Consider the following 72,089-nt stretch of genomic DNA (forward strand, 5'->3'; position numbering starts at 1 on the left):
CATCTGAACACTTGCATTTGCATATTCTTATCCAAAGGCATTCATGTCTAAGTGGGTTCTTTAAGTTGATTAAAATGTTTTTCTTCACCTAGAATGGTTTCTACAACAGCTGTGGCCAACTGAATCTGAATGTCAGTAGTTTGTGGGAAAGGTGAATGTATTAGATTAAAGCTCTTAGAAAAAAGCTTTAAACCAAACTATGGACTTGTATCATGATTTAACAGTATTCTTGAATCTTTCTTGCAGTAATTTGTTCCTTTAGTTGTACAGTAGCTCTGTGAAATAATGTTGCTGTGAATTGATACTGTAATCAATAAAGTGCTTTTAACAGATTTCGTGTAGCATGTTTTGATTTTTAGTAGAATTACTTTTAAGTCCCAGAACTAAACTCCAAGCCCAATAGTTCATGTTCAGTTCTAATTCCTTTATCTAAACATTGGTAATTATTTTCTTCATGAAAAATGAATGGGCTGCTGGAAGCAAGGAAGAGACTGGAGTGCCACTGACCTATTCTGTAGTACTGTGAATGTTAGCCTACTGTTAAAAGGCCACAGATTTTCATCAAAAAGCAAAATTGTCATTTTTTCCCCTTAAAGCTCCCTTAGGAAAAAGATTAGCAGGTCTCCCCAAGATAGCCATAAAAATCATTAAAAGATTAAAACTCACTAAATGCCAGTATAAATGCTACATTTATCAACTATCAGGCAAACATTTTATTTTCACCTTGCATACTTATAAAAAAATCTAGTTTTGTAAAAAGTTGAAGGTTACACAAAGTTTATAAATAATCCTGCAAACATACATAGTAGACAGTCAAGTAAATGTGCAATACCTTTGAATGCCAACAGCTACAATTCTTTATAATTCATGGGCTTGGTCATAGGTGCACTTATTATCCCTAAGCATAAAGGCTGGGCTTCATTAGTTTAGTGTCCCATTTCCAACACTCATATTTTCAAGCTTGATCAGGCGGAACTGGATTCAAACTAGTGATGAAAAACTTAGTATAAACTTACTATACGAGAACCACTATTCTGTAGTTCCCAAACTTCAGCATGCATCAGATCACCTTGAGGGCTTGTTAAACCAAAGATTCCTGGTCCCCAAACCTAGTATTTGATTCAGTAGGTCTAGGATGAGACCCAAGAATGTAATTTCTTACAACTTCCCTAGTGTAGTGCTACTGCTGACTGAAGGACTAAACTGTGAGAACCACTGTACTAGACTAATGAGGTGATACCAAACCACTATGCTATTTCAAAAGTTCAAGTACTTGCATATAAAGATTAAGACCTCCCCCCCCCCAAAAAAAAGATTAAGGCCTTGAAATTGTAAACTTAATTAGCAGTACCCAGTCTTTGATATGTTTTTCATGTTGCAAATTGTTACCTAATCCCACTTCTTGGTGGCTTGTATCATTTTTTGGTTATAAAGCAACAATATTAGCCATAAGTGAATATTTATTTGGATTTGAATATTGCATTCTAATATCTGATTTGCATAAAAAATATTTTTGAAAGCCTTCTATGGCCTAAATAATGTTATTTTCTCCTTAAAATATCCTGGAAAACAGTGTTGCACCTGTTGTGAAAAGACTGGATAGCATCCAGGAGCCTTAAAGGCACAGAAAAAGAAGTACTGAGTATTAAAAGAAAAAAGCATGAAATGTTATCCCTCCCATGGAAAAGCAGCATAAACTATACTGGCCAAATGTGCTGTGTCTTCTGGGATTGTGCCTTTCTAACAAGCATCTAGGTGATGCTGATTTGGTGGTCCTCAAAACTACGTTTTGTGTAGCAAAGCCTTAGAATGTCAGTTTTTTAATGTTTCCATATAACTTTTAGTTTTTAACATAGAAACAAACAATACTTGAACTCATAAACATTTCATTAAGGTGAAAAACATAATTTTTAACCGTGACCTGTCAAATTCATACAATGTTTAAAAGCCACCCCGGGGGACAACCCAGCAGTATCCTTGGCAAATACCTTCTAAAGAACAGCATTTGTACATGACTGTAGCCACCCAAAATTCAGATCTCCCATATCTCTGGCTATTTTTATCACTTCAAACTTGACTCTTAAAACTGAGATAGAAAGCTTTCCTTACTGGAATCAGAGTTGAGGCTGGAAGTGTTTCTTGAGAAACATGAGAAAACTATTTAGACCCAAATACCTTTATAAGGACTCTATAATAACAAACCTATATACTGTTTTACATCAACTTTAATAGGAATAAAAGAGGGAGTAAAAACAGCATTATTAGTGGTTTACATACCTGCCAGGATGCAAAAGTGATTGTAACCTGCATAAATAATACACTCAAGAACATTCCACACTCCTTTGTGGTTAGAGCAATGCAGTTTATAAAACAAAAATGTGACTATTCCCATTGAAATAGGCATCAAAAATTCGTTTTGAGAAAGAAGGTGAAAGGAGCATTCTCTAACTCCTGGATGCCAGGAAGCAGAGTTTTTCAGAATCAAAAACAAAGAGAGCCCTAATTAAGAGCAAGGCCCCACCCCTCAGGGGTCAGAGAGTTGGTTCTTTAAACTAATTCATCATTTTCACATATCAAAGGATTTTTCTTTACCCAAAATTAAAACTAAAGAGACATCACAACACTTTTCAGAAATGCACACACCCTGAGATAGCTCAATACCAGGATCTACTCAAGGATTTGCTATTTAGGTATAGTTAGTATAATTCATATTTAAAGTCACTTCATAAAAATAACTGTCCCCATCTTCCAAGTTCCATCTTCTATCATGATCACCAAAGCAACCTCTATTGTTAAGATTCTTCTTCATTGCTTGAATGTAGAAACTGCTTAGTAAAATTCTCCAGCTCGTTTTCAAGTTGAACAGCTTTATTTCTAATTTAAAAAAATGAATAAAACACCAATCTAATCATAAAGGTCAATGAGAAAAAATGCATCCCATGCAAATCTTAAAAAAAAATCACTAGCCAGCTGTTGCTACATTTGTCTGAACTCACATCATCAACTCTTTTTAAAGCATTTATTATATGTGCTACTGTAACTTTGCAATAAACACAGAATCCAATGGCCAGAAGAAAGGTATACTGAGATAAAATCTTTAATAAGAATGAAAAGCCTAAGAGACAGTGGAGTCGTATCACCTTACATGGGAGTTACATCCTAAGTCACATAAAGACATAATTGTTCTTGAATTCCCGTTAAGAATAAAGCGTAGAATAAGTGGTTTTATGTATACACAAAGTAGCTGGTAGATGTCAAAGGACCATAGTTACCAAAAATATTTTTTTTTAATATTAAAATTGTACTTGATGCAGCCAAATGCCCATAACAAGAGGGAAAACAATGTAAATTGACAGGGGAATGCAGGTTTGTATCTCCCATTCTCATACTCTGCCAGGGCACACACACATACTTAAATGAGTTTCTCTCTTTTCTTGGTCCCGTTTTGTTTGTTGCTGAGTGCATATGGTCAAGGTCATAAGTTAAATGTTCATGTGAACGCCACTGTATATTTCTTCAAGTAATGCTCCTGAAACATTAGTTAAGTTAAATTATATCTGAATGGCTAAAAGCCTAATTTAGTAACAAGGGAGATTCCAAATATTATGTTAATAATATTCTAAACTTACTATGTTAATATTATTCTAAACTTTCCTATTAGAAGAATTAGCAGATCAAAAATATTGATACTTATTCAAGTCAGTCCTGCCAAAATCTGAAAGCTACATAAGTACCAATAATCTATTTTATCAGTTATGGCTTTTTACTATAGCAAGATGAAAAAATATTTAAAAACCTACCTAGGTTAAAAAAAAATTTCTATTGGATATAGTTTCACCAAATTTGAAAAGCTGTATTTGGGATGATCTAACTTAAAATAGGAGCAATGGAATATGTGAAATTCACTTGGGTGTATTTGTGTGTGAGAAGTGATGCTGGGGTTTAAGTGATAGGCAGTCACCTTTTTCAGAGACCCTGAAATGGAGATGCAATGAGAATGTGACTGCTAAATCTTAATCTTTTCAGATTAAGATACCAGGGATGGACACTATCACAGGTGTTTTAAGTATAATGTTCCAAAATCCACGTCATAAGGACAGCCTCTCCAATTTGCAGGCGTTACAAACTGTTTTTATATAGGCAACTGTATGTAGCATGTGCCCTGGTAAGTAGCAGCAGGAAGCAAATGACGCTTAATGATTCTACCAGACTTGTAGGTGAGCCAGCTAATGGGTAATAAAGCTGAAAGAACTGCCAAGAAGTATAGATCTCGTGGTGACACTTCTGGTCTTGACCCCCAAAGCACAATTTATTTAGACTCCAAAGAATCCATGGCAAATCATATTAAACCAGAATTCCACATTATATTAGGATATCTTGTTTACTTCTGTTGCTTCAAATTTAAGTATACCTAACAGTCCCCAATGAGAAGAAAAGGTATGGGTCTTGGATATGTAGGACTGAAAATTCATACTTTTAATTACAAAACTTCTGCTCTGAAAAAGGACTAGTATAGCTTAACATAGAGCTATAAGCTTAGATCTAAAAAATTCCTTTAAATTCAGATTTGTTTTTTTGTTGTTCAAATTAGCTTTCATTGAAATTGCAAAATTACAATTAAGCCAATGCAGAAAGCCAAAAATTTTAACATAAATTTGCTAGTGATTTTACATAATTATATTTTGGTAATGAAACCAATAAATGTTCATATTATTAAGGAAAAAAGGTTCAAATACCTTAAGCGCTTTGAATTGTTCTGTATTTTCTCCAGTTGATCTATCTCTTTGGATAATCTGGCAATTTCCTCTTCTAGGTGTCTTTGTGTAATATCAACTTGTTGGCACAGGCGAGCAAAAGTGGTTGCCATTTCCCTTCAAATAAAAAATAATTTTATCAGCAGTCATGAATGTCTTTTAAAATGAATAAGCTTTCATTTAAAGCTTATATAAAAAAAAGAGATCACAAGTTTAAAAAATTCCCAAAAATATAAGGTATCAAAGAACACGGCTAAGAATGGTATGAGGGAGGGTATGGCACTTGTAAGCTTAATATGACCGTGGGCTTAATTTCATCTGGCCTCAAGACAAATGCTCAGTGGGTAATAACATTACTCTGCCATATTGCTGTAAATATGAATAAGCTATAAAAAGGCGAAGGATGGGTATATTTCTTCAGAAGCATAATAAGCCTTCTCTTGTCCCCTGCCTATAAAAATAAATTACTGAGAACAGGAAAGAAAATTTCATGAACTTCTGTGACAGTCAAAAATACTTTATAGCAACATTTAACCACATTTCTAGAACAAAAGGGCTGTATTTAATTTGTGTGCTAGTTAATATGTTAACTTTGGAAAATATTATATTTATATTTTTGCAACTTGGAGCATGCCTGGTAGGTGCGTACCGCTGGAATTTGATGAACTGACTTGTTTTTCTCTGCAACTATTCTCCTGCGCATCTTCATTTTTCCCAGGGTCCTTTCCCCCTCCATTCTCTCCCTATCTGACCAAATACCAATATCAGACAAATGAAGCATCTTTTTATTTTAATATTTTATTACATTAACATTTAGCTAGTATTATTATTATTATTTTTAGCTATTATTATTATTATTTTTAGCTAGTATTATTTTAACCGGAGTAATTATTTGAGGTTGCCTCCATTAGAGTGTAAAGTCCTCTAAGGAAGAATACAAGTTATCTTTAACTTTTAATTTCCCATAAGTTCTAGCGTATTTATTGTCACACGGTAGGCAATTAATAAATGTTTGATGATGAAATGAATAGTAAGCTTCATTAATTCTGTTTTTATGAATGTGAGCCTCAGCTGATTTTGTTTGGAGGTCCATGTTATCCTCATTAAAGAAAAAGATCTTAATATAAATAAATCAAAATTTACAGTTATATAAAATAGGAGCTCAATAAATATTTGGTAAATGAGTGAACTAATTCAGTGGTCTCAATTCTGTGCCCTCATTGCTTCCATTCCCTATAGCTCTAACTTAACTAGGTTAGTACAGGCTCTGATCTTGTGTCTGAAACAGTTTAATCTCCCTGCAATTCTTGTCTCCTGACTCTAAACCACTTTACACACCACACCACTGCAAAGTTATCTGTTCTAGAGCTAAATGTTAATGATATCACTCCCAGGGTTCCTAATTATCCAAACCTCAGTCCTAGTGTTAGGTTTATACTTGAATGGACCCCTTCTTATGTACACATCTGCCACACTGAAATTATCTCACGTTTCTGAACACATTCCTTTTCCCCCAACGTTCTTGCCTTTGGTTTGAGCTGTTTTCTCTGTCTTGCTCTTTCTATTCTGATGTTCAAGTCTCATCAGGCTACCTCTCCTAGTCTAGGAAACCTTTGCTGATCCACTATCCTTTATGATTTCAGATTCTAGGGACTTCCCTGGTAGCAGAGTGGTTGTAAGAATCCGCCTGCCAATGCAGGGGACACGGGTACGAGCCCTGGTTCAGGAAGATCCCACATGTCGTGGAGCAACTAAGCCCACGTGTCGCAACTACTGAGCCTGCGCTCTAGAGCCTGCGAGCCATAGCTACTGAAGCCCACGCGCCTAAGAGAAGCCACCACAGTGAGAAGCCCACGCACCGCAACAAAGGGTAGCCCCCCACTTGCCACAACTAGAGAAAGCCCACACACAGCAACGAAGACCCAATGCAGCCAATAAATAAATAAATAAATACATAAATACTCAATGCCATTTAAAAAAAAAGATTCTAGAGCCTCACATTATGAAGCTCTCATTACTTTTCACTTTTCACCTTTTATTATAATTATGTACATGTTGTTTCTTCTATTAAATTGCAATCATCTTTAGCTCAGAAAACTTTCAATTCAGCTCTCAGGGGCACTCTAATACAGAATATTATGCATTGATTTGACTGGAGTTCTATATATTTTTACTAAATCAATGAAACAAATATTTAAGATACATAAACTCGGTGGATGCAGGTATTTATTATTATAATAAAATTCTCTTGAGTTTTAAAAAATCATGCCTTTAAACCTACAAATCTGGGCTATAATAGTAAAAATAAATTACGTTTACCACCATGCATTTTGAGCCCACTTGTTTGGTATCATTCTATGTCTTCCACTTTGGTGGCAATTATAAAATGTGTTCATGTTGTGATAATTCTTTGAGCTGTACTCTTATTTATGCATTTATGCATGTATGTCCTACTTCAGTAAAGCTTTAAAACAAAAATAGATGAATCTTTCAACTTACTGTTGTACTTGATGGCTGCAGTTGGCGCTTGTGAAGCTAACAATCAGCTGCAGTTTTTCAGTTGCATAATTCACAAATTGCTGTTTAAAGGCTCTCTCCTTGGCACGGGTGGTCCAAGTCAGTCTTTCATAAAGATACAAAGCTCCATACATACTTAATGAAACAGATATGAGTTTCCAGCCTACAGTTTTCCAAATCTGTAAGATAAATTCACAGCTTACTTTGAGAAAGAAAAATACCACTAGGGAGATTGTACTAAAAGGCATTTTAGAAAACTCACTGGCTCCCTACAGGTCTTTGAGTCAGATCCATTTCTTAAAAATGTATATTCCTTCTCTATGAGAAAATATGAAATTACCGGAAATCAAGCCGAAAAAAGGAGCAGCACATAAATACCAGGCAAGAACTTTTATAACCTGCCAGGCGTTTGGTAAGTTGATACAATGTATCTCAAAAAGGGATGTTAATTTAGGTCAAAGGTTTAAAAAACCAAAATGAACTGTATATAAAATAGTTAACTGGGAGTTCCCTGGCGGTCCAGTGGTTAAGACTGCATGCTTCCACTGCAGGGGGCACAGGTTCGATCCCTGGTTGGGGAACTAAGATCCCACATGCCACGTGGTGTGGCCAAAAGAGAAAAAAGAAGAAAAAAAAAGATAACCAACAAGGACCTACTGTATAGCACAGAAAACTATACTCAATATTTTGTAATAACTATAAGGGGAAAGAATCTGAAGAAGAATAGAGATATATGTATTTGTGTAACTAAATCATTCACTGTACACCTGAAACACAACATTGTAAATCAACTATACGTCAATAAAAACAAAACAAAAAACCAAAATAAACCTACGCTGTTAATGATATGAAAAAAACTTTTAGCATATAAGAACTACTACAAAAAATAATATTTAATACTTTAAGGCAGATCCCTTTGGTATTTGGAGAAGGCTAGATAAGGGACCTGGATCATTCCTGTTACTCCAATGCACAAATATTGTTTCTTCATGTGCTGTGATGTAAAAGTAGGAAATATTGTTTATGTTGTGGTAATCATTTCACAATATATACATATATTAAATCATGTCATACACCTAAAACTAATACTATTTTATATGTCAATTATATTTCAATTAAAACTTTTTCAAAATATTTATTTTTAAGATTAGACTTGTGAAACCCAATTCACTAATTTTAACTTACAACTTTTCATGTCATCTTATAGATCCTGGAAACTGAAGTAAATATGTCTTTCTTTTCCTGATCTAGCAGGTAGCTTTGCAGTAATTTCAATTTCAATTACACTAAAAAATACTGTTTCAAAAAAAAAGTTACTATTTCTTACCACTCCTCCAACAACAATGATGCCCATAGAAGTTCTAGACGTAAGAGAGGCTAATGCTGTTATTAAGGTAACCATGAGTTCTTCCTGTGACGCATTATCTGGTGTTGCTGGATTGGTAGGAGCAGTGGGAGTAGAAGCTAAAGATCTGGGAAGCTAATGAGGTTGGGGGGGGAAAGGATTAATTCAATTAAACCACTACAAATGGAACAGTTACATTTACAAAATTCGATTGTATTCTCTTTTAAAATTACAGTAGTAAATCTACAAAAAGAATGACTCCAATTAATGAGTTTACCATAAATATATGAAGAAAATAAAAATGGTCTGAAAGTTATCTCCTGTGACATGGACCAATGATATCATGAAGAATGAATTTTCATAACATACAATGAGTCTACCTAAAACAACAAGCCTTCAACTCTCAAGTGAAATTAAAACTGTATATAAAAAAAATTGTTTTTACACCAAAAAAACAATCCTTAAAAAAAAACTGGACTTCAAATTTAAAACCTTGGGAATTCCCTGGCGGTCCAGTGGTTAGGACTATACGCTTTCACTGCCGAGGGCCTGGGTTCAATCTCTGGTTGGGGAACTAAGATCCCACAAGCTACGTGGCCAAAAAAAATAAATAAAAATTAAAAAAAAAATAAAAGCAAAGTTAAAATCTTTTACACTTCAAAATACACCATAAGAAAATTAAAAGGCAAGCTACAGACTAGAAAAACATACGTATTTGGAAATCATGTATCTGATAAAGACTTGTATGTATCTGGAATATATATAAAGAACTCCCACAAGTCGATAAGAAGCCAAATAACCTAATTTAAAAATGGACAAATGATCTGAATAGACATGTTACAAAATAAGATACACGAATAAGCACATGAAAAGATGTTCAAAATCATCAGTCATTAAGGAAATACAAATCAAAACTACAATGAGGTACAACTTCACATCTGCCATAATAAAAAAGACGATAACAAGTCTTGATGAGCATGTGGAGAAAGAGAACCTTAATACATTGCTGGTGGGAATGTAAAATGGTGCAGCTGCTTTGGAAAACAGTTTAGCAGTTCCTCAGAAAGTTAAACATGGAGTTACCATGTGGTCCAGCAATTTCACTCCTAGACATATATACTCAAGAGGAATGAAAACAGATGTCCATATAAAAACAGTCTATGAGTATTTAAAACATCATTATTCATAATAGCCAAAAAGTACAAACAACTCAAATGTCCACCAATTGGTGAATGGATAAATAAAATGTGTGATATCCATAATGGGATATTATTCATCCAAAAAAAGAAATGGAGTATTGATACATGCTACAACATTCATATACCATGATGACAAACCTTGAGAACATTACGCTAAGTGAAAGTAGCCAGTCACAAAAGGCCACATTTTGTGTGATTCCATTGATATGAAATGTCCAGAAGGGTAAAAATGATAGCTAGAGAAACCTGACTAGCAGTAGGGCTGGAGGTGGAAATGACAACTGACTGCAAATGGGCACAAGGGTAGCCTTTGGGGTGACAGACATGTTCTAAAACTGGATTGTGGCGATGGTTTTACAACTCTGTACGTTTTCTGAAAACTTATTGAATTGAGGGACTTCCCTGGTGGCGTAGTGGTTAAGAATCCGCCTGCCAATGCAGGGTACACAGGTTCGAGCCCTGGTCCAGGAAGATCCCACATGCCGCGGAGCAGCTAAGCTCATGTGCCACAACTACTGAGCCTGCGCCCTAGAGCCCATGAGCCACAACTACTGAGCCCATGTGCCTAGGGCCTGTGCTCCGCAGCAAGAGAAGCCACCACAATGAGAAGCCCAAGCACCGCAACGAAGAGTAGCCCCCGCTCGCTGCAACTAGAGAAAGCCCGCGCGCAGCAATGAAGACCCAACGCAGCCAAAAAGAAAAAAAAAATTAATTTAAAAAATTATTGAATTGATAAATTCAAAAAAGTTTTTAAAAAGAGACTCTAAACTGGTAGAATCAGATACATACCTGTATAGTACAGCAATAACCACCTAATAAAAAGCCTACTCAAAAAAAATATATATATAGATATATATATACCTGAAAGATAGGCTCTGATAATCCTAGAAGCACCCGCTGAGCATTTGTAGGACCCAAGAAACGATGGACAAGGGAGGACCAGCCCAAGGAAAAATGAAATACAATATCCTCTTGAAAATCTGAACATAACTTGTGGCAATTTAGGTCATAGCTGAGATCAAATTTCTTGCAAGGAATCAGTGTATGTAGTTTATTCTGTATACCAGCTGGAAGTAATGGCTTCAAATTTTCTAGAAAGAACCGAATTATGATATTTTAGTTAACAATAGTATATAATATTTTATAAAATATCTAAAGGATTTTATAATAAATCTTTTAACAACGACATAAAGAAAAAACTACACACGAACTTGCAGACATAAATATTACCAATAATTTCTTGCTGGGATTGAAGCATTGAAGCATTGACTTCATTGGTGCACCGATCAGCCAAATTTCTTCCCATTCCATCTTCTATGTGCTTATTTAACTCCTGTTAACAATGGTAAATGTCCACGTTATTTTTTCTCTAGAATATATGCAGATTTTATTAAAATGTCAAAAAAGAAGTAAACACTAAAATGATCTTATTCTTTTCTAAGATGATAATTCTTCTGTGTACTTTATAGTTTAGATTTATTACAAGAGTGCACAGGAGACGTAACAGTTTAATCATGTACTGATTGCCATGAAGACACTAAAATGGCCAAACCACTAAAGAGTGGAATAAGAGTCAGAATAACATAAGGAAACTGTATCTGAATAACATTTAACTACAATTTAACTTACATTTTTATATACTTTCAATACACTTGGAGTAGGATGAAACTCAGAACAAAATTCATCAACCAAAACAGAGAGTCGACAAATTTCATCTGTCATTGCACATGAAACCTAAAAATATTAAAAAATCAGAATTAAAATATTTAAACAAGATTACCAACTACTCAAAAAAATTAAATTGAAAAAAATTTAAATATTCCTTTAAGGTAACAGATACCATTTTTAGCATTATCAAAAGTATTTCCATTCCCAGATATTATAATCACAAAGCTAATGTTACCCACCTTATTTGCAACCTCCTCTGTAACCTCCCTGATTTTTTTCTTAACATCCAGTGTTAAAAGGTTCATCTGGTTTCGGATAAAGTCCAGTCTATCAATTTGGTCTTCCCTCTCTTCTATTGAATAAACCCTATTATAGTATGAAAAGTAATTAATATTCAGGGTATATTAAAGTCCCAAAGAAATTAAGTACAAACACTCACTTATATATTGAACCATCTGTTAGCATGATAGAAGGAAAAAAATCTTGTATTTCAACATCTAAAAGGATTCAAATAATATTTCACTTATAAAATGTTTTACAGATGATTGGATATAAACTGTCTCTCTGCTCACGTGGTACCTGAATCCCACAAAGGATTAATAAGGATGCTAAATCTCCACCCATTTCATAGATATGAACAGTCAAAACAGAACTAACTCAATATTAAGTCTACTTAATAAACAGGGGCCAGTAAACAGCACTCTGCAAGCCCAATCCAGCCATCCGCTAGTTTCTGTTAAAGTTTTCTTGGAACACAGCCACAAGCATTCATGAACCTATTGTGTATATAGCTGCTTTTGCTCTAAAACCGCAGAACTGAGTAGTTGCCAAAGAGACAGTATAGCCTACGAAGCCTAGAATATTTACTATCTGCTAAAATTTGTCAACCCCTGGATGATATAGGAAAATAAAAGCCTGAGATCCTTTTAAGATCATCTTTCCCAAGACATCTGTTCCCAAGGCATGATTATACATAAACCACCCTCAAATCACATCTTTTTTGTGCTACGTTTATTTCAATGTCCTATATTTTTATAAAAATTAAGGTCAATCCAGTGGACGAATACTTACTTTGGCTACCATAATAAAGCAACTGAGCTCACTATACAGAAACAGTGTGCATAGGGCCAGAGATCAGAATCTGGGTTCTGATCCTTGAGTTTTATATGCTGCAAATTCTCTAATGTTGTACATAATGCATTCCTGCTAAAGTGTCAAAATTAGGCAACAGACCTAGATATGAGTGGAGTTTTGTTCTCAGCAAGATCAAATACATTTAAAATCCCCAATTTTATATCTTGAATTTAATCTTAGATTCTTTATATCTTCCCATTGATTGGCTTAAGCCCACTTAAAGGTCCAACTGAGGCTTAACATCATTATGCTTATAACATCTAATAACATCTTAATCTCTGTTTCAAGTATACCAAGTTTGTGAGAACTACCCTTTTCTTCGACTAGTGTTGGCACTTTCGTGTATTCATTTTCATCATTACAAGGTAATAAATGGAATAAAATACTGCAATATAGTATGACATATAGAGTAATGCTTACCAAATTCACTTTCTGGCTGGCAGGCAGTATCACCTTGTTTGTTTACCAGCTGATATAAAACCACAACTGGCATAAAGGAGTGATTTCAAGGTTTCGATGTATGAATACATGAAAGATGAGTGATAGGTTGAATGTAAAAAGAGGGTCACCTGTTTTGGACTTCGAGAAATTCTGCTGGAAGAAATGGTTCTTTCACTGCTTTAAAGACATTTAAAGCCACTGAACATTTTAAAATCACAGCTCACACACGAGAATACTGAGATCCAGGGGATGTAAATGATGTATTTGTTCAGGGTTGTAAAAAAAATATTTATAGTTTCAAATATTCATTAAAAAACATGCAAGTAGGCATCAGCTAAACCTACAAGGTTGATGTTAGTGTGAAAGGTATTTAATATAAAAATTTTAAACCTTAGTCTAAAGAATTCATATTGACACAAAAATAATTTTTTATTTTGCAATAAAATGAATTCATACCTTTTCTCTGCTGCTGCCACGTTTATTGAATCCATTATGTTTTTCACCGTTTCTAGTATCTGTTTAGCTCTGATAGTGTGCTGTTCAAACTTTGTTTTCACTGCTGACTGCGAGATACACTCCTGCGAGGGGCCCAAGCCATAACACATTACTGTAATTCCATCCCAACATTTTCAGGAATTTAAACACAAAAACTTGCTGTTTGTAATCTTAACCAAAACAGACATAAGGATAGAAAATAAATGGATGACAAACACAACTTAAAATTATAAAGGTAAAAAAAAATGTCAAAAATTTAAAAGTTAGAAGGCTTTAACAGCAAGTTCATAGCTTTGTGTAATTTTACACAGTAATGTGCAATGGTTCTTTGACTATATTATTTTTTTAAATAAATAAAAAAAGGTGCTATTTTCAATGTTAAAAAAGGTTTCCTATTAGGATTACTAATTTTATTTGGATCACCTTTAATCTACTTCTAGTCCATCTATCTTGATTTTTCTCATATTTGCAATGAAAACCTCATGAAGTTCTTAAGCCATGAAATAGAATTCTGCATTGAAACAAATGAACGATACGATTCACATAAAGTTAGTAAAAAGGACTTCTACAGATTAAAGCTTGAACAAATTGAAAAATACTATTTAACAGCAAACAACCTAATTAATATTTTAAATTGTTTATAGAAAAATATCTAAAACTATTTCTAAGATAATCCCATTATTGTCATTGGACTATAGTGTGTGCATATAGGTCAGAATGATGCCTTATCTCGTTTCACTTTCAAGCTAACTGTAGCTCACAACTTACTAACAGTTGTACAAATCAATTAGTGTTTCGTGACCCGTGTTTTTTACAGAGAATACACCAGAATGCACCACATATGATGATGGATGTTTCTTTTGTGAAATTTTGTTTCAGTTTCAATATATGTGCATATTACTTGTTATTTAAAACATTTACTGTGATTCATCATTTAAGTGCTAGCAAAATTATTAAATTAAAATTGGCCTTTCACTTTTACAACATAGAAAAGTCAAATTCTGTACTGACATAACATTTGAAAACAACTGCAAGTGTAGAGAAATACTATCTGGTCTTTGAACAACCAAGAACACTCATCTGGGTCACGACATCAAATTAGGGATATACTCCCCAACTCTCCAATACTTCCATGAATTCATCTTCTTGAACTTAATATAAAACCAGTACAAATTGTGGTAATTACTTCTGAAAGTAATTACTATCCTTTATCAAAATAAATAGCTTTTAAGCTTTAAAAGGTAGTCACTTAATACTCTAGCACTATATTTGTTATGGTGAAATCATTAGTATATTATATATTCATTCAGCGTTCTATTTATAATCTATGCTGAGCCGTCACATCTCTAAAATGATTATTTCACTAAGACAGAAGAGACTTTTAAATTCTCTCTTTGGTATTTTTTTGAGGTATAGAAAACAAAGCAGATTCATTTCTTTAGTTATAGGGCACATGAGGGTAATTCATTTAGTTAACAGTTTATGTCTTAACTCAGAGCCCATTACTTTTTTTCAGTGCATAGTCTTACTTTTGTTCATTGTCAAGCTCATTTATACTAATTTATCACTAATCCTGAAGAGATCAGTAATAAGAAGTTATAGTATTCCTGTTCTGTATATGCCAAAGCAGAAGCCACCAATAACTACAAAATATTAAACATTTAAAGTGCAAACTGCTTATTTTTTTACAAACTGCTTATTTTTTAATGACCAAAACAAAGTTATGATTTTACTTTAAATAACTATCTCATAAATTGACAAATTAACCACCACAAAAACTATAATAAAAGAATAAAAATATTTTTAAAAGAAAAAAAAGTTAAAAGAAATTCTGTTCCTCGATGAAGCAGATCTAGATATCAGCAATGAAGACCCCAAATTTGTAGATAACAGCACAGTATTAGAGCTAGACTAGAGAAAAAGAAAAGACCTCCAAAAGTTATTAGGCAATATACAAGTTATTCCTTGATTCAAAAATATACATTGGTGAATAAGTATAAAGAAGAAAACAGGCAATCTTTTTCTAATTAAAAAGTATCCCACACTGACGTTCCCGCTGATCAGAAAAATATCAGAAGTCAACTGCAAAAGGAATACTCTATTCCAAACTAAGTATAGGGAATGCTAATTTATTTTTTTAAATATTTATTTATTTGGCTGCACCAGGTCTTAGTTGCAGCATGTGGGATCTAGTTCCCTGACCAGGGATTGACCCCGGGCCCCCTGCATTGGGCGCACTGAGTCTTAGCCACTGGACCACTGGGGAAGTCCCAGGGAATGCTAATTTAAATAAAGGTTCTTTACTGAACAATTCCTCAGAGCCCTTTATATACTAATATACTTATGAATCTCCATGGGAGACATATATAGCATGCAGCAGTTCCCAGACTTATTTTATCAGGAACTCTAATTTTCCAAGGAGAAATTTAAAATACTACACCAGACAATTTAAATTCCATCTTGTTAGAGTATCCTGTAGGCTGTTTTAAAACTTATTAAAGATTTAGAACCAAAACAATAATCACATCTCAATTATGATCATCTTCTGATTTTCTAATAACATCTACAGAAAACAGCTGATGATTTAGTCATATGTAGTAACAAATTTGTACATATTAATATTTATGTGTAATTAAGACATACAGGGCTTCTTCCCTGGTGGCGCAGTGGTTGAGAGTCCGCCTGCCGATGCAGGGGACACGGGTTTGTGCCCCGGTCCGGGAGGATCCTACATGCCGTGGAGCGGCTGGGCCCGTGCACCATGGCCGCTGAGCCTGCGCGTCCGGAGCCTGTGCTCCGCAACGGGAGAGGCCACAACAGTGAGAGGCCCGCGTACCGCAAAGAACAAAAACAAAAACATAAACCAGCTTGTCAAGTCCCCTTGATAAAAGACCCTGAATACCCAATAACATGCTATTTACCACTCCCAACGTATTATTTTGAAATAAACTGACAGGAAAATTGCAAGAAAGAACACCAAGATACAATATACCTTTCAAGTAAATATACCAAATGTTAACATTCAGCTTTGTTTACCTTTCCTTCTCTCTCCATGCAGATCTATATAGATAAGTCTATATAGATATTCATCTTTATACATACCTGTATATATTTCTTCCTGAACAATTTGACAGTTCATTGTAACCACCACAGCCTTACTACTAAATATATTAACATGTGTCTCCTAAGAACGGGGACATTTTCCTATACAACCACAAAACAATTACTGTATTCAGAACTTTTATCACCGGGACAATACTATTAACCTAACATACAGTCCATTTCCAAATTTCACCAGTTGTCCCAGGAATGTCCTTCACAACAAATTCACTGACACAAAACTATTAAGAATAGTTAATGGCCAAATATTTGGGCAAAAAAATTTTAGATTTCTAAACTGTGTTCAGAATATACACCTGTCCAAATATAGGCTGAAAACAAGAAAACATATGCATAGAATTAACATTGATTTTCTTGATTGACTTTATTTAATTTCCAAGCCTTATTTAACTTGGTACCCTGAAAGTGCACACTATTCAGCTTCTTTTAAACCAAATGAATCTCAAGAGGTCCATAGCAAAGATCAGACTGTTTGATAAAATGACTAACTTGGTACAGTTTTTCTTTATACAAAAATCATCTTATAAGACTACACACACAATATTGAATTCTAAAAAGAGAGAAAATGTGTATAAAGGCCACATCTGTGATCACAATGCAAAAAAAATCAAGGAAAGTTAGATAATAATCAAAACATCTGAATTTTAATAACTCCTGTATTGAACAGGAAATGCCAAAAGCTATCATTAAAAATTAATCAACAATGAAACTGGATACTGAAACCTATAGAATACATCCAAAGCTACACTCACAGACAAATTCATGGCCCTAAATTCTTTCTTAAAGACCAAAAAGCAAAAAACAATCCCACTTATATAATGAAAGCAGAAAGAAACTTTGTGTAAAGATTAACATAGAATTTAATGAATAAAACCCAAAAAATACTATGTATCAACTGATAAATTAACCAAAGTCTTTGGAGGAAAAGCAAAGCAATCAGATCATTGGTAAATCCAATTAAGGTTTAAAACACACAGATATTTCTTGTATCCTTTATCTATCTATATATACATATAAGTATAGATATAGAAAAGGAATACAAATTTTTTTTAAATAAACAATTTTATACTAAATCATAAATTCTCAGAAATGCACCAATTTATAGGAAATCATAAATTACCAAAATTAGTTTTAAAAGTAACAAATTTCAGCTTTGACAAAAGTTGAAAAGAGTTGTCAGTGCAGTTACCAAAAAAAGGTCTGGCCATCCAGACAAAATTTTTTGCCACCTGATTATTCCTTTAGGTAAATTCAAATAATTTCTAGCTGATTCTCATTTTATATCATAGTTTTAAACAAAAATTTCAAACTCTTAAAGCCTAACATTCTCCACAACTTCATGTAAAAGCTCTTGCTCATAAACAGTTTTTTCCATATATAATTTTTAGATGCTCAAATGAACTTTTACAATAAAAAAGTGAAATGCCAAGTTTCTTCTAAAAACATTAAAAAGAATAGTTCCTAAGTCTGCCTGATTATTGCAATCACTCAGGGAGCTTTAAATATATAACAGATTCCTAGGTCCATCCTAGCCCTACTGGATTAGTCTCTGAGATGAGTCAGGAGTCTGCAGTTCTCTAAAGTACCTCACGTGTTTCTCATCATCAGCCAGGTTTGAAAACCAGTGCTCTACAGCACATCTTTTATTCTTCTCATTCCCACCTCTTCAAGGAGATATTCTGGGAAATCAAATGCTGTACCAGGAACCAATATGAAAGAGGTATAAATGTATAACTGAACAGTATATGATTTGGTAGGAGAAATCAATGACAAACACATGCACACAAACACACAGGAAGAAAGAAAAGCTCAATAAATAAGAAAAGACAAGGGAAACAATGATATGCTCCCCAATTATTTTCTCCATGGATGAAATGACTATAACTGGTAAGAGTGAGGAGAGCATTGAATCTCTTGTGAAAGCAAAAGGGAAAGAAGATAAACAATGGTCTTTGAGTAACTGGGATATCATATATCCTATAGCTTAGTTTGACAAGACACCTACTGATATCCTAGGGGCCTCTGAACAATCAGAAACATCTTACCAAGATAGCAGAGAATGGGTTTTCTTAAACACCTTGTCTTTATCTACCTAATGGTCTTTCTCCCTCTCACCAAATTAAAAATAGGGGATAGTGAGCAAATGGTTAATTTTAAATTCTGCCAAGTACATTCAATATTTATGTCCTTACTATTAAGACAGTTACTACTCATAAGGAAGAATAATTACTGATGGAAGTTTTTTTTCAGTTCTGAAGTATTTGTGTCCATCTGCAGATGAGAAGGAGATATGCAATCTAATAAGCACAACTAAGAGCTAAATTAGAGTCAAGAAGATTAACAGCTAGAGAATTTTTCTGTCAATGTAGAAAGTTTTAATGTCTCTGAATAAAACACCTACACCAAAACATAAGAGTATCTTCCCTCCCCAGTGCTGCACACACATTATCTATTCATGCACCTCAGCAGTTTAGATTCCTAAAATACAGGACCTATATCTTAATTATTTTTGTATTCCTTTGTTCAGGACATTTGGCATAAAACATGGAGAATTAACAGGTGACAATACAGTTTAGAAATGTAATTAACTTTTGTCCAATGACATTAAATATGTTCTATCAAAAAAGAAAATCTTCATTTTGCTCTATTATCCATTCCAACAGCAATTACATTTCTTTAATCTTGTGCCTGACTATTGAATATAGAATATTTTACCCACTGAACAACAAAATATTAGAAACTAGTGTCTCATTTAAATACAAATACATTAAAGAAAAAGAATAGGAAGAAATTACAATCTTTAATTTTCCATTCTTATGGATCATCCACTTTGCAGGGACTCTCTTTCTTCCAACTTTCCTCGTTTTACTTGCTGTGTCAGAAACTACACTAAATAACACCAAAGGTTATTGACAAAGGTAAGTAGTGAAAACAGAAGATTATGATCATTCCCCAACCAATGCTACAGTTTTACATTAGTCAGTACATTCACAAAATTCCTACCTCAAAGATTTGTTCAAAATTCTGAAACTCCTGCAATCTCGCCTGAAATCCTTCTGCAAGTGCCCCACCTGTAATATTTAGGTGAAGATTTTAAAACCTAGTATATAGCAAGATAAGATTTCTAGCATGCTATTTTTATAATCTATTTGTATTTCAAAAGGATGAAATAATGAATACATACCACCTTCTGGCATCCCCTGGGCTTTGTGCTTTCTAGCACTAAGAACTTCCTTTGCAGAAACAAAAAAGATACGATTCCGTGCTTCTAAAGGATCCACAACTTTGAGCTCCTCCACCAAGAAATGTAGGCATCTTTCCATGTGCTGTCTGCGTACCTAGAGAAAAACAGGGTATTAAAAGAATTCTAATAATTAAACAAATATAACAGTTACTGGCCTATACTAAACTCCACTTATAGTGATATTGTTACTATATGATACAGTAACAGTTGTCTTATATGTAACAAATCCAAAAATTCTAATAAATGAAGTTTGATACTTGCTGACAGGAAATCTTCCTCTTAACTTAATGATTCTTCCTTGAACATTTAATTTAAAATTCTGATGGACCATCAAATACTACACAACCATTAAGAAACATACTGTAGACAAACATTAGTGTTTAATGGCATGGGGAAAGGTTCCTAATTCTGTATTAAGGGTATATGATGTGTACATATATTTATGTAAATTAATAGGTGGCATGCAGGCAATACCCACAAAACTAGGTGGCATTTTAATTTCTTCCTTAAGCTTTTATTTTCCAAATTTTCTACAGTGAAGCTATTAATACCTTTAAAATCAGAAATTAAGTGCTACAATAAATTTGCTATAATGAAGTTATTTTTATTTTGAAATCAGAACATAGATGGTATATTTTTCTTCTAAAAAACACTGGGGGGACTTTCCTGGTGGTCCACTGGGTAAGACTTCACGCTCCCTATGCACGGGGCTCAGGTTCAATTCCTGATTGGGTAACTAGATCCCACACGCATGCTGCAACTAAGAGTTAGCAGGCCACAACTAAGAAGCCTGCATGCTGCAACTAAAAGGTCCCACATGCTGGAACGAAGATCCCACAAGCTGCAAATAAGACCCAGCGCAGCCTAAATAAATAAATTAAAATAAATATTAAAAAAAAAAAACTACCTGGAATTAAAATTGGGGAGAATGCATTAGCTAGGGATTGGAGCTCTAACTTTAGGTTTAACAATAGCACTTGGGTATCTAAATTAGGAAGAAGGATTGGAAGTTAGTTAGGGTTTAGTACCAGCCTTTAGCATTATGATAAGAGATCTCCATGTTAAGACTTAATAAAATTAAGCTAAATAGGAATGGAGAAGAACAATCTGTGGGTGATATTTCCTAATTCTCTGATGATTAAATGAGACCCCAATTTGAAAGAGTATGATTATAAAGCAAGAGTTAATAAAAACAGGATATAAATCATCATATTAAGCAAAATTTCAATTTGGGGGGTGAGGGGAAGAATGAAAGCAAATAATCTAACATGTGAATAGTGATGGGATAGTGTAAATTTCATTTTTTAATGCATTTTCTAAGTTTTTTTAATAATAAACACATACTACTATTAAAATCAGAAAAAGTAGTATCAAGCAAATTAAATACTATCTGTAGACCAAATACCAGATTCTCTACTCTTTTTAAAATGAAGTTTCTAAAACCACCAGCATGACTAAAATGAAAAACAAAAACAAAAAATACCAAGTGTTGGCAAGGATATAAATCACGTGGAACTCTCAATCTGGTGGTGGGAATATAAACTGGTATGAGCACTTCAGAAAACACTTGGGCTGTATTTATTAAAACAGCATATTCTTGGGAATTCCCTGGTAGTTCAGTGGTTAGGACTCTTTTGTTTTCACTGCCAACGGGGCGAGTTCAATCCCTGGTCAGGGAACTAAGATCCTGGTAAGCCACGTGGTGAGGCCAAAAAACAAACAATAAACCCCCAGCATATTCTTAATCTGTAATCCAGCAATTCTACTCCTAGATTGTACCCATGGATTACTGATTCCTGTGTTATTGACATTTTGAGTCCGATAAATCTTTGGTTTGGGGGCAGGAGCTGTTCTGTGTTATAGGATGCTTAACAGCATCACTAGCCTCTACCGACTAGATGCCAGTAGCACACACCCTCAATTGTGGCAACCAAAATATTCCCTGGGGGACAAAATCATGCAGCCACTTACACTGAGAACCACTGGTATATACTCAGCAGAAATATACACCAATGTGCACCAAAAAGACATATACAACAATATGCACAGGGACCTCTCTGGTGGCCCAGTGGTTAAGAATCCGTCTTGCAACACAGGGGATGCTGGTTCAATCCCTGGTCGGGGAATTAGGATCCCACATGCCACAGGGCAACTAAGCCCACGTGCCACAACTACAGACCTCACACGCCACAACTAAGGAGAAGCCCATGCACCGCAACAAGACCCGACACAGGCAAAAAATAAATAAAAGAAAAAGAATATGCACAGCAGCGTTATTCATGATAGCTAAAAACAGGAAATTTATCCAAATGCCCATAACTATCAAAATGAACAGATCAATTGTTATTCATAGGATGAAATACCACACAGCAATGCACTTCAGCTATGCACAACAGTATGCATACATACCACAAATATAATGTTGAGCAAAAAACCTGACATAGAAGTAGATACTATGTGATTCCATTACATAAAGTTGAACAACCAGAAAAATTAATCTAGGGTATCAGAAGACATGGTAAGTGGTTATTCTTGGGTTGGAGGATAGAGGCTGGAAACGGGGGGTACTGGGGTGCTGGAATGTTCTGCTTCTTGATCTGGATCCTTCTTGATCTGGATCCTTACACAGGTGTCAAATCTGTAAATTCACTGAGCTGGACACTTATGATTTGTACACTTTTCTGTCATGTTATATTTAAATAGAGAATTTAAAAAAACAGGGGACTTCCCTGGTGGCGCAGTGGTTAAGACTTCGCCCTCCCAATGCAGGGGGCCCGGGTTCGATCCCTGGTCAGGAAACTAGATCGGCAAGCTGCAACTAAGGAGCCTGCCTGCCTGCGACTAAGATCCAGCACAACCAAATAAATAAATAAATATTAAAACAACAACAACAACAAAGAAACAGAAGGACATTTCAAGATCTAAAATGATTAGATAGTACTTTTATAACTTTCCTTCAAAGTAGCTTAATACTCTGTCTCTATCACATATCCACTTCAGGTTTTCTGTAACTATATTCTTCTCAAGAGAATAGCTGCTTATCATGTTCTATTCTATGAGATGTATTGTTTCTTCAGATAGCAATGTACATGACTGTACTTCAAAACTTACAGAAAAAAATAACTTACATCTTCCATATATTCTGGCTCTGATGCAGAGGCATCCCAACGATTATTCAGAATAAAAATATTAGGCTTGGAAAGTCGCTCATTTACCTTGTGAAAAAACTGTTTTTCCTGAAAAACATGAAATATCCAACAGTATGTTTACTTTTTAAAGCTACTTTATTTTTACCTTTATACTTGAAACTTTATTTGAATTTCAAAGTTTGAACCATTTAACAACAGTGATAACACCCACTGATAAAGGATCCCAAAGCACTCTGAGCATTAAACTTTTAAAGATGACAAAACTGGGCTTCCCTGGTGGTGCAGTGGTTGGAAGTCCGCCTGCCGATGCAGGGGATGCGGGTTCGTGCCCCGGTCCGGGAGGGTCCCACACGCCGCGGAGCGGCTGGGCCCTGTGAGCCATGGCCACTGAGCCTGCGCGTCCGGAGCCTGTGCTCCACGACGGGAGGGGCTGCAGCGGTGAGAGGACCGCGTACCACAAAAAAAAATTAAAAAAAAAAAGATGACAAAACCAAGATATAAGAAAGCAAAAGTTAAGATTTTCCTGCTCCTCCCGTCAGTCTTTTTTTGAAATTCAATTTAACCAATATTTATCTGTTTCTACTATATGCATGACATAAAAGATACTACTAGATATGACAGTCCATATTTTTAAAAAGCTACCTCACATCTTTTTGAAGATTTAGACTAAGTAAATAATAATGTAAGACACATGTACAACACATCGTAATAAACAATAAAGGTATATGCCATAAATAGTATAAATATCCAATTGAAATTAGGAAATGCTCCATAAAGAAGGAAGTGGTGATAAAGATGGGCTTGAAAAGTACTGACAACAGGGCTTTTTGAAGGATGAAAAATTGGGAGGGGGAAGAACTGTGCACAAAGAATAACATAAACAAAGGTACCAAAGTCAGGATGTGTATCAAAGTTTGTTTATCCAACACCTAAATAACGCAGTTACTCTAAAACAGGTTTTAAACATTTCCCTATTTTTTATACCATCAGGTTGTAAACAACTGTCAGTGTTGTCACAGCAACACGGTTTATGTGACATAGATCGGGCCATATAAACACTAATAACACGGTGACAAAACAGGTCTTGCTGGTAACACCTAGGTTTTAATGGTGTTTGGCCATTTATATGCTTTTGATGAATAACATTTTTTTAAGATTATACAATAGTTTTGGATATTAGATATTGAAACTCTGGAAAGTTTATTTGAAATAAGTCTGGCTCTAGACATTCTGGATAAATAATCTTCTATGTTTGACAGCAGCTTATAGTGTACACAGGTAAGCTGAAACCTACAGTGCACACAGATAAAGCTGGAAAAGGCTGACAAAACTCAAAGTATGAAAAGCCTTGCCTGACAGATAGGGAGGTGAGGTGGGAGTGTTATACTTTATTCAAAAGACTTAAGCCAACAGCCTAACAATTCTGATGCCTATTCCTTCAGAAACTTGTAAATAACCACAGTGAATGTCAACAACACACATGTATCACACCGTGATCTCAAATATTCACTAGAAGCTAGAGCCATCAAACCAGAATCAGCCCTTCCAATCCCACAGAAACACAAACCCCTTCGTTCACCTCTGATATTAAAGCTTCTTTCTAATCCATGACTTGGATTTCCTTCACTTTTCAGAATTAAAACAGACATCATTTCATTTCCTATCATTCAAACAAAATAATGATTAGACCCTACCGTATTCATTAGAGTTGATTCAGAGTTTGCAACCAAAACGAAGACATCAGCATCTAAGCAAAACTTATCAATCCAGCTATCCAGCTCTGTAGTGACATCTGTACCTGGACTAATGGGAATAAAATAAGAATTGTGTTATATATTCTTTAAAAAGAAAATTTAGATTACAGAGAGATAATTTTTTTAAACTTTTAAGAATTAGTTGAAGTCTAAAGGATAGGATTTCTACCAGTTATCAGTCTGAAGCCTAGGAGATTTAAATTACTTTCTCAGCTATAAGACAGCAGTTGTGGAAAGCTGAGAATCTGTGCTTTATATACTTCTATTCTGCTGACAACCCCCAGAGCCTGTCCAATCAACAACTTAACAAATGCTAAAAAAGTTTATTTACTGAAGAGAGAAAACTTCGTGATTTTTGACAAAGCAAGTAACATGTTCACTATTTTAATCTTTTAAATCTTTATGCTTTGGAAGATTGAAAATAAGCAATGGAAAAAAACAAAATAAAACCTAGGCTAATATACAACCTATACTATAAAAAGTATAGTCCAACTATCTATACATTGACTTGATATGTCCTGTGACAAATTGGCAAGTTAACAGGTTGGGGTCATGGATACAGTTTGGCCATGAAATAAAGAAAAATTAATTAGTTAATATTATATTTAAACCAAATATTTTAATTTCCCAAGCACCTTCTCTCATCTGAGCTATTTCTGTTGATTACTTGAAACTCGCTTTCAATCAAAAGGGAAGACCCTCAACCAAAAAAATAAAGATTTCCATAGAACACTGAAATTTTAACTGAAGAAAACAAAAGAGCACACCACAATTTAAAAAAATCATTTAACTACTTTTTTTGGTTAAGGACTCTGCTAAAGAGATATGCATTATCATTTTATTAAGCACCAGTGTAGTAGGATGATTTTTGAAAAAACATATTAAATGCAGGTTAATCAGAAGAGCCTGAATAAATTACAAAAGCATGCGATTAATTCTTGAATAATGAAAAGCTGTATGAACTGTCCAGCGGTTATTTTGGGAAACTAAGTCTCAAGAATAATTACTGATTAAAAATAATACCTATTTAGAGTTATCTATCTAGGTATCTAGAATGAGACAATCTCTAAGGCCCAACCAATTATCCAAACTACAAAGTCAGTCTAGAGAAAAAGTGACAATTCTTGAAATTTCCTGTAATAGAATTAAACTGATAAATTGGCACTTTTATGAAACCATTAAAAAACAAAAAAATAATAACTTATCTATTCCATTACAATCTAGCAAATGAGAACAAAGCAGCAATTGAACATTTTTTTTTAAGCAACTGAACATTTAAAAACTTTACGTACTACATGCTAGAAGCAAGCAGCATTTCTAAAAAAAAAAAAAATACAAATACATACGTATAAAACAATTCATATGTAATTTTACCTATCCACTAAAACCAGGTCATCTCTCAAGAGGGCACATTTTGCCTTTGGCCAAAACACATGTACAAGACAGCCAGCTTTCAAATCTTTGTCCATATGAAGGGCATGGGCCAGCTGATTAACTGTCTAAAGTGGGAAGGAAAGAAAAAATAAAACTCTACTTGTAACAAAATTCAATAAAAATTTAAAATATTATGATTTGGTACATTTATTTCTGCAAAACATGTAGAAAAAGCAGAACTTTAAATCTTTTGAAGTAAAACCATCTGAGCAATCTTGAGAAACCTGAGGTTTAAAATTACCAAGTAGGAAAAAAAATAAGGCCTTGAAACCGTTTACTCATACCATTCAACAACGATAATCTGGGCTGGAAACATTCTAAATGTCCAACAAATGGAACTCTGGCAATGAATCCCATGCAACCCCTGAAATTGATATTGTATGTATGAAAAGAAATTCACAATATATTAAGAGAAAAAAAGTAAATCAGAAAATAGCATATATGGGACTTCCCTGGTGGTGCAGTGGTTAAGAATCCACCTGCCAATGCAGGGTATATGGGTTCGATCCCTGGTCCGGGAAGATCCCACATGCCGCGGAGCAACTAAGCCCATGCACCACAACTACTAAGTCTGTGCTTTAGAGCCCACGAGCCACAACTACTGAGCCTGCATGCCACAACTATTGGCCCGCCTGTGCGCCTAGAGCCCGTGCTCCACAACAAGAGAAGCCATCGCAATAAGAAGCCCGCACACTGCAACGAAGAGTAGCCCCTGCTCATTGCAACTAAAGAAAGGCCACGTGTAGCAATGAAGACCCAGTGCAGCCAAATAAATAATAAACAAAATTATTTAAAAAAAGAAAGAAAATAGCATATATGATATAAAACCATTTTGTTTTAAAAATACAGAGAAACACCAATGTAACTCTATAGCAAAGAATTTCCACTGAATTTAGAAGTTTAAGAGTTTGGAGTTTCTTTTCTTTTTGCCTAATTGTATTTTCTGACTCTTCTAAAATGAGTTTATTGCTTAGTAATAAGGGGGGAAAAATAAAGGAACGTCACTAGGCAGTTATTTATTCACACAAGCCTGCTTTATATCAATGACTATGCCTTCTCTTTCCATTTAAATTTCCTAAAATATTTCTATTTCTCAAGATGACTTCTGACACACATTAGTTCATTACCTTTCTTGTATGTGTTAAACATACAATTAAGTACAAAGGGCTTAAGACAAAATTAATAATCAAGGAAAGGGCATCAGTACACATACCTCGATGGTTCTTTTGTGATTTGTACGAAATTTTAAAGGGAAACATCTATTTTCAAATGGGCACAATAGTCCTGATCAGGCTTGAAGTGAATCTCCACAGTGACAATGTTAGGTAGGGGTTTTTCTGCTTGCTTTCATAAACTTTTTGATAGAATTATAAACTTGTATTAAAATCCTGATACCTGGGCTTCCCTGGTGGCGCAGTGGTTAGGAATCCACCTGCCAATGCAGGGGATGCAGGTTCGAGCGCTGGTCCGGGAGGATCCCACATGCCACGGAGCAGCTGGGCCTGTGTGCCACAACTACTGAACCTGTGCTCTAGAGTCTGCGTGACACAACTACTGAAGCCCGCGAGCCACAACTACTGAAGCCTGCGTGCCTAGAGGCTGTGCTCCACAACGAGAAGCTACCGCAATGAGAAACCAACGCGCTGCAACGAAGAGTAACCCCCACTCGCCGCAAGTAGAGGAAGCCGGTGAGTAGCAACGAAGACCCAACGCAGTCAAAAATAAATTAATTTAATTAAAAAAAGAAATCCTGATACCTTACCTGTAAAATTAAAATAATAAAAACACCCATCTGACAGAGTTGTAGTGAGATTTGAGTTATTACAAGTATTTAGAATAGTGTCTGCTACTTATCTTGATTACAAAATAAGCGATTCCTTCATTTGTATGGCTTAAAAGCTTGAAAAATATTTTCATAAATATCATCTTATTTATTGTTTGTAAGTAATCTGAAGGGTATTAGATTGAGTTACTTTCTCTGATCAAACAGCAAACTCACAGGAGGACTAGACCTATGAATTCACCTACAGTTTAGCCAAAACTAAAATAGCATGGATCTTCACACACTGAACTTTTGCATTTGTGGGAGAGCTCTTACGACTTAAGAGAAAGTGAGTATAGTGAGAAGCAGTGCCTTTTACCAATTGCTTTCATTGCGGAGTAAATATCTTGCATCCTAATTGCTTTTTATTTTTGTCTGGCTGAAAAAAAATCTAGTGCCACTGAATTCCTTAAGAAATTTATGAAAGGTAGGGAACTACCACTGGCCTTTATCTGATAAAGCTGTAACATTTATTAATGAATATGCTTACCAAATATTCCAAAGGCAAAAACAGTTTCTAAAGGCACAGATGTGTCAAAAACGATTCCAGAGCTCAATTTTTTAAACAAAGTTTTCTTTAGAAAGACAAGATTTGAGATTAAACAGCAACAACACACTTCAATAATGTTCTTTTCACCAGGAACACTATTTTAAAAATTTTATAAACTTTTAATTCTAATTTACTTTCATTTAGTTGAGGACAGGTTTTATTCTCCCAGTAACCTAGCTCTGAAGCAAAAGAATTTTAGAAAATTCAAAATATTAGTGATGGTTTTAAAAGCTATGAATAGAAATACTAATGGTTCTTCCATTAGTATTTCTTTTAAAAAATTTTTACAAGTATCTTAAAAAGTATCTTAAAAGTATCTTCTTGTAAAAAATTTTTTAAAAGAACAAGTTAAGGACATTATGTCAGGTACATTATGTTGCTAAAGATCAAACAGTATACCTTCACATTCTTTTTTTCATCTGACCCTTCTGTCATGAGATAGGCTTTATCTCCATCCGTTCCTTCAACACTCAGGAAGCAATTGGTTGTATGGCCAATTCCACTAGGGAGGACTTTATCCCACAACATGGCATTGATAACAGAGCTCTTCCCACTGCTTGTCCTGAAGAATGAATACACAAAATCATGACAAAACATAATGGTAAAAACTTTGTTCTTTCACTGGGTCAAAGGCCAACTTTTTTAGAATGCAAATTTTGTAAAAAAAATTTCATCAGATTACAATCTGAAATCACAGCCCACTCTTCCCATCACAAGATGTGGTCTAACATCCCATCTTAAATCTGGGCTGGACCTTTTTCACACGCAAAGCTCATTCCTATTTCTTCTTCTCAAGCAGGACAACTGAGTCATCACTTCTCCAGGAGGCCTCTTCCCTCCCACTCCTATACCACCCTAACCTGGGGTAGGGCCTCTTTCATGGACCTACTTCATACTAGACTCTGTTTAAGGCCCTGAGAATATGGTCAAGTGGAAGAAGCAGATAACAACATAAAACAAAAACCAAACAAAAACAGAGCTTTGAGAAAAGTTTTCAAGGACATAAACAGGGTGCTTTAGCAGAGAATAACTGAGAAGGAATACCTTAGAGTGGTCCGGAAAGGTTTCTGCTGTAGTAACATTTAGGATGAGATTTGAAGAGTGAGGAGTCAGACATACAACAAGGCAAAGAGAATTCTAGGCATAGGAAATTGCAAGTGCTAAAGCCCTAAGATGGGAAATAGCTTAGAAGGCCTATGAGGTTAGTGAGTAAATAAATGCTTCTATTGGTGAACAGCACATGGTATCTGAACAACCAAGTGGGGGCCTCGTCATTTCTCTTTGCATCTCTAGTACCTAACAGAGTGATTGGTACATAGGTAGTTAACAAATGGTCCTTAAATTAACGTATGAGCTGTGGCAGAAATCATTCTACCACTCCAGAAGTTTCATTAAGGAATTGCACTTCTTATTCTCCCTCTGGGAATCATGGAGCTGAAAATCCTTTTGGAAGGCACACCTGATAATCAATAGAAACTTAAAAAGAGTAAGTCACAAATTATACTTATCTGTTTTTCTATTCTTACAGCTGGCTAAGAAGCCAATTCTTAGAGATAAGCATTCTTAAAAAGCAAAAATATAGCTTCATAAAGCTATATTTTATACCAGGAGCTAAAATGAACAAGTTCTTTTACATGCTAATAGCTTTAACATTTAATACAGGCAGAAACTGTTGTGAAGAGAAGAGGAAAGAATATCACTTGCTGCAACATCAGAAACAGAGCTGCGGATATGATCAAGAAAAGCTAATATCTGGAAACTACCCTTGAGAAGAAATAATAAAGGATTACCTGCCAAAAAATGCCACTTTCATATGTCTCCGAGACAGCACCTCACCAATGATGGAAAGCTTATTTTTATACCTCTGTATTTCTATCAGATCATCCTCAGTAGCTACTCGGTCAAGTTCTGGATTCTTGTATGTTGCTGTAAAATTGAAACAGTATTAGAGAAAGTAATATAGATGAATATTAAGTTAATTATAAAACAGAATACTTAAGATATACATATATTTGGGTTTTGTTCTATATTAACATGATATTTGAAAATAAAAATAACATGGTATCTGAATATTCGGTAAAAGGTGAATGCCTTGTTGTAATGGGTCATAAGAATACTGCCCAAAAGAATTTCAAAATTATTAAAAATGACAGGGGTCCAGTCAAAAGGGTATTTATTATTCATCTAGGTCTCAAAGATACAAAATACACACCTAAGACAAAAAAGCATTTCTGAACAGTGAAACTAGAACCTAATATCCATCTATTATTATTCCACCCTGACAGGAGCTTCAAATCTTGAACTGAGAAGAGGGATTCACATGCTAAGGGTGAGGTTTGAATGGGCAGTCTCCCCAAAATAAAGATATGGTTCAAGGAGGTCTTCAAGCTAGGTAAGACCTTGCTGTCTTACTACTTCTTGTCTGCTTCCCACAGGGGTGGAGCAAGACAGCTCCCTTGAACATGAATGAAAAGAGAATTGCAGACTGTAACCCACTCCTGTCAGGTTTGGGAGTAACTGCCTACCCCAGCCCCAATCTCTCTTCCTCCAGAGATGGGGGTAGCTGGGAAAGCAACGATTTGAAAAGTAGGAAAGTATCTCAGTTTTGTTTATATTTCAGGAATATACATTTTACATATTTTTCCACCTCATTTTGAAGGTGAAAACATGAAGATTCATTTGGCTATCTGAATGGTCCTAATTAGAGACAAATACTGACACAACTTACTGAGTGACCATCTAATTAAACTTAAGCTTCACATCTCACCATACTTTTCAAGTACATTGATAAAATATGTGCAATTTGGTGAATACAGGCAAGACTGGCTTAAATACCATTACATTCATCTTTGTTTTTCATTTCATTCTTGCTCTTCTACGTGCTTCCTGATTTACTTGCTTTGCCTCTTTTTTGCAACAATTTTTTCTGAGGTTTTAGAACCAGTAATGTAAGCAGATAGGTTAGGGGGTCCCTGGAGAAAGAGAACCAGAAATGGCTTTCTTGACTTAAGAGAATCCATTCTGGCCCAAGCCATTTTGTGATCTAAGCCTGGCCACAATGCTTGTCCTTGAACAGGTCTCAGTAATTGATGATCTTAAGGGAACAAAGGAATGCAGCAAAAGAGAAAGGGCAGTCAAACAATAGTGAGTGATAAAGCAGAGTCCTAGTTCCTCCTCAAGAGACATACATGTGTGTATGTGTGTGTGTGTGTGTGTGTGTGTGTGTGTGTGTATCTATCTATCTATCTATCTATCTTTGCGTTCTGCAGGAACTAAAGTCCCCACCCAGGTGGAGAACTGAATGATGATGTTGACCCTCCTGACTTCAGTCAACCAAGACCTGGACTCTGTTGATCTTTGCTCCAATTCTATGCTGAATTCTCCTCTGCTCAAGCCCCTTCATAAATACACATGTACCCTTAGCTTAAAAGTTCCCCAATTTTGCTGTTTGAGGACACACTGCTTTGGGAAAGATCCCCAGTGTTCTCCTTACCTGCTGCAAGTAATAAAACCTTCCTTCTCCCGATCTGTGGTTTGGTTGTGTCTACTGGCTCGATACCCACCAACAACAGTAACATTGAATTCAGATTCTAAAGCTGGATTCACTAGCTCCTAGAGTAATAGCTCCTAGCATCTATTACATGCTCAATACACAGAAGATGTTACATTTAACTTCATTTTCACTTCCCATCAACTTTTGTAGAATAAAATATTATTCAAAAGTCACCATGCCAGCTCAAATTCTTTCCAAATTGAAAACTAAGATTCTGAACCAGTATTTTTTTCCTCATTCAACAGCAAAACTTGTGTCAGATCTGGTAATACGGACAAAATAATAAGGCAGGATCCCTACTCTCAAGAAACTCAAAATCTGGTGAAAGAGTATTAGGAAGGACAAGGAAAAAAGTTTGATTCTACCAACCTACCAAATGTTTTCCCACTGTCACAGGAGTTTACAGAATCCCTCCCTTTTCACTGTATGCTTGAAGGTCAACAATTATCTCTAAAGTAGTATTTCCCAGTATGACATTCTCACCACCTTTGTTTGAACAGTTACACTCTGTTTAAGAAAACTCCTTTTGCCCTTTTCCCACTGCATCCCAGCCTCATTTGAGAAGATAAGAAAGGTCTCAGATCTTGGTTTAACTGCTGAGTTGATGGGGGTGATAAGTATAATGGCTAAATGTGGGCTGCCTGACTTTCAGTCTGGGCATTTACTAGCTGCGTGATCTTTGGTAAGCTGCTTACCTTTTCTGTGCCTTAGTTCCTTCATTTTTTTTTTTTTTTTTTTTTTGCGGTACGCGGGCCTCTCACTGTTGTGGCCTCTCCCTTTGCGGACCACAGGCTCCGGACACGCAGGCTCAGCAGCCATGGCTCACGGGCCTAGCCGCTCCGCGGCATGTGGAATCTTCCCGGACCGGGGCACGAACCCGTGTCCCCTGCATTGGCAGGCAGACTCTCAACCACTGCGCCACCAGGGAAGCCCTCCTTCATTTTTAAAATGAGTATGATTAAAATCTACCTCAGTGTTGATTTGAGGATTAAATGAGTTATTAATAAAATAAAGTGCTTAGAATAGGACCTCACATATGCACTTTGTTCTTAGTTGCTATTAATATAATTCAATCTTCCTCTTTTGGAGGGCAGAAGTGGGTTTTATTTGTTATGGTATCTCTCATAGAGCACAATCCCCTGTATGTGTTCAGTAACCAAGGTTGAAAGAATAAAGCACCTTTATATATTTTCAAAAGTAATTATTTAAAAAACTTAGAGGAGCTAACCTTCAACAAAATGTGATCCTTCAGTAACAAACTCCAGTAACTGGTCAAAGATTGCTGTAATTGTCTTCTTAGCCAGCACAAAGTGCTTCAGTGGAGAAGCAGTTTCTGCCATTATGCTGAAAATAAAAAGTTAGAAAAGTACAAATTAAACTGGATGATAAAGACATGTGAGTTAACAACACTTCAGCAACATTAACTCCCCAATGAAACAAACTTCCAAACTTTTAGATTTATTTCTGGGGCGAAGAAGTGTTTTATTTATATATTCACTTTTTGGCTGCCTCGGGTGCGGCGCGGGGGGTTCCAGAGTGCGTGGGCTCTGTAGTTGGGGCATGCAGGCTCTCTAGTTGTGGAGCGCGGGCTTAGTTACCCCGTGGCATGTGGGATCTTAGTTCCCCAACCAGGGATAGATTGAACCTGCGTCCCCCGGCATTGCAGGACGGATTCCTAACCACTGGATCACCAGGGAAGTCCCTGGGGGAGAAGTGTTTTAGTCAGACAATTAAAGACTACTTTTGCGTGATACTCCACTAAAGTAAGTGAATTCAATTGGCCAAAATCTTGATTGCAATTTCTACTTTAGTTCCCTTTGCTGATGATGAAACTGGCCAAATTCTGATTGCATGTGACTCTTAACTACATCAGGGAACACGGCAGCGAGTGACATGAAGCCAAGTTCACGAACAGTAACTAAGTTATTACGTTTTTCAACCTGGACCTCTAGGTGAGTGGAGGTGGATATGCAGAATGAGGAAATAAAATTCCAAGATCATAATGCAATACTAACGTTTAGAAAGAAGTAGTTCTCATCACAACAAATAAGGAGGCAAGGCTTAAAGCGAGTATTAACGTTTCCAGCCAAAGTACCAAGAACTTCAAGGAGTGTAAGTTAAGAAAAATAAGTTTTGGTGGCAGCTTCTCCTGAAAAGACACCAAACAAAAACGATCACACACCAGTCTAATCCTGGTATGCATGTGTGTCAAATGGAGCAAAGGAGCCATAAAGAAGGCTGAGCCTTCCAAAGCGTCAGGAAATGACTGACCAAAGGGGACAAGCGGGAAAGCACGGTGCGGGTAACAACTCGGTTCAGCTGGTGGTGAACGCCGACCTTGGAGAAAGGCCTTCCCAGTCCTCCACACCAGGCTCAGGAGCCCCGCCCGCAGGGCTCGGGGCCAGACCCCACCCCTGGCCCGCTTGCGCCGGCCCCGGCTCACGGTATCCCGGGCTCCGGGCTCACGGGCTCCGCGGGCCTAACCCGGTCGCCAGCCCTACTCGCAACGGCAGCAGCTCCCTCCTTTTCCGCAGGACCGCGGCGGCGCCTCGTCACAGAGCGCCCCACGCACGACTCCTCGCCCCCTGCCCCCGGCAGGACGAAGGTCACCCGAGCAAAGTGAACCGGCCCGCGGCCGAGGCTGCGGGCACTCACCCCGTCCCGGCTCCGACTTGTCACCCAGCAACCGCACCTCTGCCACAGCCCTCAGGCCGCCTCATTCTTCCAAGTGAGGCTGGGAGACTGGGAGGCGGTGGGAGGAGAAGCAAGAGGGCGGTCACTTCCGGTCTCTTGCCCTTCCCGATTTGGTTTGGCTCCGTAACCGGAAGTGATCTACTCCGAGCGCCATTTTTCTTAAGGGCAGAAGGCAAGGAATTGTTGTGAGCAGGTAATGCATCCAGAAGAATGTTTTTCCTTTCACCCCCAACTTGTGCATCGCCTCCCTCTCCCTTCAAAGTTTCCAAAGCTCTGCCCAGCCTAGGCGTAGCTAGCTGTCAGTAGCTCGTTTAGTGAGGGAGAGCTAAAAGGAGGAGGGGTGAGATGAGGTGGAGTTAGGGTGTCAGACAAGGATTCCTGCTTACTCCGCCAGCAGCAATAAAGGAAAACCTTTTGACCTCTCCACTACCCTCTGTTCTTGTGTGATTCACTTCCTGAGCTTGGAGTATAGCGGTGTGTGAGGCCACTTCATTTTTCTGAGCCTCATCTACAAAATCAGAGTACTAATAATACCTACTTTGTGGGTAGGCTCTACTACCCAGTTATTCAACCAAACACTAATCTAGGTATTACTGGGAAAGTATTTGTGATTAATATCTATAATCAGTTGACTCTATGTAAAAGAGATTAGTTTGGGTAATCTGGGTGTGCTTGATCCAATCAGTTAAAAGACTTTAAGAGCAGAACCGAGGTTTTCCTAATAAAGGAATTCTGCCTGTGGACTGCAGTGTCAGTTCCTGGCCAAGAATTTCCATTCTGCCCTTACTGATGGCTTGCCCTAATGTTTGTTTGTTTTTTAACAACAAAAAATTTATTCTCTCACAGTTACAGAGGCCAGATGTCTACAATCTAAGTGTCAGCAGGGCTGAGCTCTCTCTGGAGTCTCTAGGGGGAGGTTCCTTCCCTTGCCTCTTCCAGTTTCCGGTGGCTAGAGGCATTCCCTGGCTTGAGGCTACATGGCAACAACCTCTGCCTCTATCTTCTCGTGCATCTTCACATGGCCTTCTCCCCTGTGTCTCTTTGTCTCGAATCTCTCTCTTCTTCCTTTTATATGGACACCGGTCACTAGATCCAGTATGGGGATTTGGATCCTGGATCCTAAATCCAGGATGATCTCATCTCAAAATCCTTAACTTAATTACATCTTCAAAGGCCCTATTTCCAAGTAAGATCATATTCACAAGGTATCAAGAGTTAGGACGTGGAGACATATTTTTGGGAGATACTATTCAACCTATTACACACGTATTATAAATACTTTCTTTAGTCCATGGTTTGCCTTTTCACCCTTTAAAAAAAATTTTTTTTTTAATCTGATGAGGAGAATCATAAATATTCTGTGGCAGGACAATCTAAGATAGAAAAAAGGAAAAAAAAAAGACAAATGACATGCCCCCTTTGTGGCAGGCCTTTCCCAATGTGCAGTGCCAATCTACATTATGCACTTGAACCAGACCTCCTCAAAGCAGGAGGATGAAATCAACCTATGAGAAAAAGTCCGCTCCTTTCTTCAGGCTCCAGCATTATAACATTATAATTCTATTATTAATATATTTATTTTTCATCTCATACAAATATAAAAGGGGTCACATTGACCAAAGGCTTGTCTGTACATGCGCAATTGAAAAAAAAAGGAAAAAAAACCTTTGTTGATTGAACTATAGATACAATGTTAATCTGTCAATATGATACATAATTTCTTTCTCTCAAAAATCTATAAAACTGCATCTCTAATTCCTGATCAATGGAGCAGTTCTCAGAGGTTCCGAGAATCTGTTTCCTGGGTTATAATCCTCAGTTTGGCTCACATAAAATTCTCTTTTCTTTTTTTTTCTCTCTCTTTTCTTTCTTCTTAGCTTGACTGGTATTTGATTTTTCATAGACAAATTGAAATTTAGTTGAGTTACAATGTTTTGTTAAGTTTCTGGTGTACAGCAAAGTGATTCAGTTATACATAAATATACATACATTCTTCTTCATATTCTTTTTCATTATAGTTTATTACAAGATATTGAATATAGTTCCCTGGGCTATACATTAGGACCTTGTTGTTTACCTACTTTGTATACAGTAGTTTGTATCTGCTAAACCCAAACTCCTAATTTATCCCTCCCTCCTCCCACCCCCGCTTTCCCTTTTGATAATCATAAGCTTGTTTTCTATGTCCGTGAGTCTGTTTCTGTTTTGTATATAAGTTCATTTGTATCATTTTTTAGATTCCACATATAAGTGATATCATATGATATTTGTCCTTCTCTGACTTACTTCACTTAGTATTCAATATAATAGTCTCTAGGTGCACCTATGTTGCTGCAAATGGCATTACAGTATTTCACTCTTTTTTATGACTGAGTAATATTCCACTGTGTGTGTGTGTGTGTGTGTGTGTGTGTGTGTGTGTGTATATATATATATATCTCACATCTTCTTTATCCCTATATATTTTGGATTTGCCTAGCCAGCCCTCAGTTCCTTTTAATATTCCTTGCAATAAATTTCTTACCCTCTGAACCCTAACTGACACACACTGTAACCCTCCTGCCAGCAAAGTAAGAGACTACGCTTGGTCATTTGCATCATAATGTGACATTTTAAAATAAATAAAGATCTTCATTGTAAAACACATTTTGATAGAAGTACAATTCTAAGGATTCCTAGCAGAAATAATTAGCATACTGTTTCTGTAAGTGTTTTTGTTTATGGTGTGGAGAGGGAGGGTGGGGAGAAGAGATAAGGCATTAAAAAGCACAAAACACTTTGAAATCAAAAGATTTCCTTTGTACGTGCCTGACCAATAAGCACTATAATTTACAATCACGTTAAGGCATTAAGCAAAAAGGAATGAAATTTTAAGGATGAATTTCAAGCATCAGTCAGCATGTGAAGGGTGAAGGCAGTTACTACACTTGAGATCATTCATTTGTTCATTAAACAAAGATATACTGAAGAAGAAATCTTTTAATGAAAAAGCACGGAACTTGATCTGAAGACCTCAGTTCAAATCTAGACTATGCCAGTTCATAGCTATGTGAAACTCTTAACCACTCAGTTAGTTTTTAGCATAGGGAATTTCAAAGGAAATTTTTGCTTTATTTATATTGTTTGAATTTTTAAAATCATAATGGTATCCCTTTATTAGTTTTATAAATAATTACATCTTTAATATAATTATTGTATATCAAAGTAAAAGTGACATTGCATGTTATAAATTATAAAAATAATAAATGTTTTTGTATAAGTAATAAGTAATTTAATCCATTGTTTTTCTTTTTATGGAACAGACTCATAGGCAAAAACCAGCAGAGTAAACATAAAGAAGAAGAAAAAAAATTAAAATATAAGGGCTAAAACAGAGATTAACAAAAAGTAAAATTTAATTATTTAAAAAACTTATAAATTTGACATACCACTACCAAATCTGTTTAAGAATGTCAAAAGTGAGGGAAGACACAAACCAAAGGGTAGAAATAACTCTAGATACAAAATATCATAAATGTCAATAAACTTGAAAACTCAGATGAAGTGTAAAATTTCTGGGAAACCATCAAATACCAAAATTAGCCTGAGAAAAAATAGAAAACTTGAATAAGCTAATAAGCATTCAAAAAATTGAAATGGCAATTCCCATATATACAAAAAAAGAGAGCCTAGATGATTTTAGAGGTAACATTTTACCAAATCTTTAAAGAAAAGATTAATATTATCTCATACAGGTTTTTGCAGAGCATAGAAAAAGAGAAAAAACACTCCAACTCACTTATAAGACTAGAATAACCTTGATACCACACTGCATAGGAGTTGTAAGTAAAGAAAATCACACGTATGAATAAGGCAAACATCCTATGTGAAATATTACCTAACTGAATCCAACATTGTATTAGAAAAAAAATTTTGTACAGGTAGGGTTTTCCTAAAAATACAAAGATAATTCAACATTAGAAAATCAACCAATGGAATTCATATTCGCGGACTTAAAGGAGAAAACCCACCTGTTTATCTCAATAGCTATAGAAAAAGTCATTGCTAAAGTTTAATACCTACTTAAAATAAAAAGTCTTAAAAAACTAAGAAAACTGCTAAAGGCTACTTATCAAAACCTACAGAAAATATACTTAATGGGGAAAATTTAGGAGTCTTACATCTAAAAAAAATGCCTGCTAATGCTATTTCTACACCTAATAGCAGTGGAAGTGCTGACAAATTCGATGATAAGAAAAAAGAGCCATTTGGACTCGCAGACTGGAAGTAAAGAGACAAATATATAATTTATGGCAGGTTATATGGTTATTTACATTAAAAATTAAGCAAAGACAGCTATTAGAACTAAAAAGATTAAAACCCAAACAACATTATTTCTGTATACAAAAATCCATGTTTCAAAACTCAGACGTTTTCCTATACATGCAGTAGCCAATTAGAAAATAAGATAGCATGTCAATGCAACCAAAACTGTAAAGAATCTAGGAATTGATTTAACAAAAGCCGCACACAACCTTTATGGAAAAAATTTAAAAGAACATTAAAAGAGACCTAAGTAACTGGAGAAATATACAATGTTTACAAAAGAAAAGATTTAACATTGTAAAGATGTTGATTCCCTCAAAAATGATCATAACTATAATGCAATTCCAACAAGACTTAAATGGAATTGGAACTAATTCTAAATTTACATGGAAGAAGAAAAAGTCTACCAATAACTAAAACAGTTCTCAAAAGAAGAGCAGAGGACTTGCCTGGTGGCGCAGTGATTAAGAATCCGCCTGCCAATGCAGGGGACACGGGTTCGAGCCTTGGTCCGGGAAGATCCCACATGACGTGGAGCAACTAAGATTGTGAGCCACAACTACTGAGACTGCATGCCACAACTACTGAAGCTCATGCGCCTAGAGCCGTTGCTCCGCAACAAGAGAAGCTACCACAATGAGAAGCCCGTGCACCGCAATGAAGAGTAGTCCCTGCTCGCCGCAACTAGAGAAAGCCCGTGCACAGCAACAAAGACCCAACACAGCCAAAAATAAATAAATAATAAATAAATAAATTAAAAAAAAAAAAAAAGAAGAGCAGGGAGAATAAATTCACACTACCTGATATTAAGACATACTGGAAAGCTATAATGTTTAAAGCAACTGTTAAAACATGTGATACTATTGCAGGAACTAACAGGAATATAATGAGTACAGCCACAGATCCATATGCCAATTATGCCCATGGGGAGTGGATATATGATCAAATTGGTATCATGAATCACTGGGGGAAGATGCATTATTTAACAAATAGTATTGACAAAATCAGCTCGCTTGAATGAACAAAAATAAAACTTGAATCATCCTTACACACAAAGAAACTCAGACCTAAACACAAAAGGTACAACCAGAACATTACTAGGAGAAAATGTAGGAAAACAGTTTGTTAACAAGATGTAGAGGGCTTCCCTGGTGGCGCAGTGGTTGAGTCTGCCTGCCGATGCAGGGGACACGGGTTCTTGCCCCGGTCCGGGAAAATCCCACATGCCGCAGAGCGGCTGGGCCCGTGAGCCATGGCCACTGAGCCTACGCGTCCGGAGCCTGTGCTCCGCAACGGGAGAGGCCACAACAGTGAGAGGCCCACGTGCCGAAAAAAAAAAAAAAGATGTAGAAAGCACAGCCTGAGAGGTAAAATGTGATGGATCTATCTACATTAGATCTTTCCTCCCTCCCTTCCTCCCTCCCGCCTCTCTCTCTCTTCTCTTTCTTTCTCTCTTTTTCTTTCCTTCCTTCCTTCCTCACCGTGCAGCATGTGGGATCTTAGTTCCCCGACCAGGGATTGAACCTGTGCCCCCTGCATTGAAAGCGTGGAGTCTTAACCATTGGACTGCCAGAGAAGTCCCAATGTAACGATTTCTGTTCAACAAAAGACATAAGTAACAGATGGATGGCAATCTGGGAATCTATTTTTTGCTGTGTATATCATCAACTAAGAACCAATATTTAAAACTTTTAAAGAACTTCTGAATATTAACCAGAAAACCCAATAGAAAAGTGAACAAAGGGGAATTCCTTGGCGGTCCAGCAGTTAGGACTCAGCACTTTCACTGCTGTGGCCCCGGTCCAATCCCTGTTCTGCAAACCAAGGTCCTGCAAGCTATGGAGAGGCACTTCACAAAATGAGAAACCAAAATGTCTCATAAGCATATTAAGATATTTTCAATCTTTTTAGTAATCAAATAATGCAAATTCAAACAATAGTAACATACTACTTTAGGCCCCTCAGATTTACCAAAATTAAAAAGTTGTATGAAACTTTCGATAAGGATGTAGGGAAACATGATCAGCTGATGGGCGTGTAAACTTGAGCCATTCTGGATAATATTTTGGAGGTATTTAATCACAAGCATACAAAAAAATATATACACAAAGCCCACTCCCCCTCAGAAAAAGAGAAAAAAAAACACAAACACCTTAACACATACAAGAATGTTTATGGTAGCATTATCTACAAAGTGAATATTTAGAAACACAGAAGGCACTCAACTTGGTATTTAACTGAATTCGAGTTCAGAAAGGTGACAGAGGAGAGTTTCCTGCCCTATACGGTAAATTTCTTTGAGGACAAGAACCATAGTTTATCTTTGTATCCCTGTGCATATGGCTTGATAGGAGATATTCCATAGCTGTTTGTTAAACTGACTAGTAGTGAAACAGAAGTTTTTAAGGAGCTGCAAGAAAAATTTGGTAACATTACATCTATTGTCCTTGGTTAGTCACACAATTTATGGTTAGCAAACAGAGACTAGAAAACAAAGTCACATGCCATGGTCCAGTACTCTCTATTACATTATTTTCTCTCTTCAATTGTCTGGTATGACATTCCATGGAAAAAATAGGGCACATTTTCACTTTTTCTATAGAAAATTCTTTGAAGGATGGTAGAGAGTTATAAAGTCCTGTTTATTCTAGCTTAAAAAGCATTTGTCTAATGATGTTAGAGAAGCATTTTTCTAAGCTATAAACAAGAAATTTACATCAGAATTTTGTATTCTCAAACTTCAGTCATTCATGTTTCACCTGCTCAATTTTTTCCATGTCCATGTATCATTATTTACTTCATGCTTTTTCCTTAACTGTTTGCTTTAAAAAAAAAAAGTTCTGTCTTAAGTAAAAATATTCATGAATCAGATCTGATGTTACATTTTACAACATATAATTTACAACCATGAAAATAAAACTATGTACTATATATATTTTTATATGTTGTGCGCTTTATGAGTCTGGATTAGATGATTTCTGAGGTTCCTCCTGATTTCTGAGGTTCCTCCTAAACTAACATACTGTCATTTTGTGTTAGTTTCTCTACTTCAGCAATTTAGTTGTTCGCTAAAGAACACTGGATCAGTGCCACAAGGCACTTAACCATAATCTTGTAACCATAAAGAAAGAAGTGCCATGAGGGAATTTCCTGGCGGTCCAGTGGTTAGGACTTGGTGCTTTTACTCCGTGGCCTGTGCTCAATCCCCGGTTGGGGAACTAAGATTCCGCAAGAGCCGCACAGCCTCCTCCCTGCCCCGCCCCCCCGCAAAAAAAAGTGCCATGATATTATGCTTTAAAATTTTCTAAATTCAGCACTGCTGTTAGACAGAAATTTATAAAATATTTACAGGGTATAGAAGCGAGTTATGTGGTGGGTATATGGTATGAAAGGATTAAGTTATTTTAAACACAGTTTGGAGAATACAGAGAAGGAAGAATTAAAAAAAATCCACTCTCACCTGGCTAATTGGGAAAATTTTAATCTTTTGAGACTTTCTGAAAATCCAAACGAGGTGTGGAAGAGTTGCACAGAGGAGGGTAATCAGTCATAGAATATAGTTTGAGCAATATGTTTTTTAAAAAAACATAATGCTATAGCAGAGAAGTGGTAACCCTAAATAAAACGTGCAGGGTAGGCAAGAAAAGAGAATTCAATAGTCTCAGATTTCAGCCAACTAAAATCTAAAACATCATGGTAAATGGTCTTTAGGCAGAGGATCAAAAAACAAAAAACAAAAAACACTACCCACCAGAAATTACATTTCTGTGTTATTTTAGTATGATTCCAATTCCTAATCTCAGCTTATTCTGAAGAATAAGGGCAAAAGTATCAATGATTTCAACTGTAATGTTTTTCAGTAGTGGACAGTATCTGGATAAGATATTTAAAAACTAGAAAACATTTTTTATTCAAAACATACTTTTCATTAAATTTTTCAATGTGTAATTCATTCAGCTCAATATTTTTAGCAAGAAAAAAATTATCTAGGTCATATTTGTTTGCCTATTTAAAACTCAAAATAAACAAAAACTTAAAGGTTGTGACAACAAAAATCCCCCTAAAAAAGTATCTAAATAGTCATACCTTTTAAAGTATGGGATTAAGACTAGTAGATGACACAATGTTCCTATTTAGCAATGTGAGAAAATTGTTTCTTTTTACAGTGAAGAAATTACTTTTCATAAATGTGATTTATTTTGGGTTCAGGTAGTTACCAGTTTAATACCAAGGTTACTAAGGAGAATGAACTTAACAAGGAAGTTGTGGTGATGCTTTAATATGGAAAAATCTTTATATAGAAAATTATTTTTCAAATCACTAGTATGAAGTAGACTCCAAGCAACTAACAGACTATTAATATTTTGTTTTTTAAACTTACAAATTGAGCATATAACTTCATGTAATAAACATGTAAATTACATGTGACTTTTAGCTTTGTGAATTTACATTTTACACCATAAGTGTACATACACATTTCTTTCTCTTAGATTTGACTGTTGTCTTAAAAGATTAATTTATGGAAAGCTAAACCAATATAAGGTATATTTGTAAATCTATAAACTCAATGCCATGAATAATTCTTGTAGACACTCTATCTTCAGTCATCAGAACTTGAGTTACAAAGGAATATATATTCAAAAGTTCATTTTTAATTTATAGGGATGAGACTGTTAATCGTAGGGAGAAACTGACTAGCCAGATTTGCTTCTCTGTTGGGATTTACAGTTAGTTAAACTATTTATTTTCAATTAAATAAAAAGTACTGATTCTTTTAAGCCAATCTGCTTCTCAAGAGGATTGTGGCTATTTGATACGTATTTTTTTCTTTTGGCTGTGCCGCACGTCTTGGGGCATCTTTGTTCCCCACCAGGGATCTCACTCGTGCCCCCTGCCGTGGACGCATGGAGTCCTAACCACTGGACTGGCAGGGAATTCCCATGGCTATTTGATTTTTATTAGCTTTTTCAAATTTATGTCACTTATAGTGCTTTTAAGTCATGAAAATTCCATCAAAAATTAATCACAGTAGTTTGGGGAGTATATTAACCTGCTTGTAAAAGGTAAGACTGGGAGAACAAGCTGAGTAAGATTAACTGCAAATTGCCAGGAATTAAGTAATTCAATGCTTTGAAAGTCAGATTTAAAAACTAGGAATAGTGTTAGTTTATTGGGGAAAAACAAAACACCACTGGCTACACCTGCCAATAATTCAGCAATCACCTAACAGGCTACAGACCCTGTGAAACAGAGAAACTGGTTAATATGTGATGATACAAACTCAGAGGAATGAGAAAGGTGATTTAAAATGGTAAAACTGGCAAATTCACAAGCAGGAAATTTACAAATTTACAAGCTTTTGAGTACCACACAATCATTTTCAAATAACATGAACTGCAAAGTGAAGATGAAAAAAAAAGATCCATCACTACTGTTCACTACTGCCAAGAATTCTATTGTAGTGCTAATAAACATCACCATCTGTTACGTATTCTCGAGTCACAAGAGTGCAGTGGAAATGTCTGTCTTTGCGCAGAAAAAATCTAGAAGCAATTAGAAAATTTTCTTTTTAAGTAGGTTTGTTTTTCCAAAGAAGTTCATTTAGCTAAAAATATAGACTTGCTACCTCAGCAATTTATGGTCAGTCATAGGCTTATTTGAAAGCTGAGTCAAAGCAAAAAGGTTTTATTGGACAAACTGTCAGTGAGATGTGGCCTCAAGCTGCAGATTCAGCAAAAAAGCACTAAATTATATGGTTCTAAAACTTGGATTTAATACCTCTGGAGTAGTTGCATTACAATCTCTAATTTGATTACTAACACCTGATCAAAAGTAAAGCTGTAAAATACACAATTAAAAAAAAACCCCAGGCATTATTTATTTAAGGTTTGTTTCCTGAAAATCAAATTCCTGATGCTGGATGTATATTAAAAAATTATAGACAGAATTACCAAGAAGGTAGTTGAATGGCTAGGTTACGTAGTTATGAAAAACATCCCAAGGACAAACCTTAGATTTTTATGTAACATGGTGTAATGGAAACATAACTACACTGGAAGCCAAATAACTTGGATTCCACTCCTGTCTGCTATAACTGGTTTTGGGACCCTGGCCTAATAATAACCCTAAGTTTCTGTTTCTATAAGAAACTTAGAAACCTAGAGGGTGTAGACCAGATGGTTTCTAATGTTTTCTTACAATTTCATTATAATTTTAAATCTTCTAAGAAACATTTACATCAGACAGCTCTACCTGGAATGTGATAATCAGATAGAATGGTAGTTTTTAGGAATACAGGTATGCATATATAACAAAATGGTGGAAATAAAAATGATTGGTTTTGAAAAACTTGTTGCTGCCACCATTCTCAAAACAGACTCAATTCCCATGGGTCTTGAAGTAAAAAAAACACTGTGGGTCATAAATCAGTCTTTTCAACTACATCAATATTTCTGAACGACAATATAGTTAGTGACAGTGTTTATTATATTTGAGGTCAATGATGCACAAAATGCTATCTCCTTGATACTATAAAAAGCTGTTACTGAATTGTAGTTGTGCCTCTCCCTCACTCCCCTCAGTTCATATGTTGAAGTCCTGGGCCCCAGTACATCAAAATATGAACTTATTTGGGTATAGTGTCTTTATCAAGTTAAAATGAGGTTATCAGGGTGGGCCCTAATCCAATTACTGGCTGGTTCCTTGTAAAAGGGGCAAAGTTGGAAACAGACTTGCACTCAGGGAGAAGATGATGTGAACATGAAGATAGCCACGTACAAGCCAAGGAGAGCAGCGGGGAACAGATCCTTCTCTCACAGCTCTCAGAAGGAATCAACTATGCTAATATTTCAATTTTGAATTTCTAGCCTCTAGAACTGTGAGGCAATAAATTTCTATTGTTTAAGCCACTCAGTTTGTGATAATTTGTTATGGTAGCCACAGGAAACTAATATAGAAGATTGATTTACCACTATCAAAAGTAATCTATACATTTTCATACAGCAACCCCTATCTCCCACATCTTCCTATTTCTATTTTAATACTTCAGTGGGTTTTCTCAGAAAATAATTTGGTATCAGAAGTTCGGGCATGACTTCGCAGTTGCATAACTATACATGAAATGTGAACAGATTATAAATAACCTGTTTATTCATTTATAAATGAGTTATGAAATGTTACTTTATTGTCGAACCCCTTACCAGTTTCTCCCCATTTAAAATTATTTAGCACACAGATGGGGTTAAAATAGAGTGAGAATTAAAAAAAGACTGCCAAGAAAACCAGATCTCTCCTTCTTACCATAACGCTGGCCTCCTAGTGTCACTGAAAGAATCACACAGATGGGGAGTTCACTGATTGCCTTGGGGATAATAATTGTTGGGGAATGCAAAAGGAGGGTCTGGATCTTATTAATGGGAGTATCACTGGACTTAGGTGCGTATTATGTTGCACTTTAGTTCTGGTAGTACAGTACTTTAACGACTTTATACATGAAAAACTGATCTTGTTTTGAGTTTAAAGAAGAAAAAGTTTACAGCACCTATGTTTATGGAAGGAAAACTACAGTCTAACTTCTTCAGTACATCTGTTTCTTATCGATTTATGAAATCAGAGAACATGCCAGACGATGATAGTCACCAAAAGCGGTTAAAACTACCAACTACAATACATTGAAAATACCACATTTAGGATACAATTATATACTGAAAAAGGTAGCAATGCCAAGAAAAAAAGTTTAAGAAGATCTTATTAAAGACAGTTCTCATAAGTTGTGTTTAAAATCATCCATTTTAACATCTGCAAAAAAGTCAAATTTATTATTTTACATCAACATTATGGAAGTTAAAGAGAACAATCAAGTTGTCTCATGGACTGGAAGGTGACTTATTAATTCCCTTTCATTTCCAAACCTCATTAAGCAGTCACTACATTTATGAGGTAAATCAGCCGAATGCTTGAAATCTAGATGAATTTTAAGATCTTCAATCTGTCCTGTTGAATATTCACAATATTGACATAAATAAATCCCTTCAGATAAATGTGAATTTAAATGTTTGCAATATTCTAGCATGCTTGAAAAGCCTTTCCCACAGTCATCACAAACATGAGGAAAAATTTTAGTATGTTCAATAGCAACATGCCTGTTAACATTTGTATGAAGTCTACTCCGAAACCCACATACTTGACATACAAAGAAGTTTTTACATTTGTCAAATGTAATTTTGCTTAAGAGGCTGTACTGTCCATGTTCTCCATTGTTATACTTATCACTTAACTCTATTAATTTACATGCATGCTCATTTACCACATGGCTATGCAAGTCTTCTGGATCATTCGTTTCATGTTCACAGAACTGACACAAGTACTGTTCATCACAGCTGTGCTCCTGGAAATGTAGGTAGAGTTCACTGCTTGAGGAGAACTGTACATCACACTGCTCACACCAATAAAGGTGATCACTAAAATGGGTATCTGCAATGTGCTGGCTGAGGTTCTCAAAAATTACTGTCTTATAATCACAGTATTTACAAATGTAGGGATCCTCTTCATGCAGTTTGGCATGTTCGATCAGGAGCATGTTGGTAGAGAAACTTTCTTTGCATACTCGACAGACATTTGAATCAGTACGCTTATGCTTCAAGATCATATGCTGCTTTAAATCAGAAAAATATTTGCTGTTGAACTCACAAAGTTCACATTTATAGAGGCCACTGCTATTAGCTCTCAGTAAAGGCCATTTCTGCTGGGCAGTCACATTAAAAGCTTGGCTCTTGTCAAGAATTTTGCAAAGTTTAGCTGGTGGCTCTTCATCAGTTTGGTCCTGAAGACTCTCAGAGGAATTGTTTTCTGTCTCTATATCATAATCTTCAGAAATTGCATGCACTTCCGCAGCAATTGGAACATCTTCAGCAGTGTGAACTTCTATAGGGCTCTCCTCTTGAGTCTGCTGGTTGACTGATTCAGGGGAGTCGCACTCTTCATCACAAATTTCAATATCAGCAGATTTTTCTAAATAAAACAAGGCTATTATTATTATTACTAAATAAGATCTACTAAATAAGTCACTGGCAAAAAGAAATTTATTTTACTTATTATTTTTTCACTGATCTATACAAAATGTGCAAATTCTATTAATTACTTTCCCTTACCTGTAGAAAAGGCAGTGTGATCTAGAATTCTAAGTACAGGACTGGGAACCAGGTAGTTTTGATTTCTGTTTCTGGCCTTGATTCCATCTGTAAATTTTGGCAAGTCATTTGATGTCTCTGTATCAGAATCATCATCTGTGAAAAGGGATTTGGAAAAATATTTATTATTTATATAAAAGCATTAAACATTATAAAACAAAGTACAAATGTTTTTAAATATAATTTAGAATTCCAACAGAACTAAGGACTTAAATTTAGCTATGAAAAGCTTTGTTATCTGCGTACCACAGATACACAGAAAATCTGTCCAAACAAGCAACTACTTTTGCTTCCATGCCCTATTTGGACTAGAATACACTTTTTAAAGTTACTTAGGAATTTTAACTTGAAATTACTGAGTCTGAGTAAGTCTTTATTCCCTCAGCTCAGCCCTAATGTGTGTTTATTTTTTAACACTTTAATTGGAATATAATTGCTTTACAATGGTGTGCTAGTTTCTGCTGTATACAGTGAATTAGCTATACATATACATATGTTCCCATATCTCTTCCCTCTTGCATCACCCTCCCTCCCACACTCCATATCCCACCCCTCTAGGTGGTCACAAAGCACCGAGCTGATCTCCCTGTGCTATGAGGCTGCTTCCCGCTAGCTATTTTACGTTTGGTAGTGTATATATGTCCATGCCACTCTCTTACTTTGTCACAGCTTACCCTTTCCCCTCCTCACATCCTCAAGTCCATTCTCTAGTAGGTCTGTGTCTTTACTCCCATCTTCCCCTAGGTTCTTCATACCATTTTTTTTTTTCTTTTTAGAGTCCATATATATGTGTTAGCATACGGTATTTGTTTTTCTCATTCTGACTTACTTCACTCTGTATGACAGACTCTAGGTCAATTCACCTCACTACAAATAACTCAATTTCGTTTCTTTTTATGGCTGAGTAATATTCCATTGTATATATGTGCCACATCTTCTTTATCCATTCATCTGTCAATGGACACTTACGTTGCTTCCATGTCCTGGCTACTGTAAATAGTGCTGCAATGAACATTGGGGTACACATGCCTTATTTATTTATTTATGGCTGCGTTGGGTCTTCATTGCTGTACGCGGGTTCGCATTGCGGTGGCTTCTGTTGCGGAGCACGGGCTCAGGTGTGTGGGCTACAGTAGCTGTGGCTCGAAGGCTCTAGGGCACAGGCTCAGTAGTTGTGGCGCACAGGCTTAGTTGCTCCACGGCATGTGGGATCTTCCCGGACCAGGGCTCGAACCCACGTCTCCTGAATTGGCAGGCGGATTCTTAACCACTGCGCCACCAGGGAAGCCCATGTGCCCTTTTGAATTATGGTTTTCTCAGGGTATATGCCCAGTAGTGGGATTGCTGGGTCATATGGTAGTTCTATTTTCAGTTTTTTAAGGAACCTCCATACTGTTCTCCACAGTGGCTGTATCAATTTACATTCCCACCAACAGTGCAAGAGGGTTTCCTTTTCTCCACACCCTCTCCAGCATTTATTGTTTGTACATTTTTTGATGATGGCCATTCTGACTGGTGTGAGATGATATCTCACTGTAGTTTTGATTTGAATTTCTCTAATGATTAATAATGTTGAGTATTCTTTCATGTGTTCATTGGCAATCTGTATATCTTCTTTGGAGAAATGTCTAATTTAGGTCTTCTGCCCATTTTTGGATTGGGTTGTTTTGATATTGAGCTGCATGAGCTGCTTTAAAATTTTGGAGATTAATCCTTTGTCAGTTGCTTCATTTGCAAATATTTTCTCCCATCCTGAGGGTTGTCTTTTCGTCTTGTTTATGGTTTCCTTTGCTGTGCAAAAGCTTTTAAGTTTCACTAGGTCCCGTTTTTGTTTTTATTTCCCTTTCTCTAGGAGGTGGGTCAAAAAGGATCTTGCTGCGATTTATGTCATAGTGTTCTACCTATGTTTTCCTCTAAGAGTTTGATAGTGCCTGGCCTTACATTTAGGTCTTTAATCCATTTTCAGTTTATTTTTGTGTATGGTGTTAGGGAGTGTTCTAATTTCATTCTTTTAATGTGGCTGTCCAGTTTTCCCAGAACCACTTATTGAAAAGGCTGTCTTTTCTCCATTGTATATTTTTGCCTCCTTTATCAAAGATAAGGTGACCATATGTGCGTGGGTTTATCTCTGGGCTTTCTATCCTGTTCCATTGATCTATATTTCTGTTTTTGTGCCAGTACCATACTGTCTTGATTACTGTAGCTTTGTAGTATAGTCTGAAGTCCAGGAGCCTGATTCCTCCAACTCCGTTTTTCTTTCTCAAGATTGCTTTGGCTATTCGGGGTCTTTTGTGTTTCCATACAAATTGTGAATATTTTTCTTCTATTTCTGTGAAAAATGCCATTGGTAGTTTGATAGCGATTGCATTGAATCTGTAGATTGCTTTCGGTAGTAGAGTCATTTTCACAATGTTGATTCTTCCAATCCAAGAACATGGTATATCTCTCCATCTATTTGTATCATCTTTAATTTCTTTCAGCAGTGTCTTATAATTTTCTGCATACAGGTCTTTTGTCTCCTTAGGTTTATTCCTAGGTATTTTATTCTATTTGTTGCAATGGTAAATGGGAGTGTTTTCTTAATTTCACTTTCAGATTTTTCATCATTAGTGTATAGGAATGCCAGAGATTTCTGTGCATTAATTTTTTAACCTGCTACTTTACCAAATTCATTGATTAGCTCTAGTAGTTTTCTGGTAGTGTCTTTAGGATTCTCTATGTATAGTATGTCATCTGCAAACAGTGACATCTTTACTTCTTCTTTTCCAATTTGGATTCCTTTTATTTCTTTTTCTTCTCTGATTGCTGTGGCTAAAACTTCCAAAACTACGTTGAATAATAGTGGTGAGAGTGGGCAACCTTGTCTTGTTCCTGATCTTAGTGGAAATGGGTTCAGTTTTTCACCATTGAGGATGATGTTGGCTGTGGGTTTGTCATATATGGCCTTCATTATGTTGAGGTAAGTTCCCTCTATGCCTACTTTCTGGAGGGTTTTTATCATAAATTGGTGTTGAATTTTGTCAAAAGCTTTCTCTGCACCTATTGAGATGATCATATAATTTTTCTCTTTCAATTTGTTAAAGCCCCAGTGTTTTAAAGTTAACATGGACAAGCTGAAATGCCAGCCAGTAGAGAAAACTGCACTTCAACGTCAGGTCTTTATGTTTTAGAAGTTTCAGATTTACAGAAAAAAAAAAGAAAAAAGAAAACAGTACAGAGAATTCCCATATATCCTCTATTCAGTTTCTCCACTCTTAACATCTTACATTAATATTTGTTACAATTAATGACCAATACTGGTAAGTTGTTATTAACTGAAGTCCATACTTCATCCAGATATCCTTGGTGTTTACATAATGTCCTTTTTCTGTTCCAGGATCCCAATCAGGATACATACCATTTAGTTGTCATGTCTCTAGGCTACTGTTAACTGTGGTAGTTTCTCAGACTTCCCTTGTTTTCGAAGACCATGACAATTTGAGGAGACTGGTAAGGTATTTTGCAGGATGTCCCACTAATGAACTTTGGTTTTTTTTCATGATTAGACTGGGATTATGGATTATTGGGAGGGAAACACAGAGGCAAACTGTCAATTTTTATCGTATCATATCAAGAGTACATACTATTAACTTGGTTTATCACTGTTGACGTTGAACTTGATAACCGGGGTATTTATCAGGTTTCTTCAATGTAAAGTCACTCTTTTACTTTCCATACTCTATGCTTGGAATTAAGTTGCTAAGTGCAGTCCATACTTTAGGAGTGGAAAGTTATGCTCCACCTCCTTGAGTGAGGAGTATCTACATAAATCATTTGGAATTCTTCTGTACAGATTTGTTTCCTTTCCCTTAAATCAGCCATTTCTCCAAGAAGCCCTTGTTCCTTTTATTGGAAAATGGTATTAGAAACCAAGATCTGGATACTAGATGTGCTCACTGCTACTGGGCTGTCATTTCTGCTTAGGCCCCCTCAGCTAACACAGCAAATAATATGTGCATGTACACTACCACGTATATACAGATATACCCATAAATGTTTCTGTATGTAACCATTTGTGTCTATATTAAGCCAAACATGAGTTCATATTGATGTCTCTGACTCTGCATGTTCTTTTCTTAAAATTTATTTATTTTTATTTTTTATTATTTTTAAAAAATATTTATTTATTTGGCTGCACTGGGTCTTAGTTGCAGTACGTGGGATCTTTCAGTTGCGGCATGCAGTCTCTTAGTTGCAGCGTGTGGGATCTAGTTTCCTGACCAGGGATTGAACCCAGGCCTCCTGCACTGGGAGCATGGAGTCTTAATCACTAAGCACCAGGGAAATCCCTGCATGTTCTTTAAATAATTTATGTATCTGTGCCTATAATAGGAGCTCACGGGAACTGGGAGTTTTGATTATTGCAGAGGAAGAAGAGAACAAATGCAAGTTACTATTCATCTTATGCTCTAGAAAAGAGGAGTCAATAGAAGATACAAGATTGAAAATGACCAAATCCTTCACCCTCTGTTCTTTGCTTCCATTAGCCCTCCAGACTGAAAGGTATAGCTGAGTGGAAGAACTGTGTGTAACAGTATTCTTTACCTTTCATCATAAATGGTCCAAACTCTGGGTCATTCCTGCTTTGCCACTGATTCCTAGCTGATTAAAATTGATTTAGGAGGATCTGTTTTTGATTTATATCTCTGAAATAATGTTAAAAATTAAAATTCACTTTCTTACACAAAACTCTTTTGTTTTCTTAAGTTTAAACACTTGCCCATTTTGAAATCATCACTTTCACCCACATTTTCAAAAATGAAATGAAAAATGATAAAAGCAACTTAAAGAAAAATATTTTGGAAAATTTAGATATACCTTTGTTGTCAAAATATTTTAAGTCTGGTTGTCTCATAGAACAAACACTATAACAATGATCAGAAAAAATGCCATTGAATCCATCTGCAATTCTGCTTATTCCAGAGGAATCTGAAAACAAAATTTTAAAAATTTCAAGCATACTGAACATATATACATTTAATGACAGCAATCTCTTTATCCAACATATATAAAATTTCATAGTATTTGTAATAAAGTATATTTCCCTCAATTCTCAAGGCTTTTATAATTCAGATATGACACTGACTTTGAGCTTTGAAAGAATCATAAATTATACAATTTAAAATATAATACTTTGAAGCACACAAAGATACAATTGCTTTGGTCAGAATCCCACAAAATATAAATATGCAATATATATGTTAATTGCAAAAAACAAAAATAACAAACCGAAAAAAAACATTGAATTAACTACCAAGAAGATCTGCCATGTACTGTAGGAAAAGCATAACACATAGGGGAAAGTCTGAGGACCAGTTAGGACTCTGAATACAGTCATTTCAACTCTTGCCTGGGAAGTGCCAGTAAGCAGTAAACCAGGCTTAATTTCCTCAGATACGAAAAATGTGTAGGTTGGGTTGGTTAACAGGTATACCTGAGACTGCCCCAAGTATATGCATGTGAGTTGCATTTGTTACAGACGGCCAAAGACATCTTATTTGCCAAGACAGCAGAGCCAACCTCAAAGAAAGGATCTAAAATTACACAATCAAAAAGAAATTCATATTTCTGAAAATAATGTACAAGATAAAGTATTTTCCCAATGATGCAAAATATCTTCCACCAAGGTTATTGCTGTGCCTTAAGCACAAGCTTGGGAATCACACAGGCAAATATCAATTATGCTGTACAAGTATGTAACCTCGGATATCTAATTTTAAATATCTATAAACCACGAAGTTGTGAGGAATAAACAATGTCTGTAAAGTTCTGATGTGTGCTTAGCACATGGCAGACATTGAGAAATATATATTCAGAGAATTTATTTAAAGTTTACTCTTACCTAAAAGTTGACCCAGATATTTAACTCTTATCAAATAGATCATTTATGAGAAAATGATGGAAACACAACTGCATGGGAATACATGGCCTAACTTTTAAATAATTTAATCACACACTGACCTGAATAACGAGAAGGGTGTAAAGTCTTCCTTTTTCTTTTTTTTGGATATTCATTCATATCTTTTTAATCTAAAAATGGAAAAATTTAACAAATATATCACAACTGTTAATACTGTTATAAAATTTTCTTCTAACCAAATAATTTATTGGCAATAGGAAGTATGTGTGCCACATGAAAATCCACTTCATAAGAGAAATGTTAAACAATCCTTCTGCTTACATTTTGGATTTATTTTTCTGATCAAGTTTAAAGGCAGGACACCAAGTTCTGTTTTCTTTCTTACTGAGGTCGAGAACTCCTTTTCAAATGTGGATGTAATCGTGAAAACTGGATAATAACATAAGCCTTATGCTTAATTTTTTATAGAAGACAAATTGTGCATATGGCACCAAATTAAGGGTTTTACAGGTACATTTCTTAGAGTTGGGAATATTTTGATGCAGTTTTGAAGCCACAGGTAGATAGATTCCCTCAAAAAAATACTGTCACAAATCTGTATTGATGCCCTGGCTTCAGAAAAAACAAAAAACCAAAAAAAACAAAACTCATTGTATAGAAGCTCAGAATATAACTTTCAAGAAAAAAATCCTTTTCTGACTTATGAGGTCACATTCAACATTCCGTCGAGAACAAAAGAGTATGGCAGCCACTGAATGATTAAATTCCGACAGACTTATAGAATTGACTAATTAGTTTTACTACATCCCACTTACTTGGTATAATTCTTAATACTGGAGTGAGGAAAAATGAATTACAGGAAGTTTTCACAGATGGTAAAAAAAAAATGCCTGTAGAAAAAAACATGACAAAAGTCTTATGAGCAAAAATGTAGTTCATTTCTGAGACACAAGAATATAATGGTGGGCTTCCCTCGTGGCACAGTGGTTAAGATTCTGCCTGCCAATGCAGGGGACATGGGTTTGAGCCCTGGTCCGGGAAGATACCACATGCTGTGGAGCGACTAAGCCCATGTGCCACAACTACTGAGCCTGCGCTGAGCCCTCGAGCCATAACTACTGAGCCCGCGTGCCACAACTACTGAAGCCTGTGCGCCTAGAGCCCATGCTCCGCAACGAGAAGCCACTGCAGTGAGAAGCCTGCACACTGCAACGAAGAGTAGCCCCCACTCATTGCAACTAGAAAAAGCCTGTGTGCAACAACAAAGACCAAACGCAGCCCCAATAAATAAATAAATAAAATTAGTTTTTTAAAAAAAGAATATAATGGTACCAGATCTTAGTCAACTAGAAAGCTATACAGAATTAACTCAAGTACAATATTCTTTTGAACATACTGTATTAAGTACTAAAACTTGTATAAATCTATAAATATGTGACTATATGTAAATCTGTCACGTTTCGTTGAAATGAATTTATCTTCTAAAGCTATAGTTGTATCTTAACACCAAAATAGGAATATAAATCTCATTAATTTATTTAGCCACAGTGAAAGCCAATATAATGCAAGCCAACTCCAAATTAGACTTTAAACTGTTTAAATCCTTATAGATTATTTAATAAAGTATAATGATCATTTGAGCACCAATTATGTACCATGCTGTTGTGTACATTATTTTATTTAACCCTATAATTTGCAAAATCCACAACACTCTCAAAATCGCTATTCTTTACCCTTTGTTACTGATGAGGAAACTGAGGCATAGATTTAAGTCAGGGGAATACTTAATAAGTGACAGGGCTGGGATTTGAACAAAGATCTAACTGATTTTGAAGACCATGCTTTCAATCCCTTTATTTTAGTTGTGGAAACAAATAGGGAGACAAAGTGATCACCCCAATTCAAGTAATAGATTAGTGTCAGAATCAGAACTGCCTACTCCATTTCAGATTAGTGCTCTTTCCACTGTAGCATTGGGAAAGTAAGGAATGTCAGGGAAAAAAATGCATCGTGACGTCTTCTCTACCAGCTTATAAACTGCTTTTCTTATCACCACGGTGATATACTATATAGCAGGTAGAACTTGGCATCATTACTAAGACCATCTCATTTCTAGTGGTAAGGAACTTGAGGTGAACATACTATTTTTGCTGTTTCACTAAGTTCTGGGTATATCAGCACTACATGTGCTGTTATACTACACTTATAGTGCTGCTGAGTTTATTGCAAATTTTCCTTATTTTATTTGATCTTCACAACAATCCTGTGAAGTACATAGAAGGGCTACTATCAAATCCACTCCAATATTACTGATGAGGAAACAAACTCAGGGTAAGTCAAGTCAACAAAGTAGCAGAACCAGAGATGAAAAAGCATGTCTTCTGACTTCTGGGTTTTGAGCAACTAACTGTGTGAGTAAATCTTCATTTCTAATCAGTGATACCAGAAAGTTACGTCTTGCTTCCAGTTCTTACTCAGCCACCAATTGGGAGGAGGGGAAGGGAATCACCCAAAGAAATTGACAACCATGATTTACAGAAATGGTATCAATATATATAATGCCTCACCTAACAACACAAATAGCATTCCTTGAGCCCACCCCCATCAAGTGCATTAAAAAATAAAAAAAAGAAAAGCTGTTTTCATATTTATGTAATAAACTATAAAATCTCAAGACTTATTCCTAATACCTTTTGTACACTTCCAGAATTTACACAGCTAAAACCTTTATACTTCATGTTCTAAATGTTCTACAAGTATCAGATAGAACACTGAAAACTGTCAGCCGAGCATGTTAAACACTTCAAATTCTTTCAAAAAAACAAGAAAAGGAAACCAACCACGGCATTAGAATTAATGTTAAGCTGGCCTGGATTCAGATGTCAGGTGGAAGGAATAGGATCACCTTGATCAGGAATTGTTTGACTCCTACTTAGGGCTAAACAATATCCAAATGCTCACCAGACCTCCTTTAAGCCAAGATGGTAAAATGCCCACTCAAGACCAAAAATGCTAACCATCCTTCATTTCAGCAAATGTTTTTAAGTGCCTTTTGTATGTATAACTGCCCTGATGAAGAAGTTTGGCTTTTTTACTTAGGTATGTCACATACACATTTGCTCACTAGTCCTCCTTTCACTGGGAAGATTCTGAACATGCACATGCACCTTTTAACTCAACTCCCCTTCCTCACTTAAAAACAAACTACAGATGTAATATATGTCACTGCAGTAAAATTAGAAAAAAATTAAAATGAATTGAATCACTAAGAATCTATTCATCCAGAAAAACCAATGTTAACATTTTGGTGCATACACATCTAGACATTTTTCTCATGCTAAGGTATTCACAAATATTTTACGTTTACAGAAAGAAAATCATGCCATCCAAAACATTTTTTTTAAAAAGCAACTTACAAGACACTCATCAGCATCTTTCCACCTGTCATTTTTTTTCAACAATAAAAATGTCTAAGTACAAAACACACTACAGATAATAGGCAATCAGCACTTACATCAAAGAGTTCAACCTTTCTAAGGCCTTTCATGCAATGTAAATATTCTCTTTCTAATTGGTATAAACATAAGACAAGCATTTACAATAAAAAGCTACAGTTTTCTTCTAAAGAGTTTTAAAAGCACGTTCTTTTTCACCTTCATTTTGAAACAAGTATATATTTTCCAGATTTTAAAAGAAATGAAACACAAAAATGCCACAGGAAAACTTGAACTAGAACCGACACTGTATGTCCAATTTAGTGTCAGTCTTTGCTTTATCTCTTTGCTAAGAGATAAACTGCCTCAAATCACTCGTGTCCCTTGGTTCTACTGAAAAACAAGACCAAAAGGAGTTAAAAGCACCCTAACAAGTAGCTTACACTATACTGGCTGGAGACTTATAGCCGGGACCGAGGCCTGAAGATTGAGGCTACAAGAGTGGTCAAGGGACGCGCCGCCGGAGGGTCAAGATGCCACCCGGCAGGGTCTGAGGGCCAGCGTGGCACCGACGGGCGTCTCGGGCCCAGACGCCCGGAGGGGCCCCTCAGGAGCCACCGAGACCCAGCCGTCTCCACCCCAGCGCCACGCACCGGCCCCGACGACTAGGGGAAACTCCCAAGTCCCGACCCCAGAGGCACCTTTCGGGAAAAAACAGCGGGGGGCCGAGGCGAGCCAGGGTGGAGTCACCCTCCACAGGGGGTGGAACTCCCTTCGGGATGGGGGAGGGGAGCGCCATCCCGCCTGAAAACGAAGGCAGGGTTTCAGTTTAAAAGACGCCATCCGGGCTTCCCTGCCCTCTCCCGCAGGAAGCTGCGGCCGCACGCCCGCGGCCCCTGCAGCAGTGCAGCGCCCGACCCGCTCCGCCCTCACACTCACCAGTCCTCGGGCCCCGCCCGGCCAGCCCAGGCGCAGCTCCGAGGCGGCGGACAAGGCGCCCAAGCACGATCGGAAGAGCCGCGTAGCCCTGCCCTCAGGCGCACGGCGGCGGGCGGCGCCGCTCTAGCCCTCACGCTCCCGTGCGCTCCGCCGGGCCAGCCCCACTCCCTCCCCGCGCGCCCTGTGCCCTGCCTGCCAGGCCCCCAACCCAGGCTTGGCGGCCACACTCACCGCCTCGCTCCGCGCCTGCGCCGCACGCCTCAGGGGCCCGCTGTGAGGGCGGGGAGGTGACTAGGTGAGAGTGGGGGCTGGGGAACGGGTGGCTTGGCCTCGCAGCACACCCGGCCTGGGCGGGACCACCGGCCTCGAGTGCCGGGGGTGGCCCGGCGGCCCGCCCGCCCCCTGGCAGGCACCTCCGCGCCGCGGCGGTCCCTTCCGGGCGGGGGACCGCCCCTCCCGAAACAAGCGGGCGATTCCACCCTCTAGAATTGCTCCCGGCGAGGCTGCCGAAGGAACTTTCCCCCGCCCGACCCCGGCCCTCCCTCCCGCACGGAAGAAGTGGGAGAAGCGACGCGCGCCAGGCGCCCTTTTCCCACTAAGCTCCTCCTGGGATGTGCGAGAATGGTCTTGCTCGGGGTGGGTAAGGCATGTGGCGTTTCAAACCCCAAAGAGGGGCCGCAGCCTATTGGGGACGAAAAGGGCAGCTGTCCACAGGGCAGGAGGGTTAAGCTCTTAAAAGGTCGTGAATCATTGTTAGTCTTTAGCCGGATTCCCTGACTCAAAAAATCTTGGTGGAATGACTGTGAAATTATAGCGGATTGGATTAGATGATTTAACTCCTTTTCCGACCTTGAGTTTCTAGGAGCAGAGGTAGAGAGGATTAAATTAAGTAAGCGTAAATAAACTTGTGAACAGGGTGTGGTCACATGTTTTATCTTTTTGACAAAGAGTTAAGGTTGTTAGTCCCAATTTACAAACTAGTAAAGTGAGCTTGTGAGGGTCTAGAGACTAGGTTTTATTCATTTGTAGCCTCAGCACCCGGTTCAAATAATTGTTAAATGGATGATGAAGCCCATATGGGGTGTCATGTGCCCAAGGTCACTCTAATAGTCAGGACTGCAATCTGTGCCTTTTTATCCATACATCTACTGTGCTTTTCTTGCTTACCACATACTAACCAACCAACCACCAGATAGTTATCATAGACTTTACTCTGACCCCTTCAACTATCTCCCAGGAGATAAAAGTCATATTTGAAAGAGACACTAGTGTGTGTCTCGATTTTTACGATTTCATAACTTTTATGTGTGTGTTAAGCCCAAATAAACGAATATTTACGAATGCTGGCATGGCCTGAATAAAGTATGAAGAGATTTAGAGGCACCTTTTAATTCTAATATAGTAAGTTATGGCACGGAATAGGGAATTGACACAGGTTTGTGGAATTTGTAAAGGACAGTATGTTTCGTTCCCTCCGCTTGGGTAGTTGGGCTGTTTCTTGATCTGATACGGTGGAAGCCACTAGGGGGTGTTATGGAACCATTTCGAAGGCTTCTCTTTGCCAGCAGTGGTGAAACCATGCAGCGGTCCTGGGAAGGAGATCATTTTGCCCGCCAGCGCCGGCGCCTTCATTCCACTAGCGTTGTGCCCTGGCAGCGAGGAACTTTTGATTTGCGCTGGCAGCTGGACATCAGCTCTCTGTTGACTAAGACAACTCTACTGAGAACCAACTTATAGAAAAGGTACACCTCAACTAAATTTGGGCTTTATTTCTTACACCTCCCGTCAGCCTGGAACGGTAGTGTAATTAATCTATCTTTGGTTTGGAGTATGTTATTTCTTTATTGGCTTGTTAAGCATCAGGTGATGCTGATGCTGCTCCCAGGATCACACTTTGAGAACCACTAGCCTAAGGCTTTCCCCACCCAACCTGACATTGAGTAAATACTACAGTGCTTCTCACTATTCCACAGATAGGCTCCAGCTCTTTCTCATCTGTGTGTTTTGGTGTGTTTCTTCCACTTGCAATTCCTTTCCTTTGCTTCTGTCCGTAAGATCAAGGTCACAGTTTATCTCTTCTGTGAAGTCTTTGATTTTCCCTAGCAGAGATCTCTGATCACTCTTCAGAGATTGTATAGCATTTGGTGCTTCAGTCCACTTATCATCAAAGATGCATTTACTGTGGAGATAACGAAGCTTTAAGCTTCAAGTCCCCGCAAGTGCATGAACATCTTCTAGGATGAGGTACTTAATTTTGCATTTATAATTTTGTTATTTTTCTTAAATTGGTGCCTTCAGTTGGCATAAGCTTCTGTTCTCACAACATTTGGCTCCACCCCTGTTTATCATATTGTCTGTCCACAGACTTTGAATTCTAGTTTTATTATATTCCAGTCTGTTCCATCTCCCTGCTTAACACAGGCATAGAGCCTCAATAAAATAGTCATTGCATATCTTATGTCCAGCACTGTATTAGGTACTAGGGATACAGTATGAGCAAGATGGACATGTTCCTTGCCATGCTGGTCCTAATAGTAGAGAAGATAGGCAATGAAACAGCATTGGAATGTAATGACTAAACATATATAAGGTAAGTAAAGAGTGTATGGGAGCTAATGACAGGTGCCTAGCTTGGTCTAAGGAGGATGGGGCAGGTAAAGAGTCTAGGGATTCAGCTTATTGAATGAATTGATAAACTCTATCCAGGTTACCTAGCCTGATGACACTAGTGTAGACCTAACTGGGCACCATAGTCCTGACTCATGAGGCAATGGCATGCCTTAGTCTTGCATCAGGGACCTCACATTCCCAACAGAGAAAACTGGACTCCGTAATTCTGAGCCACCTACACGGCAGAGGTCTTCCAAGCAGCCAGCCCAGTGCTTTCAAAACCAGCAAGCCCAGATCTAGCCAGCCAGTCAGTCCACTCACTTTGCTTCCTTAAAATAGGACAGAGATAGTCTTTTGGCTTTAAAAGAATTACTCCATTTCTTCTTCTCTGAACCTCATCTCTGGGAGTCTACCTAGACTCTGTACTAGGTCAAGTTCTCGGCTATAAAAATTTTTCACTCAGTGCTCAATTTTCAATTACTATTAGTCTTTATTGTTTCTTAAACTGAATGAATCAATGAATGGATACATAAAATCAGACTAGACTTCTTTATTAGAATATTAATTATACCTTCTACAGTGTTTGTGTGGTACTTTTCATTTTCTAGAGTATTGACTTTATTTATAGCATCTGGGAAGGAAGGTCAAGTGTTGTATCCATTTGATAAATTTGAACTCAGACACTCATACCTATGAGTATCTGAAGGCTAAACCATGTCAAGGGAAACTGAGGTTAATAGATGATGAAAAGAAGTAAATAGGTATATTTGATATCCCTAGGAAGTAAATAGGTATATTTGATATCCCTAGGAAGTAAATAGGTATATTTGATATCCCTAGGAAGTAAATAGGTATATTTGATACCCCTAGGAAGTAAATAGGTATATTTGATATCCCTAGGAAGTAAATAGGTATATTTGATATCCCTAGGAAGTAAATACATACCTTTGATATCCCTATGAAGTAAATACATATGTTTGATATCCCTAGGAAGAAAACTCATTAACTGGTTAGGTCTGTGGTAGGCATTACTACTGTTCAACAGTGTCGAATTTCTGGTGCTCTCTACTCTCAGCCATACAGGTGATTTTACTCCCTGTCCCGTTTAAAGTTGGGTAGAGCCACATGACTTGCTTTGGTCATTGAAATGTCAGTAGAAGTGCTATGTGTCACTCTTAGGTGGAGGCAATTCATTCCGGTGCTTGCTTCTCTAGCCCTCCCTTCCTCTGTCTGGAGAGCTATCAGGACACAAAGCAGACATGACATGAGCAAGAAACACTTTTGTTGTGTTAAATTGATAAGCTTTGGGGATTGTTTGTTATCGAAGAAGCACTTTCTGGGAGTTCCCTGGTGGCCTAGTGGTTAGGATTCGGTGCTTTCACCTGCGGAGGACCAGGTTGGGGGAACCATCTCACGTGCCACTCGGCCCAGCCAAAATAAAATAAATAAATAAATAAATGAAACATTAAAAAAAAAACCCACTATGATTAAAAAAAATCACTTTCCATCACTGACTGAGACAAAGGCTAAATTTATACATTCCTTCATCCAGGGTGTGAGGCTAAAGAACAGAGTCTATTAAAATCTATATTCCATTAGTGTGTCTTTGGATTTTAAATTCAATTATTTATTCATTTAATGAGCATTTATTAAAGCTTACTAGTTGCAAGATAACTGTGGTAGCCACTATGGAGGGGACAATACAAAAATATTTTTTTAGTTACTTGTATAGCAGTCTTATCAGGCCACACTGAAAATCTATGTAAATCTCTTAGAACTGTAATTTTCTTGGAGTATTTTCATGTAGCAGTTCTCATGTCTTAACACCAACTGGTGCCCCGTAGTAAATGGTAACAATGGGAGCTGCTTTTGATGATCAGGAAAATCTAGAGTTTACCTGTTCTGAACTTTGACTAGTCTAAACTGAGTAGCATTGCTTTTCCTGTTGGCAGTCAAAAACCAGAAAGACATAATTATTTACGATGATCACTAATCACAGTGAAACACCACCTCCTGGAGGCAGTGGATGGGAACTCTTGGGGTCTCCCAAGTAGACCGTCTGCTTTGAGAAGGTAAGAAATCAGTCTGTCTTGCTGACTGCTAATCCCCAAAGCTTACCTAGCACAGTGCTGACAGAGTGACCACCTAATATTTATTGTATGAATGAAGCACAAAATGAAAGGATGCATGAAATCCTTACCACAGTGTAAATATTTGTACAACGTTTAGTCCGTTTTGTGTGTTCAAAGTATGTTTAATGGCAAAGATTTACTTAGTAGGCATTCCTCTCATATTCAGTTTTCCCCCCAAATATGTTTTGAAATATTAAATCTGTTTTGAAATAGGAAAATTGATATGGAGTCTTAAGGGGAAGGGTAACATCAGAACAGGCTTAGCTTGGGACTTCCCTGGTTGTCCGGTGGTTAAGACTCTGAGCTCCCAGTGCAGGGGGCATGGGTTCGATCCGTGGTTAGGGAACTAGATCCCACATGCCACAACTAAAAGATCCCGCGTGCTTCAACCAAAGATCCCGCATGCTGCAACGAAGGCCCAGTGCAGCCAAATAAATAAATATCAAAACAAAACAACAAAATAACAAGCTTAGCTTAGTTACCCTTAAAAAGCTATAAGATTTTCAGGTACTTTGAAGCCATTAAGAAAAGAAAAAAGATTTGAGGAGGAACATCAAAAAGAATGTAGGTCATGATTTTATTGCCCTTCACAGGTGTAAAATCCCTTTAAGAATTTTTAAATGGATTATGTATCATTGATTTACTCATGAAAATGATGAGGTTCGGCATATTCAAAGGGTAGTTTACTTGGACAATAATCTCACTAAATTTATTGTTTTCATTTTTAACCTGCGTGCATTTTGGATATTTTCATGACTTTTATAAAACTTTCCAAATGTATATAAGAATAGAGAGAATAATAAATGTACCCTCATATACCCATCATCCCATTTTCAATAATTACCAAACCATACTTGCCTTTTGTTTTTTTCCTTTTGCTCTCCCGCCTTCCCTCCCTCCTTCCTTTTCTTCTTTTTTCTCTTTTTCAAGCATTTTGAGAAAATTCCAGGTCATTTCACTCTTACACAATTCTCTATAAAATATGGATATTTTCTTACATAAACACACATAATTTTCACACCTAACAAAAAGAACATTAATTCCTTAATATCATCAAAGACACAAATTTCTCTGTCTTACACATGTCCTTTTTTCAGTTGGTTTGTTTAAAAACAAGATCCAAGCAAGGTCTATAGTCAAACCTACTTGTTATGTTTCTTTAGTTGCAATTAAGCTGGAAAAACCCCCTTCCCACTTCTTTTATGTCATTGATTGTGGAAGATGAGTTTACATTTTTTTACTTTCAATGTTTTAAATTTTATTACAAACAGAACTCTAAAGATTTGCACTTTAAGGAATTTTGCTTCTCTTAGTCTTTGCTAGCTTACAAAAAGAAGGCAGAAGTACAAAACAAAATAGCCAGGCTTCTGGGGTGGGGGAGAGAAATTACTCTGTTTTTGATAAGTTATTTGGCTCTGTTAATATTAAACAGATTCAGAGGTCTCATTTTCTGAGGAGAAACAAAACATTATTGAGTACAACTAAATAATTCAGTCACATTTTCCAAGCTTATAACACTTCTTGCTTCTTTGGCTGTTTCATTTTTATTTCTGCAAGGACCTCTGAAAATTAAAGGTTAAAATCAAAATCATTGAGACTGAGACTTCCAGTTCTCTATCTCTATATATCTTACCTTCTTCCTTATGAACAAAATCCTTACTTGAGACTGAAATGTGTCCAACTTAAAAACTGTGTTTTCCAGCCTCCCTTGAAGATAGAGGTGGTATTAAGACACAGGTCTAGCCAATGAGATGTAGGCAGAGGTATTTGTGAGGGAATATGAGGAAAGCTTCTTTTTAAAAATGGAGACAAAACACTTCACAGAGAAAGAAATAGAAGTGGCCCTTAAACATATGAAAAAATACTCAAATTAATTCTTATTAATATAAATACAAATTAAAACTACCCTGGGACTTCCCTGGCGCTCCAGTGGTTAAGACTCCATGCTTCCACTGCAAGGGGTGCATGCGATCTTTGGTCAGGGAACTAAGCTTCCACACGCCACGCAGCCCTGAGCTGTCATTTCTAACTATCTGATTGGCGTAAATCCCAAAATTTGGCAACAAACTCTTGGAGAAGTTGCAGGGAAACCAGCGATTTCATTAATGCAAAATGGTATAACCCCTGAGGAAGATTTTGACAATATTAGCAAAATTACAGGTAAATTTACCATTCAATTGATAAATCCCACTTCTAGAAATTTATGCTTAAAATACACCAGTGCAAATATGAAGTCACATATGCACAAGCTTTGTGTGTATGTTTTAGCCTTTTCCTGAGCTTCTTTTTTTATGTAAATTTATTTATTTTATTTAATTTATTTTTGGCTTCCTTGGGTCTTCGTTGCTGCACACGGGTTTTTTGTAGTTGTGGCCAGCGGGGGCTACTCTTCGTTGCGGTGCGCGGGTCTCTCATTGCGGTGGCTTCCCTTGTTGCAGAGCACGGGCTCTAGGCGCGCAGGCTTTAGTAGTTGTGGCACACGGGCTTAGTTGCTGCGTGGCATATGGGATCCTCCCAGACCAGGGCTCGAACCTGTGTCCCCTGCATTGGCAGGTGGATTTCCAACCACTGTGCCACCAGGGAAGCCCTCCTGAGTTTCTTAAATCATATTTGATTGTTGAAGCAAAAATTATAACATTATATAATGTGCTTATTGTATATAGAGGAAATGCATGAGATTATTGTGCTTAAAAAGTGGAGGGGGTAAAGGGACCTAAGTAAAGTTAGGCTTCTACATTTCCCTTGAAGTGGTAAAACATTCATACCAGTAGGCTATGGTAAATTGCATATGTGTATTCTAATAAGTAGAGCAAATACTAGGGAAACTATACAATGCAATGTACTAAAAAACACTTCAAATAAATAAAAATGGAATCCTAAGTGTCCAAAAATCCACAGGAAGGTAAGAAAAGAGAAGCATAGGAATGATAAACAGAGGAAACAAACAGAAAACAAATAACAAAATGACCTACTTAAGCCCTAACTTATCAATACTTACTTTAAATGTAAGTGGTCTAAATACATCATTAAAAGATGGAGTTTGGCAGTGTTGATTAAAAAATATTTGACCCAATAATAGCTGCTTACAAGAAACTTCAAATTCAATGGCATAGGTAGGTTGAAAATGAAAGAAAAAGTAAAATAGCCAAAATTGATATCTATTTGATTTCTTTGTAAGCTTTTACTAACATTTTTTATAGTGAGCAACATTTCTTACCAAATTTCTATGGAGAGTGTAATTTCAAAATTATTTTTATTTTCTGCCAAAGCTCTTGATCCACTTTAAAAAGCTTTTATTTATTTATTTCAGCTTTATTGAGATATAATTGACATATAACATTGTGTAAGCTTAAGGTGTACAATGTGGTGATTTGACATACACATATATCACAAAATGATTACCACAATAAGGTTAGTTAACACATATTGTTAACTATAGTCACCATGCTGTACATTAGATCCCCAGATTTATTCATCTTATAAATGGTAGTTTGTATCCTTTGACCACCTTCACCCATTTCCCTTACCAGTTCCCCACTGGCTCCTGGAAACCATCAATCTATTCTCTGTTTCTGTGAGTTCATTTTTTTTTAAATTCCACGTATAAGTGAGATCATACAGTATTTGTATTTCTCTGACTTAATTTCATTTAGCATAACACACTCAAAATTCATCCATGTTATTGCAAATTGCAGGATTTCTTTCTTTTTTAATGACTGAAATATATGCATATATATATATCACAAATATAAATATATATATATTTATATTTATCACAATTTCTTTATCCATTTATCCATGGATGGACATTTAAGTTGTTTCCATGTCTTGACTATTGCAAATAATCCTGCAGTAAACATAGAGGTGCAGATATCTTCAAGATAGTGATTTTACTTCTTTTGGATATATACCTAGAAGTGGAATTGCTGGATCATATGGTAGTTTTATTTTTAATTTTTTTGAGGACCCTCCATACTATTATCCAGAATGGTTGTAGCAGTTTACATTCCCGCCAACTTTTCTCCACATCCTGGCCAGCACTTGTTATCTTTTATCTTTTTGATAATAACCATTCTAACAGATATGAGGTGATATCTCATTGTAGTTTTGATTTACATTTCCCTAGTGATTAGTGATGTTGAGCACGTTTTCATGTACCTGTTAGCCATCTGTGTATCTTATTTGGAAAAATACCTATTGAGGTCCTTTGCCCATTTAAAATTAGATTATTTGTTTCTTGCCATGAGATGTAGGAGTTCCTTATATATTTTGGATATTAACCCCTTTTTAGATAGATAGTTTGCACATATTTTCTCCCATTCCATAGATTGCCTTTTCACTTTGTTGATCATTTCTTTTGCTGCACAGAAGCGTTTTAGTTTGATGTAGTCCCACTTGTTTATTTAAGCTTTTCTTGATTGTGCTTTTGGTGTCAGAGCTAAAAAAATCATTGCCAAGATCAATATCAAGGAGCTTTCCCTGTTTTCTTCTAGGAGTTTAATGACTTCAGGCCTTACATTTAAGTTTCAATCCATTTTGAGGTAGTTTGTCCAACTGTTGTAAGATAGGGGTCCAGTTTCATCCTTTTGAATGTAAATATCCAGTTTTCCCAACACCATTTAATGAAGAGACTATCTCTTCCCTAGTGAGTATTCTTCACTACCTGGTCAAATATAGGTTGGCTGTAAATGCATTGGTTTATTTCTGGGCTCTCAATTATGTTCCCTTGGTCTGTGTGTCTGTTTTTTGTTTGTTTATACTAGGTACTAAAAAATCTTTATTTAGTATTCAGAGCAAGTCCATAGGTGATTTTGCTTTCCTCATACTACAGATTAGGAAACTATGTGTCTGTTTTTATGCTGGTACCATACTGTATTGATTTCTATAGCTTTGTAATATACTTTGAAATAAGGAAGTGTAATGCCTCCAGCTTTGTTCTTCTCTCTGAAGATTGCTTTGGCTATTCTTTTGTGGTTCCATACAAATTTTAGGATTTTTTTTTCTATTTCTGTAAAAAAAAATGCCATTGGAATTTTGATAGGGATTGCATCGAATCTATAGATAGCTTTGGGCAGAATAGACATTTAACAGTATTAATTCTTCTGATCCATGAACATGGAGTATCTTTCCATTTATTTGTGTCTTCTTCAATTCCTTTAATCAATGCCTTAGCGTTTTCAGTGTACAGATCTTTCAAATTGGTTAAATTTATTCCTAAGTAGTTTATTATTTTTGATGCTATTGTAAATGGGATTGTTTTCTTTCTTTATTTTTTTCAGGTAGTTCATTGTTAGTATGTAGTCTAGTAAAAGGTTTGTCCATTTTGTTAATCTTTTCAAAGAATCAGCTGTTAGTTTTGTTCATCTTTTCCATTGCTTTCCTATTCTCTATTTCATTTATTTCTGCTCTAATGTTTATTATTTCCTTCTGCTAAATTTAGGCTTAGTTTGTTCTCTTCTTTTTCTAGTTCCATGAGGTGTACTGTTCAGTTGTTCATTTGAGATCTTTCTTTTGTTCTTAATGTAGGCATTAATAGCTATAAACATTCCTCTTAGAACTGCTTTTGTTGCATCCCATAAGTTTTGATACATTGTGTTTCTATTTTGTTTGTCTCATGATTTTTTTAAATTTCTCATTTGATTTCTTCTTTAATCCATTGGTTGTTCAGGAATGTGTTGTTTAATTTCCATGTATTTGTGAATTTTTCAGATTTCCTTGTGTTATTGATTTCTAGTTTCATACCATTATGGTTGGAAAAGAAACTTGATATAATTTCTATCTTGAATTTGTTGATACTTGTTTTGTGGCTTATGTTATGTTAATATGATCTTATCCTAGAAAATGTTCCATGTGCGCTTGGGAAGAATGTATTCTGCTGTTGTATGGAAAGTTCTGTATCAGTATATTTTTCCTCTACAGTGTTGTTCAAACCTGCTGTTTCTTTATTGATTCTCTGTCAGGATTATCCACTGCTGAGAGTTAGGTATTAAAGTCCCCAACTATTACTGTATTGCTGTTTATTTCTATTTTAGTTCAGTTAGTATTTGCTTTATACATTTAGGTGCTCTGATGTTGGGTTCATAAATATTTAACATCGCTGTATCTCCTTGATGAATTGACCCTTTTATCTTTATATAATAACCATCTTTGTCTCTTTTGACCATTTTTAGCTTACAGCCTATTTTATCTAAAGTCTGTTCCTGCTTTATTTTGGTTACCATTTGTTTAGAATATCTTTTTCTATCCCTTCACTCTTAGCCTATGTGTGTCCTTAAAGCTAAAGTGAAACTCTTGTGGCTCACAGGATCTCAGTTCCCCTACCAGGGATTGAACCTGGGCCACAGCAGTGAAAGCCTGGAATCCTAACCACTAGGCCACAAGGGAACTCCCATTCCATGTCTTTTGATTGGAGAATTTAATCCACTTATGTTGAAAGTAATTACTGATAGGTAAGAACTTACTATTTCCACTTTGTTAATTGTTTTCCAACTCTTTTGTAGATCCTTTGTTCCTTGAGCCCTCTCTTGCTGTCTTACATTGTGATTTGATAAATATTTATGGCAGTATGCTTTGACTCCTTTATCATAATCTTCTGTGTATCTACTACAGGTTTTTCCTTTCTGGTTACCATGAGGCTTATATAAAATATCATATAGTTATAACATCCTATTTTAAATGATAACAATTATCTATAGGATGCATATTATGTGCCTGTGTTTATGCTACTCACTGGGAAATACAAAGTAGAATAAAAGAAAGCCCTTACCCATGAGAACCTGATAGTCTTCTGGGTTAAACGAATGTTACCTAAGCTGGGGAGTGCAGGGTAGGCAGGGCTTCTTGGAAGATAAGTAGGAATCAGCCATGTGACAAAGAAGGAGAAGTTTGTTGGCCAGAGGGAATGCATGTACAAAGGAGATGAGAAACAACACATTTGGTATTTTTAATAAAGCGTTAAATTTGAAGTTGAATGTGATTTTAGACTAGAAAAATGGACAGGGACCAGATCTGGGAGGATTTTGTTTGTCTTGATAAGGAGCTTAGACTTTATCCTGCAGCCAGTAGGAAGCCATTGATAAGTGGTAGCATAAACATCAGATTTGCATTTTAATGGTGACTTCTAGCAACAACAGTATGGAATAAGGGTTGCTTCCCAGGAGGTAGAGAAAAGAGTTAGAAGCTGTATTATTCTAGGTGGCAGATGATAAAGACTTTGAAACAGGACAGTAGTGTTAAGGACAGAGGAACTGGACAAATTCAAGAAGTATTCAGGAGGTAAATTTGTCAAACCTGGTGATAATAGGATGTTTGGAGATGAAGAAGAGGAAATATTATAATATAATATAGAATGAATTTCTAGTGTCTGATTAAATGGTAGATTAACTGGCATAGGGAATGCAGGAGGGGGAGCAAGTGTGGTGGCAAAGGAGGATGAATTAGGTTTTGATATTGCTGAATTTGACAATACAGATGGAGTTTGGTAGGCAGATCTAATGCTTTGTAGAAGGACTTGGTCTGGAGATACACTTATATGCTCAGGACTCAGTGTCATGGCTTATATGCGTAGGGTGGGAGATGCTATCTCAGATTTATTCGTTTGAGGATTTTCTGCCATTAACACTCTCAGGAACTTGCTGTAACTGATAGAAATCTAATTTAAACAATTTTGGGCACTAGAATGTTGGCTCACAGCTAGCGGAAAAGGGGGATCCAACTTATGGCCGCCTCAGAGAGAGAGCTCAGCAATATTTAGAACCTGGAAATTAGATACACAAGACTTAACTAATTTAGCAGACCACAGAAAGCTGAATTTTGTCAATGTTTACCCACCAGAGATCATCAGGAACACACCTGGAGTTAAAGTTATGTTTGTTTAGTTTTCTGCAGCAAGGGAGAACACACCCCAGAGGAATCTTGGAGGCATCTCAGGAAGGGAGAATTGGGAAGGAATTCTTATAGGGTAGGGTTTTTGCTGCATGATTCTAAAGAGGGATTAGGGAAGAGAGGTGCCATCTTTGGATTGGATATGGTTGAGAAATGGGGGCCTTTCAGCAATTGGATATCTCAGAAATCTTTTTTCAGGAAACTGAAAGAAAAAAGCCAGACCAGGGATGTCATTGGTAACAATGCAGCAATCACTTAGAAGAAAAGATTGTTAGTCATTTTTGCAGCTGTGGTATCGCATTGTATAGAAATGCTGTTTATGTGACCTTCTTCATGTCCCTTGGAAACATAGTTTATGTTCTGGAGGAATATCACTGTCTGATTGCCAGCAGGGCTGTTTTTCATTTTCTCAAATCTAACTGCCTATAACAAGGTAATTCCAAGGAGCAAGCCAATTTTCACAGCAGTATGCTGAAAAGGCTCAAAATATACACAACAGGTATGGGTATGAGTGGGACTGAAAATATGAGAAAGTCTATATGAACATGAAAGTCTACATAAGAAAGCAGTTAAGGCCTTGTTATGAACTGAATATTTGTGTCCCCCCAAAATTCATATGTTAAAATCCAACCCCCCAATATGATATTATGAGGAGGTGGGGGCTTGGGGAAGTGATTCGGTCATGAGGGTGGAGCCTTCATGTTTGGGGTTAGTGCCCAAAGGGAGCTCCCTTGTCTCTTCCAACATGTGAGGACACAGTGTGAGAAGACATAATCTATGAACCAGGAAGTAGGCTCTCACTAGACACCAAATCTGCTGGCATCT

General features: G+C 36.6%; 2 protein-coding genes across 7 annotated transcripts; both read right to left on the reverse strand.

The window, feature by feature from the left end:
- Window positions 1-1,872: 1,872 nt before the first annotated feature.
- MFN1 (mitofusin 1) lies at window positions 1,873-34,936 on the reverse strand. Its single transcript, XM_029215141.1, has 18 exons — window positions 34,835-34,936; window positions 33,408-33,523; window positions 30,417-30,552; window positions 29,026-29,188; window positions 26,195-26,319; window positions 24,761-24,869; window positions 23,046-23,153; window positions 19,858-20,011; window positions 19,677-19,744; window positions 13,515-13,636; window positions 11,723-11,849; window positions 11,445-11,549; window positions 11,046-11,148; window positions 10,677-10,906; window positions 8,599-8,751; window positions 7,254-7,450; window positions 4,737-4,871; window positions 1,873-2,874 (listed from the first exon to the last, which is right to left on the reverse strand). The coding sequence occupies exons 2-18, from the start codon at window positions 33,517-33,519 to the stop codon at window positions 2,793-2,795; spliced, it is 2,229 nt and encodes a 742-aa protein (XP_029070974.1). The 5' UTR covers window positions 33,520-33,523; window positions 34,835-34,936; the 3' UTR covers window positions 1,873-2,792.
- Window positions 34,937-46,848: 11,912 nt separating this feature from the next.
- On the reverse strand, window positions 46,849-59,013 carry ZNF639 (zinc finger protein 639). Of its 6 annotated transcripts, none has more exons than XM_029213692.1 (6): window positions 58,639-58,732; window positions 55,081-55,155; window positions 54,367-54,435; window positions 53,224-53,334; window positions 48,328-48,462; window positions 46,849-48,187 (listed from the first exon to the last, which is right to left on the reverse strand). In XM_029213692.1, the coding sequence occupies exons 3-6, from the start codon at window positions 54,422-54,424 to the stop codon at window positions 47,034-47,036; spliced, it is 1,458 nt and encodes a 485-aa protein (XP_029069525.1). In that variant the 5' UTR covers window positions 54,425-54,435; window positions 55,081-55,155; window positions 58,639-58,732; the 3' UTR covers window positions 46,849-47,033. The 6 variants fall into 6 exon arrangements, with proteins under 6 accessions (XP_029069525.1, XP_029069521.1, XP_029069520.1 ...); XM_029213688.1 differs by lacking the exon at window positions 58,639-58,732 and adding an exon at window positions 58,870-58,902 and having other exon boundaries at window positions 46,954-48,202; XM_029213687.1 differs by having other exon boundaries at window positions 46,954-48,202; window positions 58,639-58,721.
- Window positions 59,014-72,089: the final 13,076 nt, after the last annotated feature.

The sequence above is a fragment of the Monodon monoceros genome, unplaced genomic scaffold, assembly GCF_005190385.1.
Source record: "Monodon monoceros isolate NGI ecotype Baffin Bay Population unplaced genomic scaffold, NGI_Narwhal_1 Super_Scaffold_11, whole genome shotgun sequence".
Lineage (NCBI taxonomy): Eukaryota > Metazoa > Chordata > Mammalia > Artiodactyla > Monodontidae > Monodon > Monodon monoceros.

Bases quoted from the DNA above. Each gene is read 5' to 3' on its own strand.
- MFN1 (XM_029215141.1), bottom strand. From the start codon at position 33,519: ATGGCAGAAACTGCTTCTCCACTGAAGCACTTTGTGCTGGCTAAGAAG. The intron at 11,850-13,514 runs GTATGAATTCAT...ATACTATAATAG, and splicing joins GTGGCAGCAGCAGAGAAAAG to GGTTTATTCAATAGAAGAGA. The intron at 8,752-10,676 runs GTATATATATAT...CAACCTCATTAG, and splicing joins TATCAGAGCCTATCTTTCAG to CTTCCCAGATCTTTAGCTTC.
- ZNF639 (XM_029213689.1), bottom strand. From the start codon at position 54,424: ATGAATGAATATCCAAAAAAAAGAAAAAGGAAGACTTTACACCCTTCT. The intron at 53,335-54,366 runs GTCAGTGTGTGA...TTTTGTTTTCAG, and splicing joins ACACCCTTCTCGTTATTCAG to ATTCCTCTGGAATAAGCAGA. The intron at 48,203-48,327 runs GTAAGGGAAAGT...TAATAATAATAG, and splicing joins TCACACTGCCTTTTCTACAG to CCTTGTTTTATTTAGAAAAA.